Raw genomic sequence first — 69259 nt, forward strand, 5'->3', positions numbered from 1 at the left:
GCGTGTCTTTATGTCTGGTGTTGGTGGGCGTGTCTTTATGTCTGGTGTTGGTGGGCGTGTATTTACGTCTGGTGTTGGTGGGCGTGTCTTTATATCTGGTGTTGGTGGGCGTGTCTTTATGTCTGGTGTTGGTGGGCGTGTCTTTATGTCTGGGTGTTGGTGGGCGTGTATTTACGTCTGGTGTTGGTGGGCGTGTCTTTATGTCTGGGTGTTGGTGGGCGTGTCTTTATGTCAGGTGTTGGTGGGCGTGTCTTTATGTCTGGTGTTGGTGGGCGTGTCTTTATGTCTGGTGTTGGTGGGCGTGTCTTTACGTCTGGGTGTTGGTGGGCGTGTCTTTATGTCTGGGTGTTGGTGGGCGTGTATTTACGTCTGGTGTTGGTGGGCGTGTCTTTACGTCTGGTGTTGGTGGGCGTGTATTTACGTCTGGTGTTGGTGGGCGTGTCTTTATGTCTGGGTGTTGGTGGGCGTGTCTTTATGTCTGGTGTTGGTGGGCGTGTCTTTACGTCTGGGTGTTGGTGGGCGTGTCTTTATGTCTGGGTGTTGGTGGGCGTGTATTTACGTCTGGTGTTGGTGGGCGTGTCTTTACGTCTGGTGTTGGTGGGCGTGTCTTTACGTCTGGTGTTGGTGGGCGTGTATTTACGTCTGGTGTTGGTGGGCGTGTCTTTACGTCTGGGTGTTGGTGGGCGTGTCTTTATGTCTGGTGTTGGTGGGCGTGTCTTTATGTCTGGGTGTTGGTGGGCGTGTCTTTATGTCTGGTGTTGGTGGGCGTGTGTTTATGTCTGGGTGTTGGTGGGCGTGTCTTTATGTCTGGTGTTGGTGGGCGTGTCTTTATGCCTGGGTGTTGGTGGGCGTGTATTTACGTCTGGTGTTGGTGGGCGTGTCTTTATGTCTGGTGTTGGTGGGCGTGTCTTTATGTCTGGGTGTTGGTGGGCGTGTCTTTATGTCTGGTGTTGGTGGGCGTGTCTTTATGTCTGTGTGTTGGTGGGCGTGTCTATGTCTGGTGTTGGTGGGCGTGTCTTTATGTCTGGGTGTTGGTGGGCGTGTCTTTATGTCTGGTGTTGGTGGGCGTGTCTTTATGTCTGGTGTTGGTGGGCGTGTCTTTATGTCTGGTGTTGGTGGGCGTGTATTTACGTCTGGTGTTGGTGGGCGTGTCTTTATGTCTGGTGTTGGTGGGCGTGTCTGTATGTCTGGGTGTTGGTGGGCGTGTCTTTATGTCTGGTGTTGGTGGGCGTGTCTTTATGTCTGGGTGTTGGTGGGCGTGTCTTTATGTCTGGTGTTGGTGGGCGTGTCTTTATGTCTGGGTGTTGGTGGGCGTGTCTTTATGTCTGGTGTTGGTGGGCGTGTCTTTATGTCTGGGTGTTGGTGGGCGTGTCTTTATGTCTGGTGTTGGTGGGCGTGTCTTTATGTCTGGGTGTTGGTGGGCGTGTCTTTATGTCTGGTGTTGGTGGGCGTGTCTTTATGTCTGGTGTTGGTGGGCGTGTCTTTATGTCTGGGTGTTGGTGGGCGTGTCTTTATGTCTGGTGTTGGTGGGCGTGTGTTTATGTCTGGGTGTTGGTGGGCGTGTCTTTATGTCTGGTGTTGGTGGGCGTGTCTTTATGTCTGGTGTTGGTGGGCGTGTGTTTATGTCTGGGTGTTGGTGGGCGTGTCTTTATGTCTGGTGTTGGTGGGCGTGTGTCTATGTCTGGTGTTGGTGGGCGTGTCTTTATGTCTGGTGTTGGTGGGCGTGTCTTTATGTCTGGTGTTGGTGGGCGTGTCTTTATGTCTGGTGTTGTTGGGCGTGTCTTTATGTCTGGTGTTGGTGGGCGTGTATTTACGTCTGGTGTTGGTGGGCGTGTCTTTATATCTGGTGTTGGTGGGCGTGTCTTTATGTCTGGTGTTGGTGGGCGTGTCTTTATGTCTGGGTGTTGGTGGGCGTGTATTTACGTCTGGTGTTGGTGGGCGTGTCTTTATGTCTGGGTGTTGGTGGGCGTGTCTTTATGTCAGGTGTTGGTGGGCGTGTCTTTATGTCTGGTGTTGGTGGGCGTGTCTTTATGTCTGGTGTTGGTGGGCGTGTCTTTACGTCTGGGTGTTGGTGGGCGTGTCTTTATGTCTGGGTGTTGGTGGGCGTGTATTTACGTCTGGTGTTGGTGGGCGTGTCTTTACGTCTGGTGTTGGTGGGCGTGTATTTACGTCTGGTGTTGGTGGGCGTGTCTTTATGTCTGGGTGTTGGTGGGCGTGTCTTTATGTCTGGTGTTGGTGGGCGTGTCTTTACGTCTGGGTGTTGGTGGGCGTGTCTTTATGTCTGGGTGTTGGTGGGCGTGTATTTACGTCTGGTGTTGGTGGGCGTGTCTTTACGTCTGGTGTTGGTGGGCGTGTCTTTACGTCTGGTGTTGGTGGGCGTGTCTTTACGTCTGGGTGTTGGTGGGCGTGTCTTTATGTCTGGTGTTGGTGGGCGTGTCTTTATGTCTGGGTGTTGGTGGGCGTGTCTTTATGTCTGGTGTTGGTGGGCGTGTGTTTATGTCTGGGTGTTGGTGGGCGTGTCTTTATGTCTGGTGTTGGTGGGCGTGTCTTTATGCCTGGGTGTTGGTGGGCGTGTATTTACGTCTGGTGTTGGTGGGCGTGTCTTTATGTCTGGTGTTGGTGGGCGTGTCTTTATGTCTGGGTGTTGGTGGGCGTGTCTTTATGTCTGGTGTTGGTGGGCGTGTCTTTATGTCTGTGTGTTGGTGGGCGTGTCTATGTCTGGTGTTGGTGGGCGTGTCTTTATGTCTGGGTGTTGGTGGGCGTGTCTTTATGTCTGGTGTTGGTGGGCGTGTCTTTATGTCTGGTGTTGGTGGGCGTGTCTTTATGTCTGGTGTTGGTGGGCGTGTATTTACGTCTGGTGTTGGTGGGCGTGTCTTTATGTCTGGTGTTGGTGGGCGTGTCTTTATGTCTGGGTGTTGGTGGGCGTGTCTTTATGTCTGGTGTTGGTGGGCGTGTCTTTATGTCTGGGTGTTGGTGGGCGTGTCTTTATGTCTGGTGTTGGTGGGCGTGTCTTTATGTCTGGGTGTTGGTGGGCGTGTCTTTATGTCTGGTGTTGGTGGGCGTGTCTTTATGTCTGGGTGTTGGTGGGCGTGTCTTTATGTCTGGTGTTGGTGGGCGTGTCTTTATGTCTGGGTGTTGGTGGGCGTGTCTTTATGTCTGGTGTTGGTGGGCGTGTCTTTATGTCTGGTGTTGGTGGGCGTGTCTTTATGTCTGGGTGTTGGTGGGCGTGTCTTTATGTCTGGTGTTGGTGGCCGTGTGTTTATGTCTGGGTGTTGGTGGGCGTGTCTTTACGTCTGGTGTTGGTGGGCGTGTCTTTATGTCTGGTGTTGGTGGGCGTGTGTTTATGTCTGGGTGTTGGTGGGCGTGTCTTTATGTCTGGTGTTGGTGGGCGTGTGTCTATGTCTGGTGTTGGTGGGCGTGTCTTTATGTCTGGTGTTGGTGGGCGTGTCTTTATGTCTGGTGTTGGTGGGCGTGTATTTATGTCTGGGTGTTGGTGGGCGTGTCTTTATGCCTGGGTGTTGGTGGGCGTGTATTTACGTCTGGTGTTGGTGGGCGTGTCTTTACGTCTGGTGTTGGTGGGCGTGTGTCTATGTCTGGTGTTGGTGGGCGTGTATTTATGTCTGGTGTTGGTGGGCGTGTCTTTATGTCTGGTGTTGGTGGGCGTGTGTCTATGTCTGGTATTGGTGGGCGTGTCTTTATGTCTGGTGTTGGTGGGCGTGTCTTTATGTCTGGTGTTGGTGGGCGTGTATTTATGTCTGGGTGTTGGTGGGCGTGTCTTTATGCCTGGGTGTTGGTGCGCGTGTCTTTATGTCTGGTGTTGGTGGGCGTGTCTTTATGTCTGGTGTTTGTGGGCGTGTCTTTATGTCTGGTGTTGGTGGGCGTGTATTTATGTCTGGGTGTTGGTGGGCGTGTCTTTATGCCTGGGTGTTGGTGGGCGTGTATTTACGTCTGGTGTTGGTGGGCGTGTCTTTATGTCTGGTGTTGGTGGGCGTGTCTTTATGTCTGGGTGTTAGTGGGCGTGTCTTTATGTCTGGTGTTGGTGGGCGTGTCTTTATGTCTGTGTGTTGGTGGGCGTGTCTATGTCTGGTGTTGGTGGGCGTGTCTTTATGTCTGGTGTTGGTGGGCGTGTCTTTATGTCTGGGTGTTGGTGGGCGTGTCTTTATGTCTGGGTGTTGGTGGGCGTGTCTTTATGTCTGGTGTTGGTGGGCGTGTCTTTATGTCTGGTGTTGGTGGGCGTGTCTTTATGTCTGGTGTTGGTGGGCGTGTATTTACGTCTGGTGTTGGTGGGCGTGTCTTTATATCTGGTGTTGGTGGGCGTGTCTTTATGTCTGGTGTTGGTGGGCGTGTCTTTATGTCTGGGTGTTGGTGGGCGTGTATTTACGTCTGGTGTTGGTGGGCGTGTCTTTATGTCTGGGTGTTGGTGGGCGTGTCTTTATGTCAGGTGTTGGTGGGCGTGTCTTTATGTCTGGTGTTGGTGGGCGTGTCTTTATGTCTGGTGTTGGTGGGCGTGTCTTTACGTCTGGGTGTTGGTGGGCGTGTCTTTATGTCTGGGTGTTGGTGGGCGTGTATTTACGTCTGGTGTTGGTGGGCGTGTCTTTACGTCTGGTGTTGGTGGGCGTGTATTTACGTCTGGTGTTGGTGGGCGTGTCTTTATGTCTGGGTGTTGGTGGGCGTGTCTTTATGTCTGGTGTTGGTGGGCGTGTCTTTATGTCTGGTGTTGGTGGGCGTGTCTTTATGTCTGGTGTTGGTGGGCGTGTATTTACGTCTGGTGTTGGTGGGCGTGTCTTTATGTCTGGGTGTTGGTGGGCGTGTCTTTATGTCTGGTGTTGGTGGGCGTGTCTTTATGTCTGGTGTTGGTGGGCGTGTCTTTATGTCTGGTGTTGGTGGGCGTGTATTTACGTCTGGTGTTGGTGGGCGTGTCTTTATGTCTGGTGTTGGTGGGCGTGTCTTTATGTCTGGGTGTTGGTGGGCGTGTCTTTATGTCTGGTGTTGGTGGGCGTGTCTTTATGTCTGGGTGTTGGTGGGCGTGTCTTTATGTCTGGTGTTGGTGGGCGTGTCTTTATGTCTGGGTGTTGGTGGGCGTGTCTTTATGTCTGGTGTTGGTGGGCGTGTCTTTATGTCTGGGTGTTGGTGGGCGTGTCTTTATGTCTGGTGTTGGTGGGCGTGTCTTTATGTCTGGGTGTTGGTGGGCGTGTCTTTATGTCTGGTGTTGGTGGGCGTGTCTTTATGTCTGGTGTTGGTGGGCGTGTCTTTATGTCTGGGTGTTGGTGGGCGTGTCTTTATGTCTGGTGTTGGTGGCCGTGTGTTTATGTCTGGGTGTTGGTGGGCGTGTCTTTACGTCTGGTGTTGGTGGGCGTGTCTTTATGTCTGGTGTTGGTGGGCGTGTGTTTATGTCTGGGTGTTGGTGGGCGTGTCTTTATGTCTGGTGTTGGTGGGCGTGTGTCTATGTCTGGTGTTGGTGGGCGTGTCTTTATGTCTGGTGTTGGTGGGCGTGTCTTTATGTCTGGTGTTGGTGGGCGTGTATTTATGTCTGGGTGTTGGTGGGCGTGTCTTTATGCCTGGGTGTTGGTGGGCGTGTATTTACGTCTGGTGTTGGTGGGCGTGTCTTTATGTCTGGTGTTGGTGGGCGTGTCTTTACGTCTGGTGTTGGTGGGCGTGTGTCTATGTCTGGTGTTGGTGGGCGTGTATTTATGTCTGGTGTTGGTGGGCGTGTCTTTATGTCTGGTGTTGGTGGGCGTGTGTCTATGTCTGGTATTGGTGGGCGTGTCTTTATGTCTGGTGTTGGTGGGCGTGTCTTTATGTCTGGTGTTGGTGGGCGTGTATTTATGTCTGGGTGTTGGTGGGCGTGTCTTTATGCCTGGGTGTTGGTGGGCGTGTCTTTATGTCTGGTGTTGGTGGGCGTGTCTTTATGTCTGGTGTTTGTGGGCGTGTCTTTATGTCTGGTGTTGGTGGGCGTGTATTTATGTCTGGGTGTTGGTGGGCGTGTCTTTATGCCTGGGTGTTGGTGGGCGTGTATTTACGTCTGGTGTTGGTGGGCGTGTCTTTATGTCTGGTGTTGGTGGGCGTGTCTTTATGTCTGGGTGTTAGTGGGCGTGTCTTTATGTCTGGTGTTGGTGGGCGTGTCTTTATGTCTGTGTGTTGGTGGGCGTGTCTATGTCTGGTGTTGGTGGGCGTGTCTTTATGTCTGGTGTTGGTGGGCGTGTCTTTATGTCTGGGTGTTGGTGGGCGTGTCTTTATGTCTGGGTGTTGGTGGGCGTGTCTTTATGTCTGGTGTTGGTGGGCGTGTCTTTATGTCTGGTGTTGGTGGGCGTGTCTTTATGTCTGGTGTTGGTGGGCGTGTATTTACGTCTGGTGTTGGTGGGCGTGTCTTTATGTCTGGTGTTGGTGGGCGTGTCTTTATGTCTGGTGTTGGTGGGCGTGTCTTTATGTCTGGGTGTTGGTGGGCGTGTATTTACGTCTGGTGTTGGTGGGCGTGTCTTTATGTCTGGGTGTTGGTGGGCGTGTCTTTATGTCAGGTGTTGGTGGGCGTGTCTTTATGTCTGGTGTTGGTGGGCGTGTCTTTATGTCTGGTGTTGGTGGGCGTGTCTTTACGTCTGGGTGTTGGTGGGCGTGTCTTTATGTCTGGGTGTTGGTGGGCGTGTATTTACGTCTGGTGTTGGTGGGCGTGTCTTTACGTCTGGTGTTGGTGGGCGTGTATTTACGTCTGGTGTTGGTGGGCGTGTCTTTATGTCTGGGTGTTGGTGGGCGTGTCTTTATGTCTGGTGTTGGTGGGCGTGTCTTTACGTCTGGGTGTTGGTGGGCGTGTCTTTATGTCTGGGTGTTGGTGGGCGTGTATTTACGTCTGGTGTTGGTGGGCGTGTCTTTACGTCTGGTGTTGGTGGGCGTGTCTTTACGTCTGGTGTTGGTGGGCGTGTATTTACGTCTGGTGTTGGTGGGCGTGTCTTTACGTCTGGGTGTTGGTGGGCGTGTCTTTATGTCTGGTGTTGGTGGGCGTGTCTTTATGTCTGGGTGTTGGTGGGCGTGTCTTTATGTCTGGTGTTGGTGGGCGTGTGTTTATGTCTGGGTGTTGGTGGGCGTGTCTTTATGTCTGGTGTTGGTGGGCGTGTCTTTATGCCTGGGTGTTGGTGGGCGTGTATTTACGTCTGGTGTTGGTGGGCGTGTCTTTATGTCTGGTGTTGGTGGGCGTGTCTTTATGTCTGGGTGTTGGTGGGCGTGTCTTTATGTCTGGTGTTGGTGGGCGTGTCTTTATGTCTGTGTGTTGGTGGGCGTGTCTATGTCTGGTGTTGGTGGGCGTGTCTTTATGTCTGGGTGTTGGTGGGCGTGTCTTTATGTCTGGTGTTGGTGGGCGTGTCTTTATGTCTGGTGTTGGTGGGCGTGTCTTTATGTCTGGTGTTGGTGGGCGTGTATTTACGTCTGGTGTTGGTGGGCGTGTCTTTATGTCTGGTGTTGGTGGGCGTGTCTGTATGTCTGGGTGTTGGTGGGCGTGTCTTTATGTCTGGTGTTGGTGGGCGTGTCTTTATGTCTGGGTGTTGGTGGGCGTGTCTTTATGTCTGGTGTTGGTGGGCGTGTCTTTATGTCTGGGTGTTGGTGGGCGTGTCTTTATGTCTGGTGTTGGTGGGCGTGTCTTTATGTCTGGGTGTTGGTGGGCGTGTCTTTATGTCTGGTGTTGGTGGGCGTGTCTTTATGTCTGGGTGTTGGTGGGCGTGTCTTTATGTCTGGTGTTGGTGGGCGTGTCTTTATGTCTGGTGTTGGTGGGCGTGTCTTTATGTCTGGGTGTTGGTGGGCGTGTCTTTATGTCTGGTGTTGGTGGGCGTGTGTTTATGTCTGGGTGTTGGTGGGCGTGTCTTTATGTCTGGTGTTGGTGGGCGTGTCTTTATGTCTGGTGTTGGTGGGCGTGTGTTTATGTCTGGGTGTTGGTGGGCGTGTCTTTATGTCTGGTGTTGGTGGGCGTGTGTCTATGTCTGGTGTTGGTGGGCGTGTCTTTATGTCTGGTGTTGGTGGGCGTGTCTTTATGTCTGGTGTTGGTGGGCGTGTATTTATGTCTGGGTGTTGGTGGGCGTGTCTTTATGCCTGGGTGTTGGTGGGCGTGTATTTACGTCTGGTGTTGGTGGGCGTGTCTTTATGTCTGGTGTTGGTGGGCGTGTCTTTACGTCTGGTGTTGGTGGGCGTGTGTCTATGTCTGGTGTTGGTGGGCGTGTCTTTATGTCTGGTGTTGGTGGGCGTGTCTTTATGTCTGGTGTTGGTGGGCGTGTATTTATGTCTGGGTGTTGGTGGGCGTGTCTTTATGTCTGGGTGTTGGTGGGCGTGTATTTACGTCTGGTGTTGGTGGGCGTGTCTTTACGTCTGGGTGTTGGTGGGCGTGTCTTTATGTCTGGTGTTGGTGGGCGTGTCTTTATGTCTGGTGTTGGTGGGCGTGTCTTTATTTCTGGTGTTGGTGGGCGTGTCTTTATGTCTGGTGTTGGTGGGCGTGTCTTTATATCTGGTGTTGGTGGGCGTGTCTTTATGTCTGGTGTTGGTGGGCCTGTCTTTATGTCTGGTGTTGGTGGGCGTGTCTTCATGTCTGGGTGTTGGTGGGCGTGTCTTTATGTCTGGGTGTTGGTGGGCGTGTCTTTATTTCTGGTGTTGGTGGGCGTGTCTTTATGTCTGGTGTTGGTGGGCGTGTCTTTATGTCTGGTGTTGGTGGGCGTGTCTTTATGTCTGGTGTTGGTGGGCGTGTCTTTATGTCTGGTGTTGGTGGGCGTGTCTTTATGTCTGGGTGTTGGTGGGCGTGTCTTTATATCTGGTGTTGGTTGCCGTGTCTTTATGCCTGGTGTTGGTGGGCGTGTCTTTATGTCTGGTGTTGGTGGGCGTGTCTTTATGTCTGGGTGTTGGTGGGCGTGTCTTTGTGTCTGGGTGTTGGTGGGCGTGTCTTTATGTCTGGGTGTTGGTGGGCGTGTCTTTTTGTCTGGTGTTGGTGGGCGTGTCTTTATGTCTGGGTGTTGGTGGGCGTGTCTTTATGTCTGTGTTGGTGGGCGTGTCTTTATGTCTGGTGTTGGTGGGCGTGTCTTTATGTCTGGGTGTTGGAGGGCGTGTCTTTTTGTCTGGTGTTGGTGGGCGTGTCTTTATGTCTGGGTGTTGGTGGGCGTGTCTTTATGTCTGGTTTTGGTGGGCGTGTCTTTATGTCTGGGTGTTGGTGGGCGTGTCTTTATGTCTGGTGTTGGTGGGCGTGTCTTTATGTCTGGGTGTTGGTGGGCGTGTCTTTATGTCTGGGTGTTTGTGGGTGTGTCTTTATGTCTGGGTGTTGGTGGGCGTGTCTTTATGTCTGGTGTTGGTGGGTGTGTCTTTATGTCTGGGTGTTGGTGGGCGTGTCTTTATGTCTGGTGTTGGTGGGCATGTCTTTATGTCTGGTGTTGGTGGGCGTGTCTTTATGTCTGGTGTTGGTGGGCGTGTCTTTATGTCTGGTGTTGGTGGGCGTGTCTTTATGTCTGGTGTTGGTGGGCGTGTCTTTATGTCTGGGTGTTGGTGGGCGTGTCTTTATGTCTGGTGTTGGTGGGCGTGTCTTTATGTCTGGTGTTGGTGGGCGTGTCTTTATGTCTGGTCTTGGTGGGCGTGTCTTTATGTCTGGTGTTGGTGGGCGTATCTTTATGTCTGGTGTTGGTGGGCGTGTCTTTATGTCTGGGTGTTGGTGGGCGTGTCTTTGTGTCTGGGTGTTGGTGGGCGTGTCTCTATGTCTGGGTGTTGGTGGGCGTGTCTTTTTGTCTGGTGTTGGTGGGCGTGTCTTTATGTCTGGGTGTTGGTGGGCGTGTCTTTATGTCTGTGTTGGTGGGCGTGTCTTTATGTCTGGTGTTGGTGGGCGTGTCTTTATGTCTGGTGTTGGTGGGCGTGTCTTTATGTCTGGGTGTTGGTGGGCGTGTCTTTATGTCTGGGTGTTGGTGGGCGTGTCTTTATGTCTGGTGTTGGTGGGCGTATCTTTATGTCTGGGTGTTGGTGGGCGTGTCTTTATGTCTGGTGTTGGTGGGCGTGTCTTTATGTCTGGTGTTGGTGGGCGTGTCTTTATGTCTGGGTGTTGGTGGGCGTGTCTTTATGTCTGGTGTTGGTGGGCGTGTCTTTATGCCTGGTGTTGGTGGGCGTGTCTTTATGTCTGGTGTTGGTGGGCCTGTCTTTATGTCTGGTGTTGGTGGGCGTGTCTTTATGTCTGGGTGTTGGTGGGCGTGTCTTTATGTCTGGTGTTGGTGGGCGTGTCTTTATGTCTGGTGGGCGTGTCTTTATGTCTGGTGTTGGTGGGCGTGTCTTTATGTCTGGGTGTTGGTGGGCGTGTCTTTATGTCTGGGTGTTGGTGGGCGTGTCTTTATATCTGGTGTTGGTGGGCGTGTCTTTATGCCTGGTGTTGGTGGGCGTGTCTTTATTTCTGGTGTTGGTGGGCGTGTCTTTATGTCTGGTGTTGGTGGGCGTGTCTTTATGCCTGGTGTTGGTGGGCGTGTCTTTATGTCTGGTGTTGGTGGGCGTGTCTTTATGTCTGGTGTTGGTGGGCGTGTCTTTATGTCTGGTGTTGGTGGGCGTGTCTATGTCTGGTGTTGGTGGGCGTCTCTTTATGGCTGGGTGTTGGTGGGCGTGTCTTTATGTCTGGGTGTTGGTGGGCGTGTCTTTATGTCTGGTGTTGGTGGGCGTGTTTTTATGTCTGGTGTTGGTGGGCGTGTCTTTATGTCTGGGTGTTGGTGGGCGTGTCTTTGTGTCTGGGTGTTGGTGGGCGTGTCTTTATGTCTGGGTGTTGGTGGGCGTGTCTTTATGTCTGGGTGTTGGTGGGCGTGTCTTTATGTCTTTGTTGGTGGGCGTGTCTTTATGTCTGGTGTTGGTGGGCGTGTCTTTATGTCTGGGTGTTGGTGGGCGTGTCTTTTTGTCTGGTGTTGGTGGGCGTGTCTTTATGTCTGGGTGTTGGTGGGCGTGTCTTTATGTCTGGTGTTGGTGGGCGTGTGTTTATGTCTGGGTGTTGGTGGGCGTGTCTTTATGTCTGGTGTTGGTGGGCGTGTCTTTATGTCTGGTGTTGGTGGGCGTGTGTTTATGTCTGGGTGTTGGTGGGCGTGTCTTTATGTCTGGTGTTGGTGGGCGTGTGTCTATGTCTGGTGTTGGTGGGCGTGTCTTTATGTCTGGTGTTGGTGGGCGTGTCTTTATGTCTGGTGTTGGTGGGCGTGTATTTATGTCTGGGTGTTGGTGGGCGTGTCTTTATGCCTGGGTGTTGGTGGGCGTGTATTTACATCTGGTGTTGGTGGGCGTGTCTTTATGTCTGGTGTTGGTGGGCGTGTCTTTATGTCTGGTGTTGGTGGGCGTGTGTCTATGTCTGGTGTTGGTGGGCGTGTCTTTATGTCTGGTGTTGGTGGGCGTGTCTTTATGTCTGGTGTTGGTGGGCGTGTATTTAAGTCTGGGTGTTGGTGGGCGTGTCTTTATGTCTGGGTGTTGGTGGGCGTGTATTTACGTCTGGTGTTGGTGGGCGTGTCTTTACGTCTGGGTGTTGGTGGGCGTGTCTTTATGTCTGGTGTTGGTGGGCGTGTCTTTATGTCTGGTGTTGGTGGGCGTGTCTTTATTTCTGGTGTTGGTGGGCGTGTCTTTATGTCTGGTGTTGGTGGGCGTGTCTTTATATCTGGTGTTGGTGGGCGTGTCTTTATGTCTGGTGTTGGTGGGCCTGTCTTTATGTCTGGTGTTGGTGGGCGTGTCTTCATGTCTGGGTGTTGGTGGGCGTGTCTTTATGTCTGGGTGTTGGTGGGCGTGTCTTTATTTCTGGTGTTGGTGGGCGTGTCTTTATGTCTGGTGTTGGTGGGCGTGTCTTTATGTCTGGTGTTGGTGGGCGTGTCTTTATGTCTGGTGTTGGTGGGCGTGTCTTTATGTCTGGTGTTGGTGGGCGTGTCTTTATGTCTGGGTGTTGGTGGGCGTGTCTTTATATCTGGTGTTGGTGGCCGTGTCTTTATGCCTGGTGTTGGTGGGCGTGTCTTTATGTCTGGTGTTGGTGGGCGTGTCTTTATGTCTGGGTGTTGTTGGGCGTGTCTTTGTGTCTGGGTGTTGGTGGGCGTGTCTTTATGTCTGGGTGTTGGTGGGCGTGTCTTTTTGTCTGGTGTTGGTGGGCGTGTCTTTATGTCTGGGTGTTGGTGGGCGTGTCTTTATGTCTGTGTTGGTGGGCGTGTCTTTATGTCTGGTGTTGGTGGGCGTGTCTTTATGTCTGGGTGTTGGAGGGCGTGTCTTTTTGTCTGGTGTTGGTGGGCGTGTCTATGTCTGGTGTTGGTGGGCGTGTCTTTATGTCTGTGTTGGTGGGCGTGTCTTTATGTCTGGTGTTGGTGGGCGTGTCTTTATGTCTGGGTGTTGGAGGGCGTGTCTTTATGTCTGTGTTGGTGGGCGTGTCTATGTCTGGTGTTGGTGGGCGTGTCTTTATGTCTGGGTGTTGGTGGGCGTGTCTTTATGTCTGGTTTTGGTGGGCGTGTCTTTATGTCTGGGTGTTGGTGGGCGTGTCTTTATGTCTGGTGTTGGTGGGCGTGTCTTTATGTCTGGGTGTTGGTGGGCGTGTCTTTATGTCTGGGTGTTGGTGGGCGTGTCTTTATGTCTGGGTGTTGGTGGGCGTGTCTTTATGTCTGGTGTTGGTGGGCGTGTCTTTATGTCTGGGTGTTGGTGGGCGTGTCTTTATGTCTGGTGTTGGTGGGCATGTCTTTATGTCTGGTGTTGGTGGGCGTGTCTTTATGTCTGGTGTTGGTGGGCGTGTCTTTATGTCTGGTGTTGGTGGGCGTGTCTTTATGTCTGGTGTTGGTGGGCGTGTCTTTATGTCTGGGTGTTGGTGGGCGTGTCTTTATGTCTGGTGTTGGTGGGCGTGTCTTTATGTCTGGTGTTGGTGGGCGTGTCTTTATGTCTGGTCTTGGTGGGCGTGTCTTTATGTCTGGTGTTGGTGGGCGTATCTTTATGTCTGGTGTTGGTGGGCGTGTCTTTATGTCTGGGTGTTGGTGGGCGTGTCTTTGTGTCTGGGTGTTGGTGGGCGTGTCTTTATGTCTGGGTGTTGGTGGGCGTGTCTTTTTGTCTGGTGTTGGTGGGCGTGTCTTTATGTCTGGGTGTTGGTGGGCGTGTCTTTATGTCTGTGTTGGTGGGCGTGTCTTTATGTCTGGTGTTGGTGGGCGTGTCTTTATGTCTGGTGTTGGTGGGCGTGTCTTTATGTCTGGGTGTTGGTGGGCGTGTCTTTATGTCTGGGTGTTGGTGGGCGTGTCTTTATGTCTGGTGTTGGTGGGCGTATCTTTATGTCTGGGTGTTGGTGGGCGTGTCTTTATGTCTGGTGTTGGTGGGCGTGTCTTTATGTCTGGTGTTGGTGGGCCTGTCTTTATGTCTGGTGTTGGTGGGCGTGTCTTTATGTCTGGTGGGCGTGTCTTTATGTCTGGTGTTGGTGGGCGTGTCTTTATGTCTGGGTGTTGGTGGGCGTGTCTTTATGTCTGGGTGTTGGTGGGCGTGTCTTTATATCTGGTGTTGGTGGGCGTGTCTTTATGCCTGGTGTTGGTGGGCGTGTCTTTATGTCTGGTGTTGGTGGGCGTGTCTTTATGTCTGGTGTTGGTGGGCGTGTCTTTATGCCTGGTGTTGGTGGGCGTGTCTTTATGTCTGGTATTGGTGGGCGTGTCTTTATGTCTGGTGTTGGTGGGCGTGTCTTTATGTCTGGTGTTGGTGGGCGTGTCTATGTCTGGTGTTGGTGGGCGTCTCTTTATGGCTGGGTGTTGGTGGGCGTGTCTTTATGTCTGGGTGTTGGTGGGCGTGTCTTTATGTCTGGTGTTGGTGGGCGTGTTTTTATGTCTGGTGTTGGTGGGCGTGTCTTTATGTCTGGGTGTTGGTGGGCGTGTCTTTGTGTCTGGGTGTTGGTGGGCGTGTCTTTATGTCTGGGTGTTGGTGGGCGTGTCTTTTTGTCTGGTGTTGGTGGGCGTGTCTTTATGTCTGGGTGTTGGTGGGCGTGTCTTTATGTCTGTGTTGGTGGGCGTGTCTTTATGTCTGGTGTTGGTGGGCGTGTCTTTATGTCTGGGTGTTGGTGGGCGTGTCTTTTTGTCTGGTGTTGGTGGGCGTGTCTTTATGTCTGGGTGTTGGTGGGCGTGTCTTTATGTCTGGTGTTGGTGGGCGTGTCTATATGTCTGGTGTTGGTGGGCGTGTCTTTATGTTTGGGTGTTGGTGGGCGTGTCTTTATGTCTGGTGTTGGTGGGCGTGTCTTTATGTCTGGTGTTGGTGGGCGTGTCTTTATGTCTGGTGTTGGTGGGCGTGTCTTTATGTCTGGGTGATGGTGGGCGTGTCTTTATGTCTGGTGTTGGTGGGCGTGTCTTTATGCCTGGTGTTGGTGGGCGTGTCTTTATGTCTGGTGTTGGTGGGCGTGTCTTTATGTCTGGTGTTGGTGGGCGTGTCTTTATGTCTGGGTGTTGGTGGGCGTGTCTTTATGTCTGGGTGTTGGTGGGCGTGTCTTTATGTCTGGTGTTGGTGGGCGTGTTTTTATGTCTGGTGTTGGTGGGCGTGTCTTTATGTCTGGGTGTTGGTGGGCGTGTCTTTGTGTATGGGTTTTGGTGGGCGTGTCTTTATGTCTGGGTGTTGGTGGGCGTGTCTTTTTGTCTGGTGTTGGTGGGCGTGTCTTTATGTCTGTGTTGGTGGGCGTGTCTTTATGTCTGGTGTTGGTGGGCGTGTCTTTATGTCTGGTGTTGGTGGGCGTGTCTTTATGTCTGGGTGTTGGTGGGCGTGTCTTTATGTCTGGTGTTGGTGGGCGTGTCTTTATGTCTGGGTGTTGGTGGGCGTGTCTTTATGTCTGGTGTTGGTGGGCGTGTCTTTATGTCTGGGTGTTGGTGGGCGTGTCTTTATGTCTGGTGTTGGTGGGCGTGTCTTTATGTCTGGTGTTGGTGGGCGTGTCTTTATGTCTGGTGTTGGTGGGCGTGTCTTTATGTCTGGTGTTGGTGGGCGTGTCTTTATGTCTGGTGTTGGTGGGCGTGTCTTTATGTCTGGGTGTTGGTGGGCGTGTCTTTATGTCTGGTGTTGGTGGGCGTGTCTTTATGTCTGGTGTTGGTGGGCGTGTCTTTATGTCTGGTGTTGGTGGGCGTGTCTTTATGTCTGGTGTTGGTGGGCGTGTCTTTATGTCTGGGTGTTGGTGGGCGTGTCTTTGTGTCTGGGTGTTGGTGGGCGTGTCTTTATGTCTGGGTGTTGGTGGGCGTGTCTTTTTGTCTGGTGTTGGTGGGCGTGTCTTTATGTCTGGGTGTTGGTGGGCGTGTCTTTATGTCTGGTGTTGGTGGGCGTGTCTTTATGTCTGGTGTTGGTGGGCGTGTCTTTATGTCTGGGTGTTGGTGGGCGTGTCTTTATGTCTGGTGTTGGTGGGCGTATCTTTATGTCTGGTGTTGGTGGGCGTGTCTTTATGTCTGGGTGTTGGTGGGCGTGTCTTTTTGTCTGGTGTTGGTGGGCGTGTCTTTATGTCTGGGTGTTGGTGGGCGTGTCTTTATGTCTGTGTTGGTGGGCGTGTCTTTATGTCTGGTGTTGGTGGGCATGTCTTTATGTCTGGTGTTGGTGGGCGTGTCTTTATGTCTGGGTGTTGGTGGGCGTGTCTTTATGTCTGGGTGTTGGTGGGCGTGTCTTTATGCCTGGTGTTGGTGGGCGTGTCTTTATGTCTGGGTGTTGGTGGGCGTGTCTTTATGTCTGGTGTTGGTGGGCGTGTCTTTATGTCTGGTGGGCGTGTCTTTATGTCTGGTGTTGGTGGGCGTGTCTTTATGTCTGGGTGTTGGTGGGCGTGTCTTTATGTCTGGGTGTTGGTGGGCGTGTCTTTATATCTGGTGTTGGTGGGCGTGTCTTTATGCCTGGTGTTGGTGGGCGTGTCTTTATGTCTGGTGTTGGTGGGCGTGTCTTTATGTCTGGTGTTGGTGGGCGTGTCTTTATGTCTGGTGTTGGTGGGCGTGTCTTTATGCCTGGTGTTGGTGGGCGTGTCTTTATGTCTGGTGTTGGTGGGCGTGTCTTTATGTCTGGTGTTGGTGGGCGTGTCTTTATGTCTGGTGTTGGTGGGCGTGTCTATGTCTGGTGTTGGTGGGCGTGTCTTTATGGCTGGGTGTTGGTGGGCGTGTCTTTATGTCTGGGTGTTGGTGGGCGTGTCTTTATGTCTGGTGTTGGTGGGCGTGTTTTTATGTCTGGTGTTGGTGGGCGTGTCTTTATGTCTGGGTGTTGGTGGGCGTGTCTTTATGTCTTGGTGTTGGTGGGCGTGTCTTTTTGTCTGGTGTTGGTGGGCGTGTCTTTATGTCTGGGTGTTGGTGGGCGTGTCTTTATGTCTGGGTGTTGGTGGGCGTGTCTTTATGTCTGGTGTTGGTGGGCGTGTCTTTATGTCTGGGTGTTGGTGGGCGTGTCTTTTTGTCTGGTGTTGGTGGGCGTGTCTTTATGTCTGGGTGTTGGTGGGCGTGTCTTTATGTCTGGTGTTGGTGGGCGTGTCTTTATGTTTCGGTGTTGGTGGGCGTGTCTTTATGTCTGGTGTTGGTGGGCGTGTCTTTATGTCTGGTGTTGGTGGGCGTGTCTTTATGTCTGGTGTTGGTGGGCGTGTCTTTATGTCTGGGTGTTGGTGGGCGTGTCTTTATGTCTGGTGTTGGTGGGCGTGTCTTTATGCCTGGTGTTGGTGGGCGTGTCTTTATGTCTGGTGTTGGTGGGCGTGTCTTTATGTCTGGTGTTGGTGGGCGTGTCTTTATGTCTGGTGTTGGTGGGCGTGTCTATGTCTGGTGTTGGTGGGCGTGTCTTTATGTCTGGTGTTGGTGGGCGTGTCTTTATGTCTGGGTGTTGGTGGGCGTGTCTTTATGTCTGGTGTTGGTGGGCGTGTTTTTATGTCTGGTGTTGGTGGGCGTGTCTTTATGTCTGGGTGTTGGTGGGCGTGTCTTTATGTCTGGGTGTTGGTGGGCGTGTCTTTATGTCTGGTGTTGGTGGGCGTGTCTTTATGTCTGGGTGTTGGTGGGCGTGTCTTTATGTCTGGTGTTGGTGGGCGTGTCTTTATGTCTGGTGGGCGTGTCTTTATGTCTGGTGTTGGTGGGCGTGTCTTTATGTCTGGGTGTTGGTGGGCGTGTCTTTATGTCTGGGTGTTGGTGGGCGTGTCTTTATGTCTGGTGTTGGTGGGCGTGTCTTTATGTCTGGTCTTGGTGGGCGTGTCTTTATGTCTGGTGTTGGTGGGCGTGTCTTTACGTCTGGTGTTGGTGGGCGTGTCTTTATGTCTGGGTGTTGGTGGGCGTGTCTTTATGTCTGGTGTTGGTGGGCGTGTCTTTATGTCTGGTGTTGGTGGGCGTGTCTTTATGTCTGGTGTTGGTGGGCGTGTCTTTATGTCTGGTGTTGGTGGGCGTGTCTTTATGTCTGGTGTTGGTGGGCGTGTCTTTATGTCTGGTGTTGGTGGGCGTGTCTTTATGTCTGGTGTTGGTGGGCGTGTCTGTATGTCTGGTGTTGGTGGGCGTGTCTTTATGTCTGGTGTTGGTGGGCGTGTCCTCGTAAATGATGAGATGAATTCTCATGATGTTCAGAGCAGCATTGTGGTTTTGGGTGAGGTCATAACTGAAACAAAACAAACATGGCGGTGCCGACCGAACCTCAAATATGGACAATTTACTTTTTTAATAACGTGAACGTGACACTTTGTGCATTTGTGGAGGAGAAAGACCATGTGCTTTTCTCACTGCTTCATTTCAAAGACATATTTAAAGTGGATAATCTTTTTATGACTTTCAGGCACAAAATGACAAAAGACAGCTCATGTGTCACATGGTTTTATTCCTCATCAATCGGCGTAAACACAGGAGTGTTTCACCATAAAACAAGATTCACTCGCTTTTTTAAACATTCCATATGTTAACTTCTTTAATAATATTCTGTACTTGTTCCACGTGTTCTGTGATCACAGAGAAGAAGTGCTTCTCTCACCGAGGTCTTCCTCTGCATAAAGAAGATTAAATATACACTATCCTGCCTTAGCATCACTGGGTCTCTGCTCGGGGCCCCTCAGCTCAGGCCCCTCAGCTCGGGCCGTCGCGGTCACAGCTGAGCGGCAGCGGTATGTGCGCTCTGGTTACACACCATGAATGAGTCAGGGATTAACTGAGCTCCAGAAATCTGCACAGGAAGAACAGCGCGAGGAGGAACAGCACAAGGAGGCCGTTGGCGAGCTCCTCTGAGGCGGTTGGCGAGCTCCTCTGCGGCGGTTGGCGGGCTCCTCTGCGGCGGTTGGCGGGCTCCTCCTCTGCGGCGGTTGGCGGGCTCCTCCTCTGCGGCGGTTGGCGGGCTCCTCCTCTGCGGCGGTTGGCGGGCTCCTCCTCTGCGGCGGTTGGCGGGCTCCTCCTCTGCGGCGGTTGGCGGGCTCCTCCTCTGCGGCGGTTGGCGGGCTCCTCCTCTGCGGCGGTTGGCGGGCTCCTCCTCTGCGGCGGTTGGCGGGCTCCTCCTCTGCGGCGGTTGGCGGGCTCCTCCTCTGCGGCGGTTGGCGGGCTCCTCCTCTGCGGCGGTTGGCGGGCTCCTCCTCTGCGGCGGTTGGCGGGCTCCTCCTCTGCAGCGGTTGGCGGGCTCCTCTGCGGCGGTTGGCGGGCTCCTCCTCTGCAGCGGTTGGCGGGCTCCTCTGCGGCGGTTGGCGGGCTCCTCCTCTGCGGCGGTTGGCGGGCTCCTCCTCTGCGGCGGTTGGCGGGCTCCTCCTCTGCGGCGGTTGGCGGGCTCCTCCTCTGCGGCGGTTGGCGGGCTCCTCCTCTGCGGCGGTTGGCGGGCTCCTCCTCTGCGGCGGTTGGCGGGCTCCTCCTCTGCGGCGGTTGGCGGGCTCCTCCTCTGCGGCGGTTGGCGGGCTCCTCCTCTGCGGCGGTTGGCGGGCTCCTCCTCTGCGGCGGTTGGCGGGCTCCTCCTCTGCGGCGGTTGGCGGGCTCCTCCTCTGCGGCGGTTGGCGGGCTTTTTACTAGAACGTCCTAGAATGTTGCAGAAAAGTGACGTAGTGCACCTTTAAAGCCCCGCCTCCGCCCCTTAAACTACAGACACTAGAGATGCAGATCACAGGAGATAAAACACCCTTTATTTAAAAAACAGACACAGACTAAATGACAGACATTATTTTATGAGTTTGACTCGGTCTTTTAAAACTCGAAACTTTGGATTATTGTGGATTTTCTTGTTGAAAAGTGCCAGAACTTCCTCCTCAGATTTATGATTGGCGTCTCCAGTGAACGAGTAAAACGCCGCCAACACCTGCAACACAAACACTTTTCACACACTCGAAGAAAATGAAAAAAAAAAGATTATAAACCAACAAGAAACACATTTAGATAACTACATTTGGTTCTAACAGACTTGACTGTTCCTCACACAGGGGCAAACATAAGAGGGACTCTGAGGGGGACTCTGAGGGGGACTCTGAGGGGGACTCTGAGGGGGACTCTGAGGGGGACTCTGAGGGGGACCCTTGTGTTGGAGACTGGAACCGACATAAATCTAAATGTATCAGTAATACATTTAGTACATGAATACATCATGTAGAACTGATCCATATCTGGAGAGTCCTGGGGAGACGCCATGGCCCCCCGAGACGCCCCATCCATGGCCCCCCGAGACGCCCCATCCATGGCCCCCCGAGACGCCCCATCCATGGCCCCCCGAGACGCCCCATCCATGGCCCCCCGAGAGTTTACTAGATATTCATTCTTTTTTGGATGGAATGGCGCCTTTTGATGACATCACAGAGGGATTCTGCTGTAGACGTCAAGCAAATGGAGAAAACCACATTCAGACCTTTATCATGTAAATATGCCATGATTGTGTTTCCTCTGTTATTTCATTCATGTTTAGTTGTTTTTGTAATTTGATAAATTTAAAATGTGCGGGTTTGGTTCAGTGTTTTACGTTTATACTTGCTTTTGGATTGTAAAAGAGTAAGAATGGCGTGGTCACTGCGTTGTCATGACACTGTCGGGAGTCAAACCTTTTTGCGTAGTTTCTTCACGGACAATTCGTGCTCCTCAGAGTCTTTCAGGAGCGCTCGGATGTTTCCTTTCCAGTTAAACTTCCCTGAAACAAATCAAAACAGACAAATGGTGAATGACACATGGGCACCTCCTGGTGGACGGCGCGGAGAACAAACGCCTCCAGAGTTCCAGTTTTGTCTCTCAAAAATAAACGACAAAATGTTTCAACGCTGATTTTTCTGTTGAATTTCTTACAAAGAAAAACACTGCAAATGTAGATAAAATAAAAACCATTCAAACGTGTTTTTAAGGTTAGAAATGTCAAAATTCTGAATGTGATGAAACAAATGAATTATAATCCCTCTAGTTACAATAATGGCTTCACCTTTGGACGCCTGTTCTTCCTCCGGCTCCTGCTCGTCTTCTGCACTCTGACCTTCAGCTGAAAGGATTTAGAACAAAGAGTTAAAGGTGGTATGGACGGTTTTTTCAGCAAATTTTGTATTATATTTCCTCGTGGCGTGGATAAATCATTTGTCCTGCCACCTATCAATCATAAAACGCACCTATCGCTCACCTGCAGCCGCGTGCGGTTCCTCCTCACGTTTCCGCGTGCCTAAGCGCATGGATCTATCATAATATAGTTCCCTCAGTGTGCAGGACAAAATGAAGACGGTGAAAGACAGTTCGAGCTGACGCAGAAGTGGACAGAAATGCGATGCGATCCGTTGCGCTAATAAACAAACGCACGTGTGTGTTGTATCGGTCCACACGGGGGAGTGGCATGCGCACTTCCACCTGCGTTCTCAAATCGACGAAAAATCGTCCATACCGCCTTTAAACGAGCGTGTGTGTCTGTCCTTTGTGTGTGTCCTTTGTGTGTGTGTGTCCTTTGTGTGTGTGTGTGTGTTCTTTGTGTGTGTCCTTTGTGTGTGTGTGTGAGTGAGTCCTGTGTGTGTGTCCTTTGTGTGTGTGTGTGTCCTTTGTGTGTGTGTGTGAGTCCTGTGTGTGTGTGTGAGTCCTGTGTGTGTGTCCTTTGTGTGTGTGTGTGTCCTTTGTGTGTGAGTCCTGTGTGTGTGTGTGTGAGTCCTGTGTGTGTGTGTGAGTCCTGTGTGTGTGTCCTTTGTGTGTGTGTGTCCTTTGTGTGTGTGAGTCCTGTGTGTGAGTCCTGTGTGTGTGTGTGAGTCCTGTGTGTGTGTGAGTCCTGTGTGTGTGTGTGTGTGTGCTTTGTGTGTGTGAGTCCTGTGTGTATGTGTGTGTGTGTGAGTGAGTCCTGTGTGTGTGTGTGAGTCCTGTGTGTGTGTCTCCTTTGTGTGTGAGTCCTGTGTGTGTGTGTGTCCTGTGTGTGTGTCCTTTGTGTGTGTGAGTCCTGTGTGTGAGTCCTGTGTGTGTGTGTGTGAGTCCTGTGTGTGTGTGTGTGCTTTGTGTGTGTGAGTCCTGTGTGTATGTGTGTGTGTGTGAGTCCTGTGTGTGTGAGTCCTGTGTGTGTGAGTCCTGTGTGTGTGAGTCCTGTGTGTGTGTGTCCTGTGTGTGTGTGTCCTGTGTGTGTGAGTCCTGTGTGTGTGTGTCCTGTGTGTGTGTGTCCTGTGTGTGTGAGTCCTGTGTGTGTGAGTCCTGTGCGTGTGTGTGTCCTGTGTGTGTGTGTGTCCTGTGTGTGTGTGTCCTGTGTGTGTGAGTCCTGTGTGTGTGAGTCCTGTGTGTGTGTGTGTCCTGTGTGTGTGTGTGTCCTGTGTGTGTGAGTCCTGTGTGTGTGAGTCCTGTGTGTGTGAGTCCTGTGTGTGTGAGTCCTGTGTGTGTGAGTCCTGTGTGTGTGTGTGTCCTGTGTGTGTGTGTGTCCTGTGTGTGTGTGTGTCCTGTGTGTGTGTGTGTCCTGTGTGTGTGAGTCCTGTGTGTGTGAGTCCTGTGTGTGTGAGTCCTGTGTGTGTGTGTCCTGTGTGTGTGAGTCCTGTGTGTGTGAGTCCTGTGTGTGTGTGTGTCCTGTGTGTGTGTGTGACTCCCGCGCGCGAGTCCTGCGCATGTCCCTGTGTATGTCCATGTCCCTGCGCATGTCCCTGTGTATGTCCCTGTCCCTGCGCATGTCCCTGTGTATGTCCATGTCCCTGCGCATGTCCCTGTGTATGTCCATGTCCCTGCGCATGTCCCTGTGTATGTCCATGTCCCTGCGCATGTCCCTGTGTATGTCCATGTCCCTGCGCATGTCCCTGTGTATGTCCATGTCCCTGCGCATGTCCCTGTGTATGTCCATGTCCCTGCGCATGTCCCTGTGTATGTCCATGTCCCTGCGCATGTCCCTGTGTATGTCCCTGTCCATGGTTTGTGTTGCATCTCATTTCAGTAAAGAAAGAACCCCGAGGTGGAAAAAAGCTTTTTGCGTCCGTTTCCTGACAGTGTATTTTCACAAGAGAGCTGCAGGGGGAGCTCTCCAGTTTAAACGTCACTTCTTGGTTCTTCTTTAACCTCTGAACGTCACACCATCGGAACGAAACCATCCGTTTGGTCAGAAGATCGGTCAGGAGCGCTCTTTGGACTTGCATCAAACAAACTCGAGCTTCTCAAACGGCTCAGGATTGAAGCACCGGTATCTTACTCTTGGCCTTCTTGTTCTCGGCGTCGTTCTGCTCGTCGTGTCGGTGCTTCCTCTTCCTCTCCTTCTTCCTCTGCACTAGGTCCTGGTCCTGGTCCTGGTCCTTCTTGGAGGCATTGGCTCCGTTCTGCTGCCTCCGCGCCTCTTTGCGTTCGCGTTTGTTGAGCTTCTTCTTCTTCTCCACACCGTCTCCGTTGGCGTCGCCCCCTTCTGTGGAGGGCGGAGCTTCTGCGAGGGGCTGCGGAGCCGAGTTCACCTGGAAACGAAGAGGAGAAGGTCAAGACCCTGGCGGGTTTGCGGAGGAGCGCTTAGGCCTGGTTCTTTTTATGCGTTTCAGGGCCCGGCTCCACTGACGTCACCCGCACTAGAACTATCACGGATGATGTTTGAAAGCTTCTCACGGGCTCAGCGGAGAGGATGTCCCACACTTGCTCGTGTAAACCGCTGTTGGAGATCTTCAGGCTGTTTTTCATCCAGTTCTGGCACAAACACAAACATTCACTGTGAGCGCTGAAGGCTCGGCTCTCATACATTCTGGATAAATCACACAGACTCACCTGGAACTTGGCCTTCTTTCGCGGGACGTTGTCGTACACTGCGACTTGTCGGAGAACGTTCTGAAGACTCGCGCCGACTCCAGGTTTGCTCAGAGCAACGTGGATTTTCTATCAAAAGAGTCAGAGGATATTCGCATGAAACGCTGAGGAAATAAATAGTCACTTGATGTTTCAAACTCTAGACTGAGGGAGCAGAACATGCACAGGGCGTCTAAACCTGGAGCCACTGCTGCTGTTTGACGTCGCCTTTGTTCGCTTTGGCCTCAAAACCTTTCCCGCCGTATTTCTGATCCTCGCTGATGCATCGGACGTGGTCCTTGTAGTCGTCGCCCCTGACGACAAACACAAACACATGAACGTCTTTGCCATGTGTGAAGTGTGATAGGTCAGGCCGGCGTCCGACACGTTTCAAGAACAGAATTAAACCGTGTGTGTTTCTACTGGAGACGACGAGAGTTTACTTTTAGTGCTTTGTCTTTTAAAGTAATTATGTCAAAGATGTTGATTGGTATTTTCCACAACAACAAAGAGAAAAAAAATCTGCTTGTCACATAAACAGCCAGATAAAAATAGTGATTTATTTATATTTTCCCATTTCAGCCAATTGACTAAACTAAAATGACTGAATGTAGGCAGCACTCTATGATTATGATGTGACATGAATAATCACGATAATCGATTAACCAAACCATCTGGACACGCCCACTCTTCTGTACATTTGACATATCTTAAATCTTATATGTATAATTTTACAGAAGTTTTGTTTCCTCAAATATGTCCAGCTTTTTCCTACCAAATATGCCACTTCGTCACAGCAGATTTGAGTGTTTAAACTATAATACACTTCCCTGTTAACGCCCCTCGTCCGTAATGAGCCAAATAAATAAAACCGGCGGTCAAAATGTTGACATATCTTTACCAGAAATCTTTGCCACAGTCGATGCAGGACAGGACCTGGCAGCCGCGGCACATGTTCACGTGTTTGTCCACCTGCGCCTTCTTCAGAGACTCTCCGCAGGCGTTACACGTGAAGAACACCATGGCAACGCGCCCGAAAGCACCGGGGGAAACACCTCAAAACGAGCGGAAAACACTCCCGGGAGACACACGGAGCCGCCGCGCCGCAGACCGAGCCGCACGAGCTGAAATGAGCCGAGAGAAAACGGCTCCGCGCCCCGGGCTTCCCAGCGAAACTTTTCAAAACACACGTGACCAACGCGGCGTCTTCCGGTCCGTCACTGGAACGAGTCCCGGCGGGAACAAGAACAACACGAACGCTCTTACTTGATGCAGTGTTTTACAATTTTAGCTTTTTATCGAAATTAAACACATCAATAAGTACATTCATCAAACACATCTATCGAATATATATGTTTGTGAATCTGTTTTTTCACCGTTTCGAGGCAGAACTTCGAACTCCGGTCCAAAATATCAGCAGCACCCGGAAGTGACGCATTGTTTTGGACCCGTCATCCAAATAAAACCACGGGATTCTTTAGATTTGCCCCAAAACCGTATAAATCTCCGCGTTTTGCTCCTGGCGTATTCCCGAGGAGCCAGAGGAGTGTCACAGGTTTGTTTTGAAGCCGCTTTGAGGAGCTAAACACTAAACTAAGTGTATTTGTGGCGCTGCAGGAGAGCGCTGATTTTTGCCTGAGTGGTCCGTGGGGTCTCCGCTCCGACAGACGCGAAAGACTCTGAAATCATGGACTTTTGAGCTTTATTACGGAACATTTTAAAGTTCGCAAACATAAACAGAATTACACCCCGCGCTGGAGGCAAAATTATCAGTGGAAACATGACGCGATTCGACCCGAAAAACTGGGATTAACCTCAGAACGTCACAGAATATGACAAATCCAGGGTGTTTTGGGGGGACGTTTGAGTGACGTCACCTGCTGTAGACACGTGACGATATTTATGACAGCATTTTACTACAGAATTTTTCCGCATTTATTTAATTCAACAGGAAATGATCAATGGACGAATTCTCACTTAAACGTTGAGCTAACAATTGTTTTCTGCTTGTTTTTCTTTTTCTAAAAACTTTACGACAAATTATACTTTTTGTGATGAATAATTTTATGTCGATCCTGAGAATCTGGACATGATCTTCTGTCCAGTCTGTGGGGTGGTTGTCTTCTTCTGTCCAGTCTGTGGGATGGTTGTCTTCTTCTGTCCAGTCTGTGGGGTGGTTGTCTTCTTCTGTCCAGTCTGTGGGGTGGTTGTCTTCTTCTGTCCAGTCTGTGGGGTAGTTGTCTTCTTCTGTCCAGTCTGTGGGATGGTTGTCTTCTTCTGTCCAGTCTGTGGGGTAGTTGTCTTCTTCTGTCCAGTCTGTGGGATGGTTGTCTTCTTCTGTCCAGTCTGTGGGGTAGTTGTCTTCTTCTGTCCAGTCTGTGGGGTGGTTGTCTTCTTCTGTCCAGTCTGTGGGATGGTTGTCTTCTTCTGTCCAGTCTGTGGGGTAGTTGTTTTCTTCTGTCCAGTCTGTGGGGTGGTGGTCTTCTTCTGTCCAGTCTGTTGGGTAGTTGTCTTCTTCTGTCCAGTCTGTGGGATGGTTGTCTTCTTCTGTCCAGTCTGTGGGGTGGTGGTCTTCTTCTGTCCAGTCTGTTGGGTAGTTGTTTTCTTCTGTCCAGTCTGTGGGATAGTGGTCTTCTTCTGTCCAGTCTGTGGGGTAGTTGTCTTCTTCTGTCCAGTCTGTGGGGTAGTTGTCTTCTTCTGTCCAGTCTGTGGGATGGTTGTCTTCTTCTGTCCAGTCTGTGGGGTAGTTGTCTTCTTCTGTCCAGTCTGTGGGATAGTTGTCTTCTTCTGTCCAGTCTGTGGGGTGGTTGTCTTCTTCTTTCCAGTCTGTGGGGTGGTTGTCTTCTTCTGTCCAGTCTGTGGGGTAGTTGTCTTCTTCTGTCCAGTCTGTGGGGTAGTTGTCTTCTTCTGTCCAGTCTGTGGGATAGTTGTTTTCTTCTGTCCAGTCTGTGGGGTGGTTGTCTTCTTCTGTCCAGTCTGTGGGGTGGTTGTCTTCTTCTGTCCAGTCTGTGGGGTGGTTGTCTTCTTCTGTCCAGTCTGTGGGATGGTGGTCTTCTTCTGTCCAGTCTGTGGGATAGTTGTCTTCTTCTGTCCAGTCTGTGGGGTAGTTGTCTTCTTCTGTCCAGTCTGTGGGATAGTTGTTTTCTTCTGTCCAGTCTGTGGGATGGTTGTCTTCTTCTGTCCAGTCTGTGGGATGGTTGTCTTCTTCTGTCCAGTCTGTGGGATGGTTGTCTTCTTCTGTCCAGTCTGTGGGATGGTTGTCTTCTTCTGTCCAGTCTGTGGGATGGTTGTCTTCTTCTGTCCAGTCTGTGGGGTGATGGTCTTCTTCTGTCCAGTCTGTGGGGTGGGGGTCTTCTTCTGTCCAGTCTGTGGGATGGTGGTCTTCTTCTGTCCAGTCTGTGGGGTGGTGGTCTTCTTCTGTCCAGTCTGTGGGGTGGTGGTCTTTGCGTCCCTGAGTGAGTGTGTCTTGTTGTAGGACGCGTGATCCTGAGTGTGTCTTGTTGTAGGACGCGTGATCCTGAGTGTGTCTTGTTGTAGGACGCGTGATCCTGAGTGTGTCTTGTTGTAGGACGCGTGATCCTGAGTGTGTCTTGTTGTAGGACGCGTGATCCCGAGTGTGTCTTGTTGTAGGACGCGTGATCCCGAGTGTGTCTTGTTGTAGGACGCGTGATCCTGAGTGTGTCTTGTTGTAGGACGCGTGATCCTGAGTGTGTCTTGTTGTAGGACGCGTGATCCTGAGTGTGTCTTGTTGTAGGACGCGTGATCCTGAGTGTGTCTTGTTGTAGGACACGTGATCCTGAGTGTGTCTTGTTGTAGGACACGTGATCCTGAGTGTGTCTTGTTGTAGGACACGTGGTGATCCTGAGTGTGTCTTGTTGTAGGACGCGTGATCCTGAGTGTGTCTTGTTGTAGGACGCGTGATCCTGAGTGTGTCTTGTTGTAGGACGCGTGATCCTGAGTGTGTCTTGTTGTAGGACGCGTGATCCTGAGTGTGTCTTGTTGTAGGACGCGTGATCCTGAGTGTGTCTTGTTGTAGGACACGTGATCCTGAGTGTGTCTTGTTGTAGGACGCGTGATGGACCCTCTGAGCCACAGCGCGTACCTTCTGCAGCAGCTTCAGGAGCAGAGGATCCAGGGCCTCCTCTGCGACTGCACGCTCGTGGTCAAAGGCGTCTGCTTCAAAGCTCACAAGAACGTCCTGGCCGCGTTCAGCTCCTACTTCAGGTCTGACCGGCGCCAACGAGAGGCTTGTGCTCCTCCTCTTTATGTCGGATGTATTCTGTTTAATAGACTCAATACTGACCTGACCTGCTCCTCTAACCTGCTCCTCTTTCCCACTGACCTGCTCCTCTGCTCCTCTGCCCTTCTCCTCTGACCTGCTCCTCTGACCTTCTCCTCTGACCTGCTCCTCTGACCTGCTCCTCTGACCCACTGACCTGCTCCTCTGCTCCTTTGACCTTCTCCTCTGACCTGCTCCTCTGACCTTCTCCTCTGCTCCTCTGACCTGCTCCTCTGCTCCTCTGACCTGCTCCTCTGCTCCTCTGACCTGCTCCTCTGCTCCTCTGACCTGCTCCTCTGACCTTCTCCTCTGACCTGCTCCTCTGCTCCTCCGACCTTCTCCTCTGCTCCTCTGCTCCTCTGACCTGCTCCTCTGCTCCTCTGACCTGCTCCTCTGACCTGCTTCTCTAACCTGCTCCTCTGACCCTCTTCTCCTCTGACCCTCTCCTCAGACCTGCTCCTCTGCTCCTCTGAACTGCTCCTCTGACCTGCTCCTCTGCTCCTCTAACCTGCTCCTCTGCTCCTCTTCTCCTCTGACCTGCTCCTCTTCCTCCTCGTCTCCAGATCTCTGTTCCAGAACGCTCCGAGCCCCAAGAGCGACGTCTTCCCTCTGGTCATTCAGGACGTGAGTGGCATTGGGCAGCTGCTGGACTACATGTACACGTCTCGCCTGGACATCACGGCGGAGAACGTGCACTCGCTGCTGGACATGGCCGTGTCCCTGCAGGTCTCAAACCTCCAGAACATGTGCCAGTCCTTCCTCAAGCCGTGCCCGCCTCCCGCGCATCACCTGGAGCACGACTGTCTCCTCGGCAACGACGTGGACATGACGGAACCGAGCAAAAGCGTGGGACCGGAGCAGAGCAGGCCGGAGAAGCAGATGCTGCACGGATACAAGCTGAGGAACTTCTACAGCAGGCAGTACTTCAAACAGCTCCAGGTCGGCTACTTTCCTCTTTCAAGCCCCAAAAACACATGTTTGGACTTTTATTTGCTAATGTCCCGCACAGGGCTCCGTACCAAACCTGTTTTCATGGTCAAAATGTCCCAGAGTTCAAAGTTCAACGTCTGATGAAACAAACTGTCTTTTGCAGGACACAGCGAGTGAAGCAGAAGCGACTCACCCGAACCCGACTCACCCGAACCCGACTCACCCGAACCCGACTCACCCAACTCACCCGAACCCGACTCACCCGAACCCGACTCACCCGACTCACCCAACTCACCCGACTCACCCAACTCACCCGAACCCGACTCACCCGAACCCAACTCACCCGAACCTGACTCACCCGAACCCGACTCACCCGAACCCGACTCACCCGAACCCGACTCACCCGAACCCGACTCACCCGAACCCAACTCACCCGACTCACCCAACTCACCCAACTCACCCAACTCACCCGAACCCGACTCACCCGAACCCGACTCACCCAACTCACCCGAACCCGACTCACCCGAACCCGACTGACCCGAACCCGACTCACCCGAGCCCGACTCACTCGAACCCGACTCACCCGAACCCGACTCACTCGAACCCGACTCACCCGAACCCGACTCACCCGAACCCGACTCACTCGAACCCGACTCACCTGAACCCGACTCACCTGAACCCGACTCACCCGAACCCGACTCACCCGACTCACCCAACTCACCCGACTCACCCAACTCACCCGAACCCGACTCACCCGAACCCAACTCACCCGAACCTGACTCACCCGAACCTGACTCACCCGAACCCGACTCACCCGAACCCGACTCACCCGAACCCAACTCACCCGACTCACCCAACTCACCCGACTCACCCAACTCACCCGAACCCGACTCACCCGAACCCGACTCACCCGAACCCGACTCACCCAACTCACCCGAACCCGACTCACCCGAACCCGACTGACCCGAACCCGACTCACCCGAACCCGACTCACTCGAACCCGACTCACCCGAACCCGACTCACTCGAACCCGACTCACCCGAACCCGACTCACCCGAACCCGACTCACTCGAACCCGACTCACCTGAACCCGACTCACCTGAACCCGACTCACCTGAACCCGACTCACCTGAACCCGACTCACCTGAACCCGACTCACCTGAACCCGACTCACCCACAGCCTCTTCCCTCTCTTCCTCACCCGTCTGGGCCTGAGTCACTGTTTTTTAGACAGATTAACACCACAATCGAGCCAATGTCCAACCAAACGTCCACAGATCCAGTATCGTCTGTCTCTCACACCCTACCTCCTGTCCCCCACACTCTCCCTCCTGTCCCCCACACTCTCCCTCCTGTCTCCCACACCCTACCTCCTGTCCCCCACACTCTCCCTCCTGTCCCCCACACTCTCCCTCCTGTCTCCCACACTCTCCCTCCCGTCTCCCACACCCTACCTCCTGTCCCCCACACTCACCCTCCTGTCTCCCACACTCCTGCGTCTCACCCTCCCCCGGCCCTCCTCACCCCCTCAGACGTCCTCACGTCTTCTCTCGACCTGAGCGGAGCCGTGCGTCCGAAGAAGACGGTGTATCTAAAAAAGTATAACTATCTACGCTCGCAGAAGGCGCTGGAGGAGATGAGCGCGGAGGCGGCTGCTGTCGTCTGTCCTACACTCACACAGGTACGGGGGAGACGAGGGGGACGGAGGGGGGCAAGAGGACGAGGGGGGCAAGAGGACGAGGGGGGCGAGAGGGACGAGGGGGGCAGCTGCTGTCGTCTGTCCTACACTCACACAGGTACGGGGGAGACGAGGGGGACGGAGGGGGGCAAGAGGACGAGGGGGGCGAGAGGGACGAGGGGGGCAGCTGCTGTCGTCTGTCCTACACTCACACAGGTACGGGGGAGACAAGAGCAAAAAATATAAAAAACTTCTTTTAAATTTCCCACTGGCCCCGGTCTCCTCGACCAGGGTCTTGGCTCTTCTGTTAATGACAGATTGCATTTCCACCGCAGGGGCCCGGCTCGCAGGGCCCCGGCTCGCAGGGGCCCGGCTCACGTTTGAACCTCTCTTTATGTCATGCTTTGACTTTGGATCATGTCAGACGCTTTATGACCTGGAAATATCAGATTGTGGCCCTTGACAAAGCGAGTGCCGCGCGGCCATAAGATAAGATAAGATATTCCTTTATTGTCCACACATGGGGAAATTTCATTGTTGCAACGCAGTAGATACAGAGGAAAAGGTCAGATCACTTATAGGAAGTTTAAAAAACACTTAATAGAAGAACTCTTATAAACAAAAACTCTTATAAACGGCCATAAACTAATGCGCTTTGCTAGCTTCGTGTTGCTAACGCGCTTTGCTAGCTTTGTGTTGCTAACGCGCTTTGCTAACTTTGTGTTGCTAACGCGCTTTGCTAGCTTTGTGTTGCTAACGCGCTTTGCTAGCTTCGTGTTGCTAACGCGCTTTGCTAGCTTCATGTTGCTAACGCGTTTTGCTAGCTTTGTGTTGCTAACGCGCTTTGCTAGCTTCGTGTTTCTAACGCGTTTTGCTAGCTTTGTGTTGCTAACGCGCTTTGCTAGCTTCGTGTTGCTAACGCGCTTTGCTAGCTTCGTGTTGCTAGCTTCGTGTTGCTAACGCGTTTTGCTAGCTTCGTGTTGCTAAATCGCTTTGCTAGTTTTGTGTTGCTAACGCGCTTTGCTAGCTTCGTGTTGCTAAGCACGTGGGCTCGATATATCTGGGTCTGTCTCATTTGACAGGAGCCCAATGTGGAGCAGCCTGTAGCGCCCCCTCCTGCTGACACTGAGGAACACCAGGAGGCAGTGACAGAACCGCAGTCGCCCGGGAATCGAACCCTCAACCCTGAGCCCTCAGAGGAACCACATCCTGCTGCACCGCCCCCTTCAGGCCCCAGACAGTACTGCTGCTCCAACTGCGGGAAGATGTTCAAGCATCCGAGCAACCTGGAGCTGCACAAGCGCTCGCACACCGGTAAAATACTGCTATTACTACTACTACTACAGCTACTACTGCTACTACAACTGCTACTGCTGCTACTGCTGCTACTACTACTACTGCTACTACAACTGCTACTACTGCTACTGCTGCTACTACTACTCCTACTACTACTACTACTGCTACTACAACTACTACTGCTACTACAACTGCTACTACTACTACTGCTACTACTGCTACTGCTGCTACTACTACTACTGCTACTGCTACTACTACTACTGCTATTACTGCTACTACAACTGCTGCTACTACTCCTACACATTCATCTGAAGTCTTTGTTTTCCAGGTGAGAAGCCCTTTCAGTGCAGCGTTTGTGGGAGACACTTCTCACAGGTCAGTCCAGACTCCGCCTCCTTTATGCACGGTCAGAAGGGGGGGAGGGGCACGAGGTGGAACTCTGCAAAGGTCTTTTATGTCCAAGGCAAATGTAAACTTTGGCGCTAAGATGAGTCTAATCTACATCGCAATGATCAAATCACAAGGACAGCAATCTTTTAAGTGCCGTAAATTCCTTCACAAACAACAAAATATCCTCTCATTCTGCATAAAAATTGCAGTTTAGATCCGAGCAAACATCTGAAACACGTTCATGAGCCTGTTAACTGCGTTTAAATGACCCCCACTCACCACTGTGGCCCCTCTGACCACCACTCGCCGCTGTGGCCCCTCTGACCACCACTCGCCACTGTGGCCCCTCTGACCACCACTCACCACTGTGGCCCCTCTGACCCCCACTCGCCGCTGTGGCCCCTCTGACCACCACTCGCCGCTGTGGCCCCTCTGACCCCCACTCACCGCTGTGGCCCCTCTGACCCCCACTCACCGCTGTGGCCCCTCTGACCCCCACTCACCGCTGTGGCCCCTCTGACCCCCACTCACCGCTGTGGCCCCTCTGACCACCACTCGCCGCTGTGGCCCCTCTGACCCCCACTCACCACTGTGGCCCCTCTGACCCCCACTCACCGCTGTGGCCCCTCTGACCCCCACTCACCGCTGTGGCCCCTCTGACCACCACTCACCACTGTGGCCCCTCTGACCACCACTCGCCGCTGTGGCCCCTCTGACCACCACTCACCACTGTGGCCCCTCTGACCACCACTCACCACTGTGGCCCCTCTGACCCCCACTCGCCGCTGTGGCCCCTCTGACCACCACTCGCCGCTGTGGCCCCTCTGACCCCCACTCACCACTGTGGCCCCTCTGACCCCCACTCACCGCTGTGGCCCCTCTGACCCCCACTCACCGCTGTGGCCCCTCTGACCCCCACTCACCGCTGTGGCCCCTCTGACCACCACTCGCCGCTGTGGCCCCTCTGACCCCCACTCACCACTGTGGCCCCTCTGACCCCCACTCACCGCTGTGGCCCCTCTGACCCCCACTCACCGCTGTGGCCCCTCTGACCACCACTCGCCGCTGTGGCCCCTCTGACCCCCACTCACCACTGTGGCCCCTCTGACCCCCACTCACCGCTGTGGCCCCTCTGACCACCACTCGCCGCTGTGGCCCCTCTGACCACCACTCGCCGCTGTGGCCCCTCTGACCACCACTCGCCGCTGTGGCCCCTCTGACCCCCACTCACCGCTGTGGCCCCTCTGACCCCCACTCACCGCTGTGGCCCCCCTGCGGTCTCGCTGCGGCCCCCCTGTGGCCCCCTTGCAGGCCCCCTGTGGCCCCTCCTGCGGCCCCTGGTGTCTCCCGTCCCTAACGAGGCAGGTGTTTAATGAGCTTCTTTGTGCGCAGGCGGGGAACCTGCAGACTCACCTGCGCAGACACTCTGGAGAGAAGCCCTACATGTGTGAGCTCTGTGGAAAAGGGTAAACTCTAGTTTAGACTCTACAAACATGTTCTGAAACGCGTGTGAAACCACAATCATTTAATAATAATACAAATTATTATATATATTATATATATATATATATATATACATGTGTATATATATATATATATATATATATATATATATATATATATATATATATATATATATATATATATATATATATATATATATATATATATATATATATATATATATATATATATATATGTATATATATATATATATATATATATATATATATATATGTATATATATATATATATATATATGTATATATATATATATATATATATATATATATATATATATATATATATATATATATATATATATATATATATATATATATATATATATATATATATATATATGTATATATATATATATATATATATATATATATATATATGTATATATATATATATATATATACATGTGTATATATATATATATATACATGTATATTAATATAAAATCCTATCCTATATCACAATACTTTTTGCTTTTTTTTCTCTCCTCCCTCCTCCCTCACCCTCTCCTCCCCCTCCTCCCCCCCTCCTCCCTCCCCTCTCCTCCCCCTCTCCTCCCTCCTCCCTCACCCTCTCCTCACCCTCTCCTCCCCCTCTCCTCCCCCTCCTCCCTCTCCTCCCCTCTCCTCCCCCTCTCCTCCCTCCTCCCTCACCCTCTCCTCACCCTCTCCTCACCCTCTCCTCCCCCTCTCCTCTCCCTCTCCTCCCTCCTCCCTCCTCCCCTCTCCTCCCTCCTTCCCCTCCTCCCTCTCCCTCTCCTCCCCCTCTCCTCCCTCCTCCCCCCTCCTCCCTCTCCCTCTCCTCACCCTCTCCTTCCCCTCCTCCCTCTCCCTCTCCTCTCCCCCTCCTCCCCCCCTCCTCCCTCCCCTCTCCTCCCCCTCTCCTCCCTCCTCCCTCACCCTCTCCTCACCCTCTGCTCCCTCCTCCCTCACCCTCTCCTCCCCCTCTCCTCCCCCTCCTCCCTCTCCTCCCCTCTCCTCACCCTCTCCTCCCCTCTCCCTCTCCTCCCTCCTCCCTCCTCCCCTCTCCTCCCTCCTCCCCTCTCCTCCCTCCTTCCCCTCCTCCCTCTCCCTCTCCTCTCCCTCTCCTCACCCTCTCCTCCCCCTCCTCCCTCTCCTCACCCTCTCCTTCCCCTCCTCCCTCTCCTCACCCTCTCCTCCCTCCTCCCTCCCCCTCTCCTCCCTCCTCCCTCAGTTTCACAGCGTCCGGCGATGTCCAGAGACACAGAGTTGTTCACAGTGGAGAAAAGCCTCATCTGTGTGACATCTGCGGCCGAGGTACAAACTTGTTCTACTATTACTACAACTAATCTTTAGACACCCTTTAGACACTTAAGACACTTTAGACCCTTTAGACACTTTAGACCCTTTAGACACTTTAGACCCTTTAGACCCTTTAGACACTTTAGACCCTTTAGACACTTTAGACCCTTTAGACACTTTAGACCCTTTAGACCCTTTAGACACTTAAGACACTTTAGACCCTTTAGACACTTTAGACCCTTTAGACCCTTTAGACACTTTAGACCCTTTAGACACTTTAGACTCTTTAGACACTTAAGACACTTTAGACACTTTAGACCCTTTAGACCCTTTAGACACTTTAGACCCTTTAGACACTTTAGACCCTTTAGACCCTTTAGACACTTTAGACACTTTAGACCCTTTAGACCCTTTAGACACTTTAGACCCTTTAGACACTTTAGACCCTTTAGACACTTTAGACCCTTTAGACACTTTAGAGCCTTTAGACACTTTAGACCCTTTAGACACTTTAGACCCTTTAAACACTTTAGACCCTTTAGACACTTTAGACTAAAGCCCTTTAGACACTTTAGACCCTTTAGACCCTTTAGACACTTTAGACCCTTTAGACACTTTAGACCCTTTAGACCCTTTAGACACTTTAGACTAAAGCCCTTTAGACACTTTAGACCCTTTAGACACTTTAGACCCTTTAGACATTTTAGACCCTTTAGACACTTTAGACCCTTTAGACACTTTAGACCCTTTAGACACTTTAGACCCTTTAGACACTTTAGAGCCTTTAGACCCTTTAGACACTTAAGACCCTTTAGACACTTTAGACCCTTTAGACACTTTAGACTAAAGCCCTTTAGACACTTTAGACCCTTTAGACACTTTAGAGCCTTTAGACACTTTAGACCCTTTAGACACTTTAGACCCTTTAAACACTTTAGACCCTTTAGACACTTTAGACTAAAGCCCTTTAGACCCTTTAGACACTTTAGACCCTTTAGACACTTTAGACCCTTTAGACCCTTTAGACACTTTAGACTAAAGCCCTTTAGACACTTTAGACCCTTTAGACACTTTAGACCCTTTAGACATTTTAGACCCTTTAGACACTTTAGACCCTTTAGACACTTTAGACCCTTTAGACACTTTAGACCCTTTAGACACTTTAGAGCCTTTAGACCCTTTAGACACTTAAGACCCTTTAGACACTTTAGACCCTTTAGACACTTTAGACTAAAGCCCTTTAGACACTTTAGACCCTTTAGACACTTTAGACCCTTTAGACACTTTAGAGCCTTTAGACCCTTTAGACCCTTTAGACACTTTAGACCCTTTAGACACTTTAGACCCTTTAGACCCCTTAGACTCCTTAGACCCTTTAGACTCCTTAGACACTTTAGACTCCTTAGACTCTTTAGACTCCTTAGACCCTTTAGACTCCTTAGACCCTTTAGACACTTTAGACCCTTTAGACACTTTAGACCCTTTAGACACTTTAGAGCCTTTAGACCCTTTAGACACTTTAGACACTTTAGACCCTTTAGACACGTTAGACCCTTTAGACCCCTTAGACTCCTTAGACCCTTTAGACTCCTTAGACACTTTAGACTCCTTAGACTCTTTAGACTCCTTAGACCCTTTAGACTCCTTAGACCCTTTAGACACTTTAGACCCTTTAGACCCCTTAGACTCCTTAGACCCTTTAGACTCCTTAGACACTTTAGACTCCTTAGACCCTTTAGACTCCTTAGACCCTTTAGACACTTTAGACCCTTTAGACACTTTAGACCCTTTAGACACTTTAGACACTTTAGACCCTTTAGACACTTTAGACACTTTAGACCCTTTAGACACTTTAGACCCTTTAGACCCCTTAGACTCCTTAGACCCTTTAGACTCCTTAGACACTTTAGACTCCTTAGACTCCTTAGACCCTTTAGACTCCTTAGACCCTTTAGACACTTTAGACCCTTTAGACACTTTAGACTAAAGCCCTTTAGACACTTTAGACCCTTTAGACACTTTAGACCCTTTAGACACTTTAGACCCTTTAGACCCTTTAGACACTTTAGACTAAAGCCCTTTAGACAATTTAGACCCTTTAGACACTTTAGACCCTTTAGACACTTTAGACCCTTTAGACCCTTTAGACCCTTTAGACCCTTTAGACACTTTAGACCCTTTAGACACTTTAGAGCCTTTAGACCCTTTAGACCCTTTAGACACTTAAGACACTTAAGACACTTAAGACACTTAAGACACTTTAGACCCTTTTGACACTTTAGACCCTTTAGACACTTTAGACTAAAGCCCTTTAGACACTTTAGACACTTTAGACACTTTAGACCCTTTAGACACTTTAGACCCTTTAGACACTTTAGACTAAAGCCCTTTAGACAATTTAGACACTTTAGACCCTTTAGACACTTTAGACCCTTTAGACCCTTTAGACCCTTTAGACACTTTAGAGCCTTTAGACCCTTTAGACCCTTTAGACACTTAAGACACTTTAGACCCTTTAGACACTTTAGACCCTTTAGACACTTTAGACTAAAGCTCTTTAGACACTTTAGACCCTTTAGACACTTTAGACCCTTTAGACACTTTAGACACTTTAGACCCTTTAGACACTTTAGACCCTTTAGACCCCTTAGACTCCTTAGACCCTTTAGACTCCTTAGACCCTTTAGACTCCTTAGACACTTTAGACTCCTTAGACTCTTTAGACTCCTTAGACCCTTTAGACTCCTTAGACCCTTTAGACACTTTAGACCCTTTAGACCCCTTAGACTCCTTAGACCCTTTAGACTCCTTAGACACTTTAGACTCCTTAGACCCTTTAGACTCCTTAGACCCTTTAGACACTTTAGACCCTTTAGACACTTTAGACCCTTTAGACACTTTAGACACTTTAGACCCTTTAGACACTTTAGACACTTTAGACCCTTTAGACACTTTAGACCCTTTAGACCCCTTAGACTCCTTAGACCCTTTAGACTCCTTAGACACTTTAGACTCCTTAGACTCTTTAGACTCCTTAGACCCTTTAGACTCCTTAGACCCTTTAGACACTTTAGACCCTTTAGACACTTTAGACTAAAGCCCTTTAGACACTTTAGACACTTTAGACCCTTTAGACCCTTTAGACACTTTAGACCCTTTAGACACTTTAGACCCTTTAGACACTTTAGACTAAAGCCCTTTAGACAATTTAGACCCTTTAGACACTTTAGACCCTTTAGACACTTTAGACCCTTTAGACCCTTTAGACCCTTTAGACACTTTAGACACTTTAGACCCTTTAGACACTTTAGAGCCTTTAGACCCTTTAGACACTTAAGACACTTTAGACCCTTTTGACACTTTAGACCCTTTAGACACTTTAGACTAAAGCCCTTTAGACACTTTAGACCCTTTAGACACTTTAGAGCCTTTAGACACTTAAGACACTTTAGACCCTTTAGACACTTTAGACACTTTAGACTAAAGCCCTTTAGACACTTTAGACCCTTTAGACACTTTAGACCCCTTAGACTCCTTAGACCCTTTAGACTCCTTAGACACTTTAGACTCCTTAGACTCCTTAGACTCTTTAGACTCCTTAGACCCTTTAGACTCCTTAGACACTTTAGACCCTTTAGACCCTTTAGACCCCTTAGACTCCTTAGACCCTTTAGACTCCTTAGACACTTTAGACTCCTTAGACCCTTTAGACACTTTAGACACTTTAGACTCCTTAGACTCCTTAGACACTTTAGACTCCTTAGACACTTTAGACACTTTAGACTCCTTAGACCCTTTAGACACTTTAGACACTTTAGACTCCTTAGACTCCTTAGACACTTTAGACTCCTTAGACCCTTTAGACACTTTAGACTAAAGCCCTTTAGACAATTTAGACCCTTTAGACACTTTAGACCCTTTAGACACTTTAGACCCTTTAGACCCTTTAGACTCTTTAGACACTTTAGACACTTTAGACCCTTTAGACACTTTAGAGCCTTTAGACCCTTTAGACACTTAAGACACTTTAGACCCTTTTGACACTTTAGACCCTTTAGACACTTTAGACTAAAGCCCTTTAGACACTTTAGACCCTTTAGACACTTTAGAGCCTTTAGACACTTAAGACACTTTAGACCCTTTAGACACTTTAGACACTTTAGACTAAAGCCCTTTAGACACTTTAGACCCTTTAGACACTTTAGACCCCTTAGACTCCTTAGACCCTTCAGACTCCTTAGACACTTTAGACTCCTTAGACTCCTTAGACTCTTTAGACTCCTTAGACCCTTTAGACTCCTTAGACACTTTAGACCCTTTAGACCCTTTAGACCCCTTAGACTCCTTAGACCCTTTAGACTCCTTAGACACTTTAGACACTTTAGACACTTTAGACTCCTTAGACTCCTTAGACACTTTAGACTCCTTAGACACTTTAGACTCCTTAGACCCTTTAGACTCCTTAGACCCTTTAGACTCCTTAGACCCCTTAGACCAGTGGTCCCCAAACTACGGCCCGCTGGGCCTTTCAATCCGGCCCGCCAAGCTTGTCCAAGTTATATTAAAATATATGATTTTTTTTTTAATGTCGGATTCAAACTCACGATACTGTGGCCGTTCATTTTCCCTTTCGCCTGTAATGTCCACATTTCCCCAAGAGATGGCACTGTTCCCTCTAAGCTGTGCACATAAAGATCTATGGCGCGCAGAAAATACAATTCCCCACAAACGGCCCCTGGGGCCAATCAAGCAGGAAGAGCAAGTGTTTGTGTAGATCTTGTGGACAGTAGAAGACTCTTGTGGACAGTAGAAGACTCTTGTGGACAGTAGAAGACTCTTGTGGACAGTAGAAGACTCTTGTGGACAGTAGAAGACTCTTGTGGACAGTAGAAGCTCTGTCCAGGGGACACGTCGTGTCCTCTACATTTTTAGTTTCAAAACGCTGTGTGTTTTACTACAATCAGAATCATATTTACTGAGAAATTAGCCTTATTAGTCCCGCAGCGCGGCCCGGGCCCGGGGGCGCAGCGCGGCCCGGGGGCGCAGCGCGGCCCGGGGGGGCGCAGCGCGGCCCGGGGGCGCAGCGCGGCCCGGGGGGGCGCAGCGCGGCCCGGGGGCGCAGCGCGGCCCGGGGGCGCGTTCAATAGACACTGGTGTGTCACTATTGTGTAAATGAGACTTTCTTGTCCAGACCTGACTCACGAGTCAAAGACACATGTGCATCATTATCTGGAGCATATTTAGTCTGTGTAAATATCTCATGTCACAGTAAAACTCACTCCATGAGAACGAGCTCAGGAGCAGATGATCCTGATGTGAAGACACAGGTCAATCAGCCACACAGAGTCTTCAAGGACAGAGGGGACACTAGAGACAGCTGTGATTTGTTCTAAAGCGGGTCAAAAGCAGGACTAAAGCAGGACTAAAGCAGGTCTAAAGCAGGACTAAAGCAGGACTAAAGCAGGACTAAAGCAGGACTAAAGCAGGTCTAAAGCAGGACTAAAGCAGGACTAAAGCTGGTCTAAAGCTGGTCTAAAGCAGGACTAAGGCAGGTCTAAAGCAGGACTAAAGCAGGTCTAAAGCAGGTCTAAAGCTGGTCTAAAGCAGGACTAAAGCAGGACTAAAGCAGGACTAAAGCAGGTCTAAAGCAGGACTAAAGCTGGTCTAATGCAGGTCTAAAGCAGGACTAAAGCAGGTCTAAAGCAGGACTAAAGCAGGACTAAAGCAGGACTAAAGCAGGTCTAAAGCAGGACTAAAGCAGGACTAAAGCAGGACAAAAGCAGGTCTAAAGCAGGTCTAAAGCAGGTCTAAAGCAGGACTAAAGCAGGTCTAAAGCAGGTCTAAAGCTGGTCTAAAGCAGGTCTAAAGCTGGACTAAAGCAGGACTAAAGCAGGTCTAAAGCAGGTCTAAAGCAGGACTAGAGCAGGACTAAAGCAGGACTAAAGCAGGTCTAAAGCTGGTCTAAAGCTGGTCTAAAGCAGGACTAAAGCAGGACTAAAGCAGGTCTAAAGCAGGACTAAAGCAGGACTAAAGCAGGACTAAAGCAGGTCTAAAGCTGGTCTAAAGCAGGACTAAAGCAGGTCTAAAGCAGGACTAAAGCAGGACTAAAGCAGGTCTAAAGCAGGACTAAAGCTGGTCTAAAGCAGGACTAAAGCAGGACTAAAGCAGGTCTAAAGCAGGTCTAAAGCAGGTCTAAAGCTGGTCTAAAGCAGGACTAAAGCAGGTCTAAAGCTGGTCTAAAGCAGGTCTAAAGCAGGTCTAAAGCAGGTCTAAAGCAGGTCTAAAGCAGGTCTAAAGCTGGACTAAAGCAGGACTAAAGCAGGTCTAAAGCAGGTCTAAAGCAGGACTAGAGCAGGACTAAAGCAGGACTAAAGCAGGTCTAAAGCTGGTCTAAAGCTGGTCTAAAGCAGGACTAAAGCAGGACTAAAGCAGGTCTAAAGCAGGACTAAAGCAGGACTAAAGCAGGACTAAAGCAGGTCTAAAGCAGGACTAAAGCAGGACTAAAGCAGGTCTAAAGCAGGTCTAAAGCAGGTCTAAAGCTGGTCTAAAGCTGGTCTAAAGCAGGACTAAAGCAGGACTAAAGCAGGTCTAAAGCAGGTCTAAAGCAGGTCTAAAGCTGGTCTAAAGCAGGACTAAAGCAGGTCTAAAGCTGGTCTAAAGCAGGTCTAAAGCAGGTCTAAAGCAGGTCTAAAGCAGGTCTAAAGCAGGTCTAAAGCTGGTCTAAAGCAGGTCTAAAGCTGGACTAAAGCAGGACTAAAGCAGGTCTAAAGCAGGTCTAAAGCAGGACTAGAGCAGGACTAAAGCAGGACTAAAGCAGGTCTAAAGCTGGTCTAAAGCTGGTCTAAAGCAGGACTAAAGCAGGACTAAAGCAGGTCTAAAGCAGGACTAAAGCAGGACTAAAGCAGGACTAAAGCAGGTCTAAAGCAGGACTAAAGCAGGACTAAAGCAGGTCTAAAGCAGGTCTAAAGCAGGTCTAAAGCTGGTCTAAAGCTGGTCTAAAGCAGGACTAAAGCAGGACTAAAGCAGGTCTAAAGCAGGTCTAAAGCAGGTCTAAAGCTGGTCTAAAGCAGGTCTAAAGCTGGTCTAAAGCTGGTCTAAAGCAGGACTAAAGCAGGACTAAAGCAGGTCTAAAGCAGGACTAAAGCAGGTCTAAAGCAGGTCTAAAGCAGGACTAAAGCAGGTCTAAAGCAGGACTAAAGCAGGTCTAAAGCTGGTCTAAAGCTGGTCTAAAGCAGGACTAAAGCAGGACTAAAGCAGGTCTAAAGCAGGTCTAAAGCTGGTCTAAAGCTGGTCTAAAGCAGGACTAAAGCAGGACTAAAGCAGGTCTAAAGCAGGTCTAAAGCAGGTCTAAAGCAGGTCTAAAGCTGGTCTAAAGCAGGTCTAAAGCTGGTCTAAAGCTGGTCTAAAGCTGGTCTAAAGCAGGTCTAAAGCTGGTCTAAAGCAGGTCTAAAGCAGGACTAAAGCTGGTCTAAAGCAGGACTAAAGCAGGTCTAAAGCAGGTCTAAAGCAGGTCTAAAGCAGGTCTAAAGCAGGTCTCTAAAGCAGGTCTAAAGCAGGACTAAAGCAGGACTAAAGCAGGTCTAAAGCTGGTCTAAAGCTGGTCTAAAGCAGGACTAAAGCAGGACTAAAGCAGGTCTAAAGCAGGACTAAAGCAGGACTAAAGCAGGACTAAAGCAGGTCTAAAGCAGGACTAAAGCAGGTCTAAAGCTGGTCTAAAGCTGGTCTAAAGCTGGTCTAAAGCAGGACTAAAGCAGGTCTAAAGCAGGTCTAAAGCAGGTCTCTAAAGCAGGTCTAAAGCAGGACTAAAGCAGGACTAAAGCAGGTCTAAAGCTGGTCTAAAGCTGGTCTAAAGCAGGTCTAAAGCAGGACTAAAGCAGGACTAAAGCAGGTCTAAAGCTGGTCTAAAGCTGGTCTAAAGCAGGACTAAAGCAGGACTAAAGCAGGTCTAAAGCAGGACTAAAGCAGGACTAAAGCAGGACTAAAGCAGGTCTAAAGCAGGACTAAAGCAGGACTAAAGCAGGACTAAAGCAGGACTAAAGCTGGTCTAAAGCTGGTCTAAAGCTGGTCTAAAGCAGGACTAAAGCAGGTCTAAAGCAGGTCTAAAGCTGGTCTAAAGCTGGTCTAAAGCTGGTCTAAAGCAGGACTAAAGCAGGACTAAAGCAGGTCTAAAGCAGGTCTAAAGCAGGTCTAAAGCAGGTCTAAAGCAGGACTAAAGCAGGACTAAAGCTGGTCTAAAGCTGGTCTAAAGCAGGACTAAAGCTGGTCTAAAGCAGGACTAAAGCAGGTCTAAAGCAGGTCTAAAGCAGGACTAAAGCTGGTCTAAAGCAGGTCTAAAGCAGGACTAAAGCAGGACTAAAGCAGGTCTAAAGCTGGTCTAAAGCAGGACTAAAGCTGGTCTAAAGCTGGTCTAAAGCAGGTCTAAAGCAGGACTAAAGCAGGACTAAAGCAGGACTAAAGCAGGACTAAAGCAGGTCTAAAGCTGGTCTAAAGCAGGACTAAAGCAGGACTAAAGCAGGTCTAAAGCTGGTCTAAAGCTGGTCTAAAGCAGGACTAAAGCAGGTCTAAAGCTGGTCTAAAGCAGGACTAAAGCAGGACTAAAGCAGGTCTAAAGCAGGTCTAAAGCAGGTCTAAAGCAGGTCTAAAGCAGGTCTAAAGCAGGACTAAAGCAGGTCTAAAGCTGGTCTAAAGCAGGACTAAAGCAGGTCTAAAGCAGGACTAAAGCAGGACTAAAGCTGGTCTAAAGCTGGTCTAAAGCAGGACTAAAGCTGGTCTAAAGCTGGTCTAAAGCAGGTCTAAAGCAGGACTAAAGCAGGACTAAAGCAGGACTAAAGCAGGTCTAAAGCTGGTCTAAAGCAGGACTAAAGCAGGACTAAAGCAGGTCTAAAGCAGGTCTAAAGCAGGTCTAAAGCAGGTCTAAAGCAGGTCTAAAGCAGGACTAAAGCAGGTCTAAAGCTGGTCTAAAGCAGGACTAAAGCAGGTCTAAAGCAGGACTAAAGCAGGACTAAAGCAGGACTAAAGCAGGACTAAAGCAGGTCTAAAGCAGGACTAAAGCAGGACTAAAGCAGGACTAAAGCAGGACTAAAGCAGGACTAAAGCAGGTCTAAAGCAGGACTAAAGCAGGACTAAAGCAGGTCTAAAGCAGGTCTAAAGCAGGTCTAAAGCAGGACTAAAGCAGGTCTAAAGCAGGTCTAAAGCTGGTCTAAAGCAGGTCTAAAGCTGGACTAAAGCAGGACTAAAGCAGGTCTAAAGCAGGTCTAAAGCAGGACTAAAGCAGGACTAAAGCAGGTCTAAAGCTGGTCTAAAGCTGGTCTAAAGCAGGACTAAAGCAGGACTAAAGCAGGTCTAAAGCAGGACTAAAGCAGGACTAAAGCAGGACTAAAGCAGGTCTAAAGCAGGTCTAAAGCTGGTCTAAAGCTGGTCTAAAGCAGGACTAAAGCAGGACTAAAGCAGGTCTAAAGCAGGTCTAAAGCAGGTCTAAAGCTGGTCTAAAGCAGGACTAAAGCAGGTCTAAAGCTGGTCTAAAGCTGGTCTAAAGCAGGACTAAAGCAGGACTAAAGCAGGTCTAAAGCAGGTCTAAAGCTGGTCTAAAGCAGGTCTAAAGCTGGTCTAAAGCTGGTCTAAAGCTGGTCTAAAGCTGGTCTAAAGCAGGACTAAAGCAGGACTAAAGCAGGTCTAAAGCAGGTCTAAAGCAGGTCTAAAGCAGGACTAAAGCAGGTCTAAAGCTGGTCTAAAGCAGGTCTAAAGCTGGTCTAAAGCTGGTCTAAAGCAGGTCTAAAGCTGGTCTAAAGCAGGTCTAAAGCAGGACTAAAGCTGGTCTAAAGCAGGTCTAAAGCTGGTCTAAAGCAGGTCTAAAGCAGGACTAAAGCAGGACTAAAGCAGGTCTAAAGCTGGTCTAAAGCTGGTCTAAAGCAGGACTAAAGCAGGACTAAAGCAGGTCTAAAGCAGGACTAAAGCAGGACTAAAGCAGGACTAAAGCAGGTCTAAAGCAGGTCTAAAGCTGGTCTAAAGCTGGTCTAAAGCTGGTCTAAAGCAGGACTAAAGCAGGACTAAAGCAGGTCTAAAGCAGGTCTAAAGCAGGTCTAAAGCAGGTCTAAAGCAGGACTAAAGCAGGACTAAAGCTGGTCTAAAGCTGGTCTAAAGCAGGTCTAAAGCAGGTCTAAAGCAGGTCTAAAGCTGGTCTAAAGCAGGACTAAAGCTGGTCTAAAGCTGGTCTAAAGCAGGTCTAAAGCAGGACTAAAGCAGGTCTAAAGCAGGTCTAAAGCAGGTCTAAAGCTGGACTAAAGCAGGTCTAAAGCAGGACTAAAGCAGGACTAAAGCAGGACTAAAGCAGGACTAAAGCAGGTCTAAAGCTGGTCTAAAGCAGGACTAAAGCAGGTCTAAAGCAGGTCTAAAGCTGGTCTAAAGCAGGACTAAAGCAGGTCTAAAGCAGGTCTAAAGCTGGTCTAAAGCAGGACTAAAGCAGGTCTAAAGCAGGACTAAAGCAGGTCTAAAGCAGGTCTAAAGCAGGACTAAAGCAGGTCTAAAGCAGGACTAAAGCAGGACTAAAGCAGGACTAAAGCAGGTCTAAAGCAGGTCTAAAGCAGGACTAAAGCAGGACTAAAGCAGGTCTAAAGCAGGTCTAAAGCAGGTCTAAAGCAGGACTAAAGCAGGACTAAAGCAGGTCTAAAGCTGGTCTAAAGCAGGACTAAAGCAGGTCTAAAGCAGGACTAAAGCAGGACTAAAGCAGGACTAAAGCAGGTCTAAAGCTGGTCTAAAGCAGGACTAAAGCAGGTCTAAAGCAGGTCTAAAGCTGGTCTAAAGCAGGACTAAAGCAGGTCTAAAGCAGGACTAAAGCAGGTCTAAAGCAGGACTAAAGCAGGACTAAAGCAGGTCTAAAGCAGGTCTAAAGCAGGTCTAAAGCAGGACTAAAGCAGGACTAAAGCAGGTCTAAAGCTGGTCTAAAGCAGGACTAAAGCAGGTCTAAAGCAGGACTAAAGCAGGACTAAAGCAGGACTAAAGCAGGTCTAAAGCTGGTCTAAAGCAGGACTAAAGCAGGTCTAAAGCAGGTCTAAAGCTGGTCTAAAGCAGGACTAAAGCAGGACTAAAGCAGGTCTAAAGCTGGTCTAAAGCAGGTCTAAAGCTGGTCTAAAGCTGGTCTAAAGCTGGTCTAAAGCTGGTCTAAAGCAGGACTAAAGCAGGTCTAAAGCAGGTCTAAAGCTGGTCTAAAGCAGGTCTAAAGCAGGTCTAAAGCAGGTCTAAAGCTGGACTAAAGCAGGTCTAAAGCAGGTCTAAAGCAGGACTAAAGCAGGTCTAAAGCTGGTCTAAAGCAGGTCTAAAGCTGGACTAAAGCAGGTCTAAAGCAGGACTAAAGCAGGTCTAAAGCTGGTCTAAAGCAGGTCTAAAGCTGGTCTAAAGCAGGTCTAAAGCTGGTCTAAAGCAGGTCTAAAGCAGGTCTAAAGCAGGACTAAAGCAGGTCTAAAGCTGGTCTAAAGCAGGTCTAAAGCAGGTCTAAAGCAGGACTAAAGCAGGTCTAAAGCTGGTCTAAAGCAGGTCTAAAGCTGGTCTAAAGCAGGTCTAAAGCAGGACTAAAGCAGGTCTAAAGCTGGACTAAAGCAGGTCTAAAGCTGGTCTAAAGCAGGTCTAAAGCAGGTCTAAAGCAGGACTAAAGCAGGTCTAAAGCTGGTCTAAAGCAGGTCTAAAGCTGGTCTAAAGCAGGACTAAAGCAGGTCTAAAGCTGGTCTAAAGCAGGTCTAAAGCAGGTCTAAAGCTGGTCTAAAGCAGGTCTAAAGCTGGTCTAAAGCAGGTCTAAAGCAGGACTAAAGCAGGTCTAAAGCTGGACTAAAGCTGGTCTAAAGCGGGTCTAAAGCGGGACTAAAGCGGGACTAAAGCTGGTCTAAAGCAGGTCTAAAGCAGGTCTAAAGCTGGTCTAAAGCAGGTCTAAAGCAGGTCTAAAGCAGGTCTAAAGCAGGTCTAAAGCTGGTCTAAAGCAGGTCTAAAGCTGGACTAAAGCAGGACTAAAGCAGGTCTAAAGCAGGTCTAAAGCAGGACTAAAGCAGGACTAAAGCAGGACTAAAGCAGGTCTAAAGCAGGTCTAAAGCAGGACTAAAACAGGTCTAAAGCAGGACTAAAGCAGGTCTAAAGCAGGTCTAAAGCTGGTCTAAAGCAGGTCTAAAGCTGGACTAAAGCAGGACTAAAGCAGGTCTAAAGCAGGTCTAAAGCAGGACTAGAGCAGGACTAAAGCAGGACTAAAGCAGGTCTAAAGCTGGTCTAAAGCTGGTCTAAAGCAGGACTAAAGCAGGACTAAAGCAGGTCTAAAGCAGGACTAAAGCAGGTCTAAAGCAGGTCTAAAGCTGGTCTAAAGCTGGTCTAAAGCAGGACTAAAGCAGGACTAAAGCAGGTCTAAAGCAGGTCTAAAGCAGGTCTAAAGCTGGTCTAAAGCAGGACTAAAGCAGGTCTAAAGCTGGTCTAAAGCTGGTCTAAAGCAGGACTAAAGCAGGACTAAAGCAGGTCTAAAGCAGGTCTAAAGCTGGTCTAAAGCTGGTCTAAAGCTGGTCTAAAGCTGGTCTAAAGCTGGTCTAAAGCAGGACTAAAGCAGGACTAAAGCAGGTCTAAAGCAGGTCTAAAGCAGGTCTAAAGCAGGACTAAAGCAGGTCTAAAGCTGGTCTAAAGCAGGTCTAAAGCTGGTCTAAAGCTGGTCTAAAGCAGGTCTAAAGCTGGTCTAAAGCAGGTCTAAAGCTGGTCTAAAGCTGGTCTAAAGCAGGACTAAAGCAGGACTAAAGCAGGTCTAAAGCAGGACTAAAGCAGGACTAAAGCAGGACTAAAGCAGGTCTAAAGCAGGTCTAAAGCTGGTCTAAAGCTGGTCTAAAGCTGGTCTAAAGCAGGACTAAAGCAGGACTAAAGCAGGTCTAAAGCAGGTCTAAAGCAGGTCTAAAGCAGGACTAAAGCAGGACTAAAGCTGGTCTAAAGCTGGTCTAAAGCAGGACTAAAGCTGGTCTAAAGCTGGTCTAAAGCAGGACTAAAGCAGGTCTAAAGCTGGTCTAAAGCAGGACTAAAGCAGGTCTAAAGCAGGTCTAAAGCTGGTCTAAAGCAGGACTAAAGCTGGTCTAAAGCTGGTCTAAAGCAGGTCTAAAGCAGGACTAAAGCAGGTCTAAAGCAGGTCTAAAGCTGGTCTAAAGCAGGACTAAAGCAGGTCTAAAGCAGGTCTAAAGCAGGACTAAAGCAGGACTAAAGCAGGACTAAAGCAGGTCTAAAGCAGGTCTAAAGCAGTACTAAAGCAGGACTAAAGCAGGACTAAAGCAGGTCTAAAGCAGGACTAAAGCAGGTCTAAAGCAGTACTAAAGCTGGTCTAAAGCAGGACTAAAGCAGGTCTAAAGCTGGTCTAAAGCAGGACTAAAGCAGGACTAAAGCAGGACTAAAGCAGGACTAAAGCAGGACTAAAGCAGGTCTAAAGCAGGACTAAAGCAGGTCTAAAGCAGGACTAAAGCAGGACTAAAGCAGGACTAAAGCAGGTCTAAAGCAGGACTAAAGCAGGACTAAAGCAGGTCTAAAGCAGGACTAAAGCAGGTCTAAAGCAGTACTAAAGCAGGACTAAAGCGGGACTAAAGCGGGTCTAAAGCGGGTCTAAAGCGGGTCTAAAGCGGGACTAAAGCAGGACTAAAGCAGGACTAAAGCAGGTCTAAAGCAGGTCTAAAGCAGGACTAAAGCAGGACTAAAGCAGGACTAAAGCAGGTCTAAAGCAGGTCTAAAGCAGTACTAAAGCAGGACTAAAGCAGGACTAAAGCAGGTCTAAAGCAGGTCTAAAGCAGGACTAAAGCAGGTCTAAAGCAGGTCTAAAGCAGGTCTAAAGCAGTACTAAAGCAGGACTAAAGCAGGTCTAAAGCAGGTCTAAAGCAGGTCTAAAGCAGGTCTAAAGCAGGTCTAAAGCAGTACTAAAGCAGTACTAAAGCAGGACTAAAGCAGGACTAAAGCAGGACTAAAGCAGGTCTAAAGCAGTACTAAAGCAGGACTAAAGCAGGTCTAAAGCAGGTCTAAAGCAGGTCTAAAGCAGGACTAAAGCAGGTCTAAAGCAGGTCTAAAGCAGGACTAAAGCAGGACTAAAGCAGGTCTAAAGCAGGTCTAAAGCTGGACTAAAGCAGGTCTAAAGCAGGACTAAAGAAGGTCTAAAACAGGACTAAAGCTGGACTAAAGCAGGTCTAAAGCAGGTCTAAAGCAGGACTAAAGCAGGACTAAAGCAGGACCAAAGCAGGACTAAAGCAGGTCTAAAGCAGGTCTAAAGCAGGACTAAAGCAGGTCTAAAGCAGGACTAAAGCAGGTCTAAAGCAGGTCTAATGCAGGTCTAAAGCAGGACTAAAGCAGGTCTAAAGCAGGACTAAAGCAGGACTAAAGCAGGACTAAAGCAGGACTAAAGCAGGTCTAAAGCAGGTCTAAAGCATGACTAAAGCAGGACTAAAGCAGGTCTAAAGCAGGACTAAAGCAGGTCTAAAGCAGGTCTAAAGCAGGACTAAAGCAGGTCTAAAGCAGGTCTAAAGCAGGACTAAAGCAGGACTAAAGCAGGTCTAAAGCAGGACTAAAGCAGGTCTAAAGCAGGACTAAAGCAGGACTAAAGCAGGTCTAAAGTAGGACTAAAGCAGGACTAAAGCAGGTCTAAAGCAGGACTAAAGCAGGACTAAAGCAGGTCTAAAGTAGGACCAAAGCAGGACTAAAGCAGGTCTAAAGCAGGACTAAAGCAGGACTAAAGCAGGTCTAAAGTAGGACTAAAGCAGGACTAAAGCAGGTCTAAAGCAGGTCTAAAGCAGGTCTAAAGCAGGACTAAAGCAGGTCTAAAGCAGGACTAAAGCAGGTCTAAAGCTGGACTAAAGCAGGTCTAAAGCAGGACTAAAGCAGGACTAAAGCAGGACTAAAGCAGGACTAAAGCAGGACTAAAGCAGGTCTAAAGCAGGACTAAAGCAGGACTAAAGCAGGACTAAAGCAGGACTAAAGCAGGTCTAAAGCAGGTCTAAAGCAGACTAAAGCAGGACTAAAGCAGGACTAAAGCAGGACTAAAGCAGGTCTAAAACAGGACTAAAGCTGGACTAAAGCAGGACTAAAGCAGGTCTAAAGCAGGTCTAAAGCAGGTCTAAAGCAGGACTAAAGCAGGACTAAAGCAGGACTAAAGCAGGTCTAAAGCAGGACTAAAGCAGGACTAAAGCAGGACTAAAGCAGGACTAAAGCAGGTCTAAAGCAGGACTAAAGCAGGACTAGGTGCGGTTTATGACAGGTGCGGTTTATGACAGGTGCGGTTTATGACAGGTGCGGTTTATGACAGGTGCGGTTTATGACAGGTGCGGTTTATGACAGGTGCGGTTTATGACAGGTGCGGTTTATGACAGGAGCGGTTTATGACAGGTGCGGTTTATGACAGGTGCGGTTTATGACAGGTGCGGTTTATGACAGGTGCGGTTTATGACAGGTGCGGTTTATGACAGGAGCGGTTTATGACAGGTGCGGTTTATGACAGGTGCGGTTTATGACAGGTGCGGTTTATGACAGGTGCGGTTTATGACAGGAGCGGTTTATGACAGGTGCGGTTTATGACAGGTGCGGTTTATGACAGGTGCGGTTTATGACAGGTGCGGTTTATGACAGGTGCGGTTTATGACAGGTGCGGCCCTGTTAGTTTATGAATAATATCCAGAAATGGTCTTGAAGTGGCACATTTTGGAGCAGTTGATGAGCATAAAGTCACAGCAAGAAGCAAACGCAGCATCGACCTGGACAAAGTGTCCAACCACTGGAGACGTGAGAAGGACAGAAGTGCAAAAATGTAACATTCAAGTCAAAATGTTTGCATATTCTGGTGACATTTATTAAGATTTTTTATGTATGGATATTAATCATTCCATGCTGTTACTACTAGATCATTTATGGGGATAAGAAATGCTAATAAAAAAACGGTCCAACACTCTTAAACTTAACGACTTTAATGCTTCACTGAAGGAAACAAAACCTCCGGAGGACGAACAGAAGATGCTGGTCTTGTTTGGCTCGACCTGCTCATGTGAGACATTCAGTGTCATGAACATGAATGTCACAGATCCAGCTTCACTGACCAACACCAGAGGATCCATCCTGAGAATTGCTACAACAAAACTTACACCAGACTTTGATGCAAAACAGGGAGATCAACAACACTGTTCCCACTGAAGCTGAAGCTCAATTTTCCTGCTGTGTTTATTCAACTGAAATGTAATTAAAATAATCATTATTTAATGCATTTGAAAAACAATTATTACATTGAGCCTTGCATTTGTTGCTTTGTTACAAGTTACAGGTCAAATCTTGCGTGTCATTTATAGTAATTCATTCGTTCACACAAACACACCATATTTTCCTGGCCCCGCCCCTCTCCTGGCCCCGCCCCTCGGCCAAATGTTAGAACCCAATGTGGCCCTTGAGTCTAAAAGTTTGGGGACCACTGCTTTAGACACTTTAGACACTTTAGACTCATGGAGGACAGCGCCCCCTGGAGGACGCTCACGTGTGTCTGAGGACAGCGCCCCCTGGAGGACGCTCACGTGTGTCTGAGGACAGCGCCCCCAGACACTTCCTCTAACTCCTCCGGGGGGATCCCGAGGCGTTCCCAGGCCAGCCGAGAGACATAGTCTCTCCAGCGTGTCCTGGGTCTTCCCCGGGGCCTCTTCCCGGTGGGACATGCCTGAAACACCTCCCCAGGGAGGCGGCCAGGAGGCTCCGGAACAGATGCCCGAGCCACCTCAGCTGGCTCCTCTCGACGTGGAGGAGCAGCGGCTCTACTCCGAGCTCCCCCTGTGTGGCCGAGCTCCTCACCTTATCTCTAAGGGAGCGCCCAGCCACACGGCGGAGGAAACTCATTTCGACCGCTTGTATCCGCGATCTTGTTCTTTCGGTCACTACCCAAAGCTCATGACCATAGGTGAGGTCAGAACGTAGAGGGACCTGTAAATAGAGAGCTTTGTCTTTCGGCTCAGCTCCTTCTTCACCACAACAGTCGATGCAGCGACTGCATCACTGCAGCTGCTGCATCGATCCAACTGTCAATGTCACGCTCCATCCTTCACTCACTCTGTTCTTGTTTGTTTCAGGCTTTAATAACCTGAGTAACCTGAAGGAGCACAAACGCACTCACTCCACCGAGCAGAGCTTCACCTGCAACTCGTGCGGAAAGTCCTTCAACACGCCCAGAAAACTGCTCAAACACCGAGCGCGGCACAACGGAGATAAGCCCCACTGCTGCAGCACCTGTGGTGAGGCAGGGCATCTGACATAACACATGTTTTATAATCAATCTAACCTAAGTCCTCCTGAATTCTACTTTTGAATCGAATCACAAAAAGACGTTTAGTAATTCCAGTGTGTGTGAGGGGCGTGGCTAAAGCTAGTGTGTGTGAGGGGCGTGGCTATAACTAGTGTGTGTGAGGGGCGTGGCTAAAGCTAGTGTGTGTGAGGGGCATGGCTAAAGCTAGTGTGTGTGAGGGGCGTGGCTAAAGCTAGTGCATGTGAGGGGCGTGGCTAAAGCTAGTCTGTGTGAGGGGCGTGGCTAAAACTAGTGTGTGTGAGGGGCGTGGCTAAAGCTAGTGTGTGTGAGGGGCATGGCTAAAGCTAATGCGTGTGAGGGGCGTGGCTAAAGCTAGTGTGTGTGAGGGGCGTGGCTAAAGCTAGTGCGTGTGAGGGGCGTGGCTAAAGCTAGTGTGTGTGAGGGGCGTGGTTAAGCTGGTGTGTGTGAGGGGCGTGGTTAAGCTAGTGTGTGTGAGGGGCGTGGTTAAGCTAGTGTGTGTGAGGGGCGTGGCTAAAGCTAGTGCGTGTGAGGGGCGTGGCTAAAGCTAGTGCGTGTGAGGGGCGTGGCTAAAGCTAGTGTGTGTGAGGGGCGTGGTTAAGCTGGTGTGTGTGAGGGGCGTGGTTAAGCTAGTGTGTGTGAGGGGCGTGGCTAAAGCTAGTGTGTGTGAGGGGCGTGGCTAAAGCTAGTGTGTGTGAGGGGCGTGGTTAAGATAGTGTGTGTGAGGGGCGTGGTTAAGCTAGTGTGTGTGAGGGGCGTGGCTAAAGCTAGTGTGTGTGAGGGGCGTGGCTAAAGCTAGTGTGTGTGAGGGGCGTGGTTAAGCTAGTGTGTGTGAGGGGCGTGGCTAAAGCGAGCTTGCACAGGAACAGTTTTGCCTCATTTCTTTGACTTCTCTCAAAGCCTCTACGCCGCGTTTGAACCTCTCTTTATGTCGTGCTTTGGATCATGTCAGACGCATCATGAGCTGGAAATATCAGATTGTGGCTCTTTACAAAGCGAGTGCCGTGCGGCCATAAACAGGAAACAGCTGTTGCTAACGTGCTACGCTAGCTTTGTGTTGCTAAGGCTCCACATAGTCGTTAGCATCAGTGGAAACACGGAGCTTTAGCACGAGATCAAGTCAGAGTTTGGAGACAAATGATTATTTTGTGTTTCTCTGCTTTTTGCCTCTTGTTTTGGCCTGAGTCTGTGTTCTCTCTCGTCCAATCATCTGGCTGTGTTGTGAAGCTCCTCCCCCTGAGCTAAAGTCCTCCTGGAGCCCAAGAGCCAGACGCTTTGGGAGCCAGAACGTCACAGGGGCCACTTTGTTGTGTTTTTAGGCAGTGGTTCCTCGTCAGTGAGAGACTGATCCACCCTCGCTGTGTGAAAGGTTTCGCAGGTCTTTCCTTCTGCTGCTGTCAGACTTTATAACAAACACTGTTAGTCCTGAACACTCACAATACTGACTTAACCATGTGAAATACCGTCATATTCATGTGCAATTACTGTTTTACTCACAAGCAATTAAGGCCATATTCATGTGCATACAACTGATGTAAATAAGAGTGTTTTATTTAGTTTACTTACTTACTATTAGTATTATTTAGTCTTATGCTAGCTATTTTTTACTTATTTTATTTTATGTTATTTTGTTTCATTATTATTATTTTATTATTATCTTATTTTTTTATCTTCATCTTTTTATTTTATTTATCTATTTTGTTTTATTTCCCCCCTCCATTCCCTATTAAGATATGAGAGGAGTTTTGTCAATAAGAGTTTTTTGTTTTGTTCATAAGAGTTCTTCTATTAAGAGTGTTTTGTTTTAAACTTCCTATAATCTGTCCTTTCCCCCTGTATCTACTGCGTTGTAACAACGAAATTTCCCATGTGTGGACAATAAAGGATTATCTTATCTTATCTTATCACCTCGTCACCTTCTGTTTCAGGGAAGTCGTTTGTCGGCTCTGGAGACCTGCAGCGTCACGTCCGCTCTCACACCGGGGAGCGGCCGTACGTCTGCGGAGAGTGTGGGCGGAGCTTCAGCCGCTCGGCTCTGCTCCGGCGCCACCGCGACCTGCACTGCCGCGGCGGCCTGCCCCGAGACCCGCCCCAAGACCCGCCCCAAGACCCGCCCCAAGACCCGCCCCGAGACCCGCCCCACACGCAGATCCACAGCCCCCAAACTCACCCGGATCTGCCCCGAACTGTTCCCTCGACGCTCAAACCCTCGCGACCTCGCAGACTCCACGCTCCGGACCCTCAGGCAGAGGTGAGCCGTACTCACTCACATTCACTCACATTCACTCACAGTCACTCACATTCACTCACATTCACTCACATTCACTCACAGTCACTCACATTCACTCACATTCACTCACATTCACTCACAGTCACTCACATTCACTCACATTCACTCACATTCACTCACAGTCACTCAGTCACTCACATTCACTCACAGTCACTCAGTCACTCACATTCACTCACATTCACTCACAGTCACTCAGTCACTCACATTCACTCACATTCACTCACATTCACTCACAGTCACTCAGTCACTCAGTCACTCACATTCACTCACATTCACTCACAGTCACTCAGTCACTCACATTCACTCAGTCACTCACATTCACTCACATTCACTCACATTCACTCACAGTCACTCAGTCACTCAGTCACTCACATTCACTCACAGTCACTCAGTCACTCACATTCACTCAGTCACTCACATTCACTCACATTCACTCACATTCACTCACATTCACTCACATTCACTCTCAGTCACTCAGTCACTCAGTCACTCACATTCACTCACATTCACTCACAGTCACTCAGTCACTCACATTCACTCAGTCACTCACATTCACTCAGTCATTCTTATTCACTCACATTCACTCAGTCATTCTTATTCACTCACATTCACTCACATTCACTCAGTCACTCACATTCACTCAGTCACTCACATTCACTCACATTCACTCAGTCACTCACATTCACTCAGTCACTCACATTCACTCACAGTCACTCAGTCACTCACATTCACTCAGTCACTCACATTCACTCACAGTCACTCAGTCACTCACATTCACTCAGTCACTCACATTCACTCAGTCATTCTTATTCACTCACATTCACTCACATTCACTCACATTCACTCAGTCACTCACATTCACTCAGTCACTCACATTCACTCACATTCACTCAGTCACTCACATTCACTCAGTCACTCACATTCACTCACATTCACTCAGTCACTGACATTCACTCACATTCACTCAGTCACTCACATTCACTCAGTCACTCACAGTCACTCAGTCATTCACATTCACTCACATTCACTCAGTCACTCACATTCACTCACATTCACTCAGTCACTCACATTCACTCAGTCACTCACAGTCACTCAGTCATTCACATTCACTCACATTCACTCACATTCACTCACATTCACTCACAGTCACTTTCTCTTCTCGCTGTGAGTGAATCTAATTTCTCTGCCTGTACCTGTACCACCTGTATCACTTGTACCACCTGTACCACCTGTATCACTTGTACCACCTGTACCACCTGCACCACCTGTACCACCTGTATCACTTGTACCACCTGTACCACCTGTACCACCTGTACCACCTGTATCACCTGCACCACCTGTATCACCTGTACCACCTGCACCACCTGTACCACCTGTATCACCTGTACCACCTGTATCACCTGTATCACTGGTATCACCTGTACCACCTGTACCACCTGTATCACTGGTATCACCTGTACCACCTGTACCACCTGTATCACTGGTATCACCTGTACCACCTGCACCACCTGTACCACCTGTACCACCTGTATCACCTGTACCACCTGTATCACCTGTATAACCTGTATCACTGGTATCACCTGTACCACCTGTACCACCTGTATCACTGGTATCACCTGTACCACCTGTACCACCTGTATCACTGGTATCACCTGTACCACCTGCACCACCTGTACCACCTGTACCACCTGTATCACCTGTACCACCTGTATCACCTGCACCACCTGTATCACCTGTACCACCTGTATCACTGGTATCACCTGTACCACCTGCACCACCTGTACCACCTGTACCACCTGTATCACCTGTACCACCTGTATCACCTGCACCACCTGTATCACCTGTACCACCTGTATCACCTGCACCACCTGTATCACCTGTACCACCTGCACCACCTGTACCACCTGTATCACCTGTACCACCTGTATCACCTGTATCACCTGTACCACCTGCACCACCTGTACCACCTGTATCACCTGCACCACCTGTACCACCTGTACCACCTGTATCACCTGCACCACCTGTATCACCTGTACCACCTGCACCACCTGTACCACCTGTATCACCTGTACCACCTGTATCACCTGTATCACTGGTATCACCTGTACCACCTGCACCACCTGTACCACCTGTATCACTGGTATCACCTGTACCACCTGTACCACCTGTACCACCTGTATCACCTGTATCACCTGTACCACCTGCACCACCTGTATCACCTGTACCACCTGCACCACCTGTACCACCTGTACCACCTGTATCACCTGTACCACCTGCACCACCTGTATCACCTGTATCACTGGTATCACCTGTACCACCTGCACCACCTGTACCACCTGTATCACTGGTATCACCTGTACCACCTGCACCACCTGTATCACCTGTACCACCTGTACCACCTGTACCACCTGTACCACCTGTATCACCTGTACCACCTGTACCACCTGTATCACCTGTATCACTGGTATCACCTGTACCACCTGCACCACCTGTACCACCTGCACCACCTGTACCACCTGTACCACCTGTATCACCTGCACCACCTGTATCACCTGTACCACCTGCACCACCTGTATCACCTGTACCACCTGTATCACCTGTACCACCTGCACCACCTGTATCACCTGTACCACCTGTATCACTGGTATCACCTGTACCACCTGTATCACCTGTATCACCTGCACCACCTGTACCACCTGTACCACCTGTATCACCTGCACCACCTGTATCACCTGTACCACCTGCACCACCTGTATCACCTGTACCACCTGTATCACCTGTACCACCTGCACCACCTGTACCACCTGTATCACCTGTATCACCTGCACCACCTGTACCACCTGTACCACCTGTATCACCTGTACCACCTGCACCACCTGTACCACCTGTATCACCTGTACCACCTGTATCACCTGTATCACCTGTACCACCTGCACCACCTGTATCACCTGTACCACCTGCACCACCTGTACCACCTGTATCACCTGTACCACCTGTATCACCTGTATCACCTGTACCACCTGTACCACCTGTACCACCTGTATCACCTGTATCACCTGCACCACCTGTACCACCTGTATCACCTGTACCACCTGCACCACCTGTACCACCTGTATCACCTGTACCACCTGTATCACCTGTATCACCTGTACCACCTGTACCACCTGTACCACCTGTATCACCTGTATCACCTGCACCACCTGTACCACCTGTATCACCTGTACCACCTGTATCACCTGTATCACCTGTACCACCTGTACCACCTGTACCACCTGTACCACCTGTATCACCTGCACCACCTGTACCACCTGTATCACCTGTACCACCTGTATCACCTGTATCACCTGTACCACCTGTACCACCTGTACCACCTGTATCACCTGTATCACCTGTACCATCTGTACCACCTGCACCACCTGTGCCCTCTGTTCCCTCAGGCCTCTCCAGTGCCCCCTGGTGGACTGCTCTCGCCTCGGGGACCGTCCAGAGTTCCAGCCCGATCCGAAGAGTCCGCTCCGGTCCAGTCTGAGTCCAGTCTGCAGCCGGGGCCTCCCCCTCCCCCGCCGCCTCTCCCGCCTCAGGACCGAGCCTCGTTGGCGCTGGGGGGCAGTGCGTCGCTAGGGGGCAGCGCGTCGCTAGGGGGCAGCGCGTCGCTAGGGGGCAGCGCGTCGCTAGGGGGCAGCGCGTCGCTCGTGTCCAGTGTGAGGTTGTGGGGTTTGGCCATGAAAACACTGCAGAACGACACGGACTGAACCAAAGACTTCAAATCGTTTGTTGTCCAGAGACGGTGGATCTGTCACATGACCATTGATTTTAATTCTTGATGTTGGACCAACAACATGTGATGAGCCCCAATATGTTTTACAATTAAATCATTGGTTTTAAATGTGTTCAGCACTTTAAATAAATAAGTCCAGCACAGAATCTAAATCCTGCTCAGCATCCAGACTTATGATTCCATCTTCGTTTAGTTGTGTTTGTGTGTGTCTCATTGTGTGTGAAGATGGTCTTATGTCGTCTTGTGTGTGTCTCATTGTGTGTAAAGATGGTCTTATGTCCTCTTGTGTGTGTCTCATTGTGTGTGAAGATGGTCTTATGTCGTCTTGTGTGTGTCTCATTGTGTGTGAAGATGGTCTTATGTCGTCTTGTGTGTGTCTCATTGTGTGTAAAGATGGTCTTATGTCGTCTTGTGTGTGTCTCATTGTGTGTAAAGATGGTCTTATGTCGTCTTGTGTGTGTCTCATTGTGTGTAAAGATGGTCTTATGTCGTCTTGTGTGTGTCTCATTGTGTGTAAAGATGGTCTTATGTCTTCTTGTGTGTGTCTCATTGTGTGTAAAGATGGTCTTATGTCGTCTTGTGTGTGTCTCATTGTGTGTAAAGATGGTCTTATGTCGTCTTGTGTGTGTCTCATTGTGTGTAAAGATGGTCTTATGTCGTCTTGTGTGTGTCTCATTGTGTGTAAAGATGGTCTTATGTCCTCTTGTGTGTGTCTCATTGTGTGTAAAGATGGTCTTATGTCGTCCTGTGTGTGTCTCATTGTGTGTAAAGATGGTCTTATGTCGTCTTGTGTGTGTCTCATTGTGTGTAAAGATGGTCTTATGTCGTCTTGTGTGTGTCTCATTGTGTGTAAAGATGGTCTTATGTCGTCTTGTGTGTCTCATTGTGTGTAAAGATGGTCTTATGTCGTCTTGTGTGTGTCTCATTGTGTGTAAAGATGGTCTTATGTCCTCTTGTGTGTGTCTCATTGTGTGTAAAGATGGTCTTATGTCCTCTTGTGTGTGTCTCATTGTGTGTAAAGATGGTCTTATGTCGTCTTGTGTGTGTCTCATTGTGTGTAAAGATGGTCTTATGTCGTCTTGTGTGTGTCTCATTGTGTGTAAAGATGGTCTTATGTCGTCTTGTGTGTGTCTCATTGTGTGTAAAGATGGTCTTATGTCGTCTTGTGTGTGTCTCATTGTGTGTAAAGATGGTCTTATGTCGTCTTGTGTGTGTCTCATTGTGTGTAAAGATGGTCTTATGTCGTCTTGTGTGTGTCTCATTGTGTGTAAAGATGGTCTTATGTCGTCTTGTGTGTCTCATTGTGTGTAAAGATGGTCTTATGTCGTCTTGTGTGTGTCTCATTGTGTGTAAAGATGGTCTTATGTCCTCTTGTGTGTGTCTCATTGTGTGTAAAGATGGTCTTATGTCGTCTTGTGTGTCTCATTGTGTGTAAAGATGGTCTTATGTCGTCTTGTGTGTGTCTCATTGTGTGTAAAGATGGTCTTATATCGTCTTGTGTGTGTCTCATTGTGTGTAAAGATGGTCTTATGTCGTCTTGTGTGTGTCTCATTGTGTGTAAAGATGGTCTTATGTCGTCTTGTGTGTGTCTCATTGTGTGTAAAGATGGTCTTATGTCCTCTTGTGTGTGTCTCATTGTGTGTAAAGATGGTCTTATGTCGTCTTGTGTGTGTCTCATTGTGTGTGAAGATGGTCTTATGTCCTCTTGTGTGTGTCTCATTGTGTGTAAAGATGGTCTTATGTCCTCTTGTGTGTGTCTCATTGTGTGTAAAGATGGTCTTATGTCGTCTTGTGTGTGTCTCATTGTGTGTAAAGATGGTCTTATGTCGTCTTGTGTGTGTCTCATTGTGTGTAAAGATGGTCTTATGTCTTCTTGTGTGTGTCTCATTGTGTGTAAAGATGGTCTTATGTCGTCTTGTGTGTGTCTCATTGTGTGTAAAGATGGTCTTATGTCATCTTGTGTGTGTCTCATTGTGTGTAAAGATGGTCTTATGTCGTCTTGTGTGTGTCTCATTGTGTGTAAAGATGGTCTTATGTCCTCTTGTGTGTGTCTCATTGTGTGTAAAGATGGTCTTATGTCTTCTTGTGTGTGTCTCATTGTGTGTAAAGATGGTCTTATGTCGTCTTGTGTGTGTCTCATTGTGTGTAAAGATGGTCTTATGTCGTCTTGTGTGTGTCTCATTGTGTGTAAAGATGGTCTTATGTCCTCTTGTGTGTGTCTCATTGTGTGTAAAGATGGTCTTATGTCTTCTTGTGTGTGTCTCATTGTGTGTAAAGATGGTCTTATGTCGTCTTGTGTGTGTCTCATTGTGTGTAAAGATGGTCTTATGTCCTCTTGTGTGTGTCTCATTGTGTGTAAAGATGGTCTTATGTCATCTTGTGTGTGTCTCATTGTGTGTGAAGATGGTCTTATGTCCTCTTGTGTGTGTCTCATTGTGTGTAAAGATGGTCTTATGTCGTCTTGTGTGTGTCTCATTGTGTGTAAAGATGGTCTTATGTCGTCATGTGTGTGTCTCGTGTGTGTGAAGATGGTCTTATGTCGTCTTGTGTGTGTCTCATTGTGTGTAAAGATGGTCTTATATCGTCTTGTGTGTGTCTCATTGTGTGTAAAGATGGTCTTATGTCGTCTTGTGTCTCATTGTGTGTAAAGATGGTCTTATGTCGTCTTGTGTGTGTCTCATTGTGTGTAAAGATGGTCTTATGTCATCTTGTGTGTGTCTCATTGTGTGTAAAGATGGTCTTATGTCCTCTTGTGTGTGTCTCATTGTGTGTAAAGATGGTCTTATGTCGTCTTGTGTGTGTCTCATTGTGTGTAAAGATGGTCTTATGTCGTCTTGTGTGTGTCTCATTGTGTGTAAAGATGGTCTTATGTCGTCTTGTGTGTGTCTCATTGTGTGTAAAGATGGTCTTATGTCCTCTTGTGTGTGTCTCATTGTGTGTAAAGATGGTCTTATGTCGTCTTGTGTGTGTCTCATTGTGTGTGAAGATGGTCTTATGTCCTCTTGTGTGTGTCTCATTGTGTGCGAAGATGGTCTTATGTCATCTTGTGTGTGTCTCATTGTGTGTAAAGATGGTCTTATGTCGTCTTGTGTGTGTCTCATTGTGTGTAAAGATGGTCTTATGTCGTCTTGTGTGTGTCTCATTGTGTGTAAAGATGGTCTTATGTCTTCTTGTGTGTGTCTCATTGTGTGTAAAGATGGTCTTATGTCGTCTTGTGTGTGTCTCATTGTGTGTAAAGATGGTCTTATGTCATCTTGTGTGTGTCTCATTGTGTGTAAAGATGGTCTTATGTCGTCTTGTGTGTGTCTCATTGTGTGTAAAGATGGTCTTATGTCCTCTTGTGTGTGTCTCATTGTGTGTAAAGATGGTCTTATGTCTTCTTGTGTGTGTCTCATTGTGTGTAAAGATGGTCTTATGTCGTCTTGTGTGTGTCTCATTGTGTGTAAAGATGGTCTTATGTCGTCATGTGTGTGTCTCGTGTGTGTGAAGATGGTCTTATGTCCTCTTGTGTGTGTCTCATTGTGTGTAAAGATGGTCTTATGTCGTCTTGTGTGTGTCTCATTGTGTGTAAAGATGGTCTTATGTCCTCTTGTGTGTGTCTCGTGTGTGTGAAGATGGTCTTATGTCCTCTTGTGTGTGTCTCATTGTGTGTAAAGATGGTCTTATGTCGTCTTGTGTGTGTCTCATTGTGTGTAAAGATGGTCTTATGTCGTCTTGTGTGTGTCTCATTGTGTGTAAAGATGGTCTTATGTCCTCTTGTGTGTGTCTCATTGTGTGTAAAGATGGTCTTATGTCGTCTTGTGTGTGTCTCATTGTGTGTAAAGATGGTCTTATGTCGTCATGTGTGTGTCTCGTGTGTGTGAAGATGGTCTTATGTCGTCTTGTGTGTGTCTCATTGTGTGTAAAGATGGTCTTATATCGTCTTGTGTGTGTCTCATTGTGTGTAAAGATGGTCTTATGTCGTCTTGTGTCTCATTGTGTGTAAAGATGGTCTTATGTCGTCTTGTGTGTGTGTCATTGTGTGTAAAGATGCTCTTATGTCGTCTTGTGTCTGATCTTTGTGGATTCAGTTTGGGAGGATTTGTTCAATTCTTTTGGACATAATTGAGGTGAATAAACGTCGCATTCAGAATAGAAATGGGTCTATATGAGGCACAGTCCAGTCGCTCCTTCAGGGACATGAAGGAGGGGAGGAGTTTTATTAAGTGCCAGTTAAAATTTGATCAAAGTAAAGGAGTAAGATAAGATGAGCCTTTATTTGTCTCGCAATGAGGAAATTCCAGTTTTGCAACACAATGTAGGTGCAGAAGTAAATAATAAAGAACAGATAACTTATAGAAAAACTTTAAAAAACAATCTTAATAGAAAAGCTCTCATAAAAAAACCTCTCTAAAAGTAAAAAATAATAACAATAGTAACACTCTTATTTACAGCTGTTAAATGGACAGAGAATATTGCACCAAGATGATTGACATATGAATATGACAGTATTGCACATGGGTATGACAGTATTGCACATGAATATGACAGTATTGCACATGGGTATGACAGTATTGCACATGGGTATGACAGTATTGCACATGAATATGACAGTATTGCACATGGGTATGACAGTATTGCACATGGGTATGACAGTATTGCACATGAATATGACAGTATTGCACATGGGTATGACAGTATTGTACATGATTATGACAGTGTTTGTTGTAGAGTGTGACAGCAGCAGAAGGAAAGACCTGTGAAACCTCTCCCTCACACAGCGAGGGTGGATCAGTCACTGAAGGTGCTCTCCAGAGTGGACAGTGTCCTGCAGGGGACAGAGTGTCCTGCAGGGGACAGAGTGTCCTGCAGGGGGCGACACTCATGGTCCAGCATAGATGTGAGTTTAGCCAGGACCCTTCTGCCCCCCACCTCCTGCACCGAGTCCAGAGGACAGCCCAGGACGGAGCTTTGTCCAGCTTCTTCCTCTCCCTCTCTGTGATGCTGCTGCTCCAGCAGACCACACCTACAGGAGCTGATGCACCACAGAGGAGGAGAAGGTCTTCAGGAGTGGCCCTGTCAGGAGTGGCCCTGTCAGGAGTGGCCCTGTCAGGAGTGGCCCTGTCAGGAGCGGCCCTGTCTGGAGTGGCCCTGTCAGGAGCGGCCCTGTCAGGAGCGGCCCTGTCAGGAGTGACCCTGTCACTCAAAGACCTGAGTCTCCTCAGGAGGTAGAGCCGACTCTGGCTCTTCCTGTACAGTCTGTGTTATGAGTCCAGTTTGTGGTTCAGATGAACACCAGGTCCTTGTATGAGTCACTCTCTTAATGTCCCGTCCCTGGATGTTCACTGGTGAGGGGGGCGTGGCCTCTGTGGAAGTCCACCACCATCTCCTTGGTCTTCCCCGCGTTGATGAGAAGGTAGTTCAGCTGACACCAGTCCACAAAGTTCTCCTCCAGTCCTCTGGAGCAGGACTCCTCTTCGTCCGTGATGAGTCCGATGATGGCAGAGTGGTCAGAGAACCTCTGCAGGACACAGCTGTCCGTGTCGTGTCTGAGGTCTGCCGTGTAGAAGGTGAAGAGAAAGGGCGCGAGGACGGTGCCTTGGGGCACCCCCACACTGCAGGTCCAAGTGTCAGACACACAGTCCCGGGCTCTCACAAACTGGGGTCCAGGATCCACTCTGCCAGGTCGTACTCCACACCAGCCGTCTCCAGCTTGTCCCTCAGGAGCCATCTCCAGCTTGTCCCTCAGGAGCTGATGGTGTTGAAGACGCTGGAAAGATCGAAGAACAGGATCCTCAGCTGCCAGGCTTTTCCAGGTGAGAGAGAGAGCGGTGCAGCAAGGAGATGACTGCGTCCTCCACTCCGATGCCAGGCCGATATGCAAACTGCAGCGGGTCCATGGCTGAGCTCACGGTGGAGCGGAGGTGGTCCAGGACTAGCCGCTCCAGTGTCTTCATCAGGTGGGACGTGAGAGCCACTGGCCTGAAGCTGTTGAGGTCTTTGGGGCGCGGTGTCTTGGGCACAGGTACCAGACAGGAGGTCTTCCAGACCTGTGGTACCACCCTCAGCTTCAGGCTCATGTTGAAGACATGTCTCCACACAGTTCATCTGCGCAGGACTTAAGGAGCCTGGGGCTGATGCCATCAGGTCCTGCTGCCTTCCTCACTTTAATCCTCTTCAGCTCACTCCTCACCTGTGCTGCTGTGACAGTCAGTGGTTGGTAGGGGGACAGTGAGCTGGGGGGATGGGTGAGTCCGGGTGGAATGGTGAGCTGGGGGGATGGGTGAGTCCGCGTGGATGGGCCGGGGCCCATCAGCCACATTCACCCACTGTAAGTCCCCCTCCGTCTGGACAGGGGGAACTTTGAAACCCGAGATGGTTTTCAGGCTCCTCCACACTCCCTGAACTGCTGCAGCTGCTCCTCCATCCTCCTCTTGTAGCCGGCTTCCGCCTGCCTGATCTTCCTCCTCAGCTTCTTCTGCACAGTCCTCAGCTCCTCCTTGGTCCCTGACCTTGTTGGTTCTAATTACTGAGAATAACAAGACAAGATTATGGTCGTTAAAATAAAAGTGTTTATTCCCTACGATTACAAAACTAACAGATTAAAACGCGTGTCATGTCCCTCAAGTTCCCATCAGATGTCTGTGCCCCTCATCTGGGGGCTTCTCACACACAGGACAAAGAAAATGAATATTCATAAGAAGGTGGATCTTTTCTGGCACCTCTTGGTACCAGGCTGTACGTTCCAGGACATCCTAATATGGTCGTGAGATGCGACCCATGACCCAGACAGAGAAGCTGGGGGAGCAGAGACAGAGCAAGCAGACAGAGCAAGAATGTGCAGTGTGTGTGTGTGTGTCCAGTCTGCAATAACAATGAAAGGTATATTAATACATTACAATATTAAATGCTTAATTTAATTTAATTATTATTAATTCCTTCAACCTGAAAGCTCGCTTCTTCTCCTTCAGCAGAGCCTTCAGTTCACGGTTAATCCACAGCTTGTTGTTTGGAAAACACCGCACCGTCCGGGAGGGAACAATGTTCTCAAAACAGAATTTAATATAGTCCGTGATGCACTCTGTGATGGTGTTGATGTCCTCCCCATGTGGGCCATGAAGCTCAGTCCAGAAAGTGGTGCTGAAGCAGTCCCTCAGAGCCTCCTCACTCTCAGCAGACCACAACCTAACCACACAGGGCACCACAGGCTGTTTTATTGTCTCTGGTGGGGCAGGTAACACACTGGGTGTATGTTGGTAGAACAGAAGAGGGAGAAGCGTGGTTAAAGTCACAAGAGACGAGGAAGAGAGCCTGTGGGTGCTGTGTCTGTAACCTGCTGGTGCAGGAGAGCAGTACTTCACAAGCCTTTTCAGCATTAGCAGACGGGGCCACGTACACAGCAATCACAATCACATGTGAGAAATCCCGGGGCAGATAATACGCTCTCATGCCAACAGCCAAAAGTTCAATGTCTTTGTTACACAGCTGCTCCTTCACCGTGCAGATGGTCAGATTTGCACCACTTCTCGTTCACAAACACAGCCAGGCCGCCTCCTCTCTTTTTCCCACTCTCCCTCGTTCTATCAGCACGCAGTAGATGAAAGTTATCCAAAGCGATAATAGAATCCGGCATTTCTGGTGTTAACCACGCCTCCGTGAAAAGTATGACGCTGCTGTCCCTGTACTCCCTCTGGGACCGCGTGAGACTCGCCGTCTCTGTCGTCTTGTTCTGGAGAGATCTCACGTTTCCCGTGACGATGGCGGGGAGAACAGGTCTGAAGCATCTATCTATCTATCTATATAAATATATATATATATACATTATATATATATATATATATATATATATATATATATATATACATATACATTATATATACATTATATATATATATATATATACATTATATATATATATATATATATATATATATATATATATATATATATATATACACATTATATATATATATACACATTATATATATACATTATATATATATATATATATATATATATATATATATATATATATATATATCAATATATATATATATATATATATATATATATATATATATATATATACATTATATATATACATTATATATATATATATATATATATATATATATATATACACATTATATATATATATATACACATTATATATATATATATATATATATATATATACATTATATATATATACATATATATATATATATATACACACATTATATATATATATAATGTATATACATTATATATATATATATATATATATATATATATATAATGTATATACATTATATATATATATATATATACATTATATATATATATATATATATATATATATATATATACATTATATATATATATATATATATATATATATATATATATATATATATATATATATATATATATATATATATATATATATATGTATGTATGTATTTACATGGAGCTCCATATTCAGGAGCTGGCATAGTGTACAGAAACATCTGCACAGAGTACGGGCTGGAGACCCCAAGGACAAAGTGGAAACACCTTCAAAAGTGGTGGAGAACGACCGAGCAAAGGTCCTCTGAGACTTCCAGATACAGACAGACCGAATGGTAATGGAATGGTCTCAAGGGTCAGAGGAAAGCCGTGGTGGTGGATATTGTAATACATGGAATGGAAACATCCGGAAAAAGGAACATGAGAAACTAGAGAAATACCAAGGCCTCAAAGAAGAGCTGGAGAAGGTCTGGAGCGTGAAGGTATCGGTGGTGGTGTAGTGACCGGAGCACTCGGGGCAGTGACCCCCAAACTGGAGGAATGACCCCCAAACTGGAGGAATGACCCCCAAACTGGAGGAATGACCCCCAAACTGGAGGAATGACTTGAACAGATCCAGGAAAAACATCAGACATCTCGGTCCAGAAAAGTGCAGGAACAGCAAAGATACTGAAGAACCCTGAACCTCCCAGGGGCCTCTGGGAGCGGACCCGAGCTTGAAGGGGGAGAAATAGAGACCACCCACAGAGGGGGAGGAAAAGGTGTTTTTGTTTAAATAGAGCAGAGAATCAGAATCATAAAAGGTTTATTCCCATTGTCAATGAACAGAATTCACAAACATAAGAACTTGCTTTGGTGATTCAGTGCAACATAAAACAATGAACAATGAATAAGTCAAAAGAGACAAATAACAATAAGCTATAGATAACAAATAAGAATAAAAATAGGCTTAATATGTTCACAAATGTACAGTTGAATTTACATATGAAGAGCAGAAAGTGACAGTGAGTGATTAAATGATGGTTAAAGTGACAGTGTTTAAGAAGATGAGATAAGCCACAATGGGGAAATTTCGGTGTTGCAACGCAAGTAGATACAGAAGTAAAAGAACAGATGACTTATAGAAAGCTTTAAAAAAAGTCCGTGGCTGCAGAGCCGCGGCACTGCCATATAGCCTCATGGGTTAGCCATGAGGCTATATGGCCTAACCCTAACCTTTACCCTAACCCTAACCTTTACCCTAACCCTAACCTTTACCCTAACCCTAACCTTTACCCTAACCCTAACCTTTACCCTAACCCTAACCCTAACCTTTACCCTAACCTTTACCCTAACCTTTACCCTAACCTTTACCCTAACCCTAACCTTTACCCTAACCCTAACCTTAACCTTTACCCTAACCCTAACCCTAACCCTAACCTTTACCCTAACCCTAACCTTTACCCTAACCCTAACCTTTACCCTAACCCTAACATTTACCCTAACCCTAACCCTAACCTTTACCCTAACCTTTACCCTAACCCTAACCTTTACCCTAACCTTTACCCTAACCCTAACCTTTACCCTAACCCTAACCTTAACCTTTACCCTAACCCTAACCCTAACCTTTACCTTAACCTTAACCTTTACCCTAACCCTAACCTTTACCCTAACCCTTACCCTAACCTTTACCCTAACCTTTACCCTAACCCTAACCTTTACCCTAACCCTAACCTTTACCCTAACCCTAACCTTTACCCTAACCCTAACCTTTACCCTAACCTTTACCCTAACCCTAACCTTTACCCTAACCTTTACCCTAACCCTAACCTTTACCCTAACCCTAACCTTTACCCTAACCCTAACCCTAACCTTTACCCTAACCCTAACCTTTACCCTAACCCTAACCTTTACCCTAACCCTAACATTTACCCTAACCCTAACCCTAACCTTTACCCTAACCTTTACCCTAACCCTAACCTTTACCCTAACCTTTACCCTAACCTTTACCCTAACCCTAACCTTTACCCTAACCCTAACCTTAACCTTTACCCTAACCCTAACCCTAACCCTAACCCTAACCTTTACCTTAACCTTTACCCTAACCCTAACCTTTACCCTAACCCTAACCCTTACCCTAACCTTTACCCTAACCTTTACCCTAACCCTAACCTTTACCCTAACCCTAACCTTTACCCTAACCCTAACCTTTACCCTAACCCTAACCCTAACCTTTACCCTAACCTTTACCCTAACCCTAACCTTTACCCTAACCTTTACCCTAACCCTAACCTTTACCCTAACCCTAACCCTAACCTTAACCTTTACCCTAACCCTAACCCTAACCCTAACCTTTACCCTAACCCTAACCTTTACCCTAACCCTAACCTTTACCCTAACCCTAACATTTACCCTAACCCTAACCCTAACCTTTACCCTAACCTTTACCCTAACCCTAACCTTTACCCTAACCTTTACCCTAACCCTAACCTTTACCCTAACCCTAACCTTAACCTTTACCCTAACCCTAACCTTTACCTTAACCTTTACCCTAACCCTAACCTTTACCCTAACCCTAACCCTTACCCTAACCTTTACCCTAACCTTTACCCTAACCCTAACCTTTACCCTAACCTTTACCCTAACCCTAACCTTTACCCTAACCCTAACCTTTACCCTAACCCTAACCTTTACCCTAACCATAACCCTAACCTTTACCCTAACCTTTACCCTAACCCTAACCTTTACCCTAACCCTAACCCTAACCTTTACCCTAACCCTAACCCTAACCTTTACCCTAACCCTAACCTTTACCCTAACCCTAACCCTAACCCTAACCTTTACCCTAACCCTAACCCTAACCTTTACCCTAACCCTAACCTTTACCCTAACCCTAACCCTAACCCTAACCCTAACCTTTACCCTAACCCTAACCCTAACCTTTACCCTAACCCTAACCTTTACCCTAACCCTAACCCTAACATTTCACCCTAACCCTAACCCTAACCTTTACCCTAAACCTAACCCTAACCTTGGACCATGACCCAAACCTTAACCCGGCGCGGTCTAAAACATGGCAGTTTCGGCCGCGCGTCTGTAGACACTCCCTTTAAAAAAAACACTCTTAATAGAAAAGCTCTTATAGGCCATAGGCTGTAGCCTGTATCGTTCAAGTTCACTACACCTGTCACAAGACTAAAAAAATACTTCAAATATAGAATTATCATTGTACCATTAGCTCATGACCAAAAGTTCTCCACTCGCATCG

The 69259-nt window shown here is 48.8% G+C and overlaps 2 protein-coding genes across 2 annotated transcripts; one reads left to right on the forward strand and one right to left on the reverse strand.

Annotated features, from left to right (window-relative positions):
• Positions 1-19008: 19008 nt before the first annotated feature.
• lyar (Ly1 antibody reactive homolog (mouse)) lies at positions 19009-24244 on the reverse strand. The gene is made up of 8 exons (XM_072459537.1): positions 23953-24244; positions 23251-23365; positions 23034-23141; positions 22878-22955; positions 22480-22732; positions 20278-20334; positions 19910-19995; positions 19009-19179 (listed from the first exon to the last, which is right to left on the reverse strand). Exons 1-8 carry the CDS (start codon positions 24072-24074, stop codon positions 19042-19044), a joined length of 957 nt encoding a protein of 318 aa, XP_072315638.1. The 5' UTR covers positions 24075-24244; the 3' UTR covers positions 19009-19041.
• Positions 24245-27122: 2878 nt separating this feature from the next.
• On the forward strand, positions 27123-57814 carry zbtb49 (zinc finger and BTB domain containing 49). The gene is made up of 10 exons (XM_072459522.1): positions 27123-27275; positions 27894-28269; positions 28424-29941; positions 31021-31252; positions 31563-31609; positions 33017-33090; positions 34340-34422; positions 51486-51647; positions 53605-53927; positions 57404-57814. The coding sequence occupies exons 1-10, from the start codon at positions 27127-27129 to the stop codon at positions 57716-57718; spliced, it is 3279 nt and encodes a 1092-aa protein (XP_072315623.1). The 5' UTR covers positions 27123-27126; the 3' UTR covers positions 57719-57814.
• The last annotated feature ends 11445 nt before the right edge of the window (positions 57815-69259 follow it).

Source organism: Eucyclogobius newberryi, unplaced genomic scaffold (genome assembly GCF_026437365.1).
Source record: "Eucyclogobius newberryi isolate DKJ021-1_F unplaced genomic scaffold, fEucNew1.0.hap1 SCAF_23, whole genome shotgun sequence".
NCBI classification, from domain to species: Eukaryota; Metazoa; Chordata; class Actinopteri; order Gobiiformes; family Gobiidae; genus Eucyclogobius; species Eucyclogobius newberryi.

Coding starts and splice junctions, on each gene's coding strand:
- zbtb49 (XM_072459522.1), top strand. CDS start 27,127: ATGGACCCTCTGAGCCACAGCGCGTACCTTCTGCAGCAGCTTCAGGAG. Junction 28,270..28,423: donor AGTACTTCAAACAGCTCCAG/GTCGGCTACTTT, acceptor TGTCTTTTGCAG/GACACAGCGAGTGAAGCAGA. Junction 31,253..31,562: donor GCACAAGCGCTCGCACACCG/GTAAAATACTGC, acceptor TTTGTTTTCCAG/GTGAGAAGCCCTTTCAGTGC.
- lyar (XM_072459537.1), bottom strand. CDS start 24,074: ATGGTGTTCTTCACGTGTAACGCCTGCGGAGAGTCTCTGAAGAAGGCG. Junction 19,996..20,277: donor GGAAGAACAGGCGTCCAAAG/GTGAAGCCATTA, acceptor GATTTGTTTCAG/GGAAGTTTAACTGGAAAGGA. Junction 19,180..19,909: donor TGAAGAAACTACGCAAAAAG/GTTTGACTCCCG, acceptor TTTGTGTTGCAG/GTGTTGGCGGCGTTTTACTC.